This window comes from Silene latifolia, chromosome Y (assembly GCF_048544455.1).
Source record: "Silene latifolia isolate original U9 population chromosome Y, ASM4854445v1, whole genome shotgun sequence".
NCBI classification, from domain to species: Eukaryota; Viridiplantae; Streptophyta; class Magnoliopsida; order Caryophyllales; family Caryophyllaceae; genus Silene; species Silene latifolia.
Genome location: NC_133538.1, coordinates 214498954 through 214571042, shown reverse-complemented (window position 1 = coordinate 214571042; position 72089 = coordinate 214498954). Strand labels below are relative to the sequence as shown.

The 72089-nt window shown below is 39.4% G+C and overlaps 2 non-coding genes across 2 annotated transcripts; both read right to left on the bottom strand.

The window, feature by feature from the left end:
- Positions 1-50280: 50280 nt before the first annotated feature.
- On the bottom strand, positions 50281-50387 carry LOC141635338 (small nucleolar RNA R71). Its single transcript, XR_012540034.1, has one exon. It is a non-coding gene; the product is annotated as a small nucleolar RNA R71 (small nucleolar RNA).
- A 13484-nt stretch (positions 50388-63871) lies between these two features.
- On the bottom strand, positions 63872-63978 carry LOC141635339 (small nucleolar RNA R71). Its single transcript, XR_012540035.1, has one exon. It is a non-coding gene; the product is annotated as a small nucleolar RNA R71 (small nucleolar RNA).
- Between the last annotated feature and the right edge of the window lie 8111 nt (positions 63979-72089).

Below are 72089 nucleotides of genomic sequence, written 5' to 3'. Positions count from 1 at the left end.
GTAAAAGCATTATGGTACAATCACATATATACAATTAATTAATTATATGTAATAAGGATTCTAGCAAATGTTAAACACTAATTGATGGGTTTTATTTTTGTTTTTGTGGGGAAAATTGATAACTAATTATACGTATGTAATAAGGATTCTAGCAAATATGTAGTATCCATTTGTCTTAATTTTTTGTTGAGCTTTATTATTCTTTGTTAGAGGTATTCTAGTTAAAGTTAAAACGAATGATTGAGACCGACCGAACTCCACATTAGTAAAGATTCCAATGTTATTAATGACCTAAAACGTATAGAAAGTTGTTGAGCTTTATTATGCATGCATGAAACCAAGCAAAGGTACGGTTCATCTTCTACCAAAAACACCACAATATTGCTGATACAATTGAATCCGATCATTAGCTTCATCCTGGTTTTGACCATTGCACTCTTTAATTAGCGCCATTAATAGCTCGAGTCGCAGCTCCGAAACCTTGGTTCAACATTGATCATCCAGTATCACAAGGCGGCCTTGAATGAAGTAACAACATCATCTGCGACAATTTCAGGGTCACTTAAACCGTTGAAACCAATTGATTGGACGACAGGACCGTAGTTATAGTTCCAGGTAAGTTGAAGAAGTCCTCTTCCGTAGTATTTCTTGTTGGGGTTGCAAGGGTATTGTGTAACACCCCCATACTCCGAGTGCCTTACCAGGACCACTCAGGTATGAAGACATCACCATCTCGGTTGCCCGAGGTATGATAATCAAATAGACAAAACGGAAACAACATTTATTATAAGTAATTTAATGAATAAGTACAATCCTCGAAACCAAACTGAAAGTACAATACATTATTCCAAACTATCTGTTCTCAACTCAAATGTAAATAAATACTAAACTACAAATGGAAGACTCTATCGTCATGTCGTGGCCATCCCTATCCCAAAGATCATCTCTATACTGTTCAATATCTGCTCACCATCCCCGAATGGATCACCGCAGTTTTACAAAACAACACCGGTCAAGACTAATCACACAATCAATATAGATAACAATAATAAGACAAACAGACAATTTGAACTGTCACACACACACATACACCACCAACTCCCATCATCTCCATACTTGATCCGTCCACCGGACTACCACCGATGGGGGACCGCAGCCGTTCCCACCTAAGCCCCGCTCATCGTAGTGAGCGATAACCCTGTCCATTAATGTGCACATCCCCTTCCGTGGCGGGTTCCACGAAGGGCGAAACTAGGGCGTGAAGTCACTCCCGCAAGTGACCCCACTCAGCCGAGAACGCATCTCGAGAACCATCAACAAAGAATCACAACCACAAACACAATACAATCATCATATCAAACAACTAACTACAAAGACATCACCAATATCCCATTATGGGACTAATACGAGTAGGAAATCCTACCCGAAAGCACAACACGCAGACGGTATCTACAACTGTCTCAAAACGCCTCTTCTACGAATTCTCCTCCTAACATATAACACATAAAGACTACCAATTACTTACTATTCATAAAACCCCCAAATCCTAAATTAGGGTTTGACCAAACCTAGCAAAACATTATATAAATTATATTAAAAGCTTACCCTCGACGCAAGGAATCCAACGACACGAACTACGACACGAACCGACCGTCGAACTCCGGAATTGTTAAGGATGCGATTAGGAAGATGATCGATCGCTTTCTCTCTTAAACAGGTTTTAGGTTTTGGTAAAAGTGAATTAAAACAACGACGATTATGTTTAAATACCCTAATCGCATAATTAACAAAACCCGCGAAAAACCCCCGTAAACCTGACACTCGATCGAGTACCCAAGGTACTCGATCGAGTACCCTACTACTCGATCGAGTGCCCCTACTCGATCGAGTGCCCAACAGTCGAAACTATTTTGCTTCGCCACTTACCCTTACTCGACAGAGTAAGGCCTACTCGATAGAGTACCCCAAGACTATAAATACGGAGTATTACAGTCTTCCCTCCTTAAAAGGAACTTCGTCCCCGAAGTTCAAACCACCACTAAACAAAGGTACTCCCATAAGCTTCCCGACTCGAAGGTCAAACAAAATTCAACGTAAAACATGATACTAACCCCAACCTATCCCGACAATCATACCGACACAACATATAAAAGGTGTATATAGAACTCTTAAAAACTCTCGCGATCATCTCCTACCCCCCTAAAAGAAACAAGGTTACGTCCCCGTAACCATACATACCCGATCAAAAAGGAAAGGGTAACGCTCTTTCATGATACCCTCTCGCCTCCCATGTAGCTTCCTCGGTCATGGTTAGACCAAAGGATCTTAAGCGAAACGTCTCACCACTCCCGGTCTTTCTAACCTTTCGGTCTAGGATCTGCTTAGGCACCTCCGGATATGATAAAGACTCATCCAGCTCTAAGCTCTCTGCCTCCAACACATGTGACGGGTCACTCACATACTTCCGCAAACAGTGCGATACATGAAACACATTATGCACTCTCTCCAACGCAGCCGGTAAAGCCAAACGATAAGCCACTTCCCCAACTCGCTCTAAGATCTCATAAGGCCCTATAAACTTCTGACTTAGCTTGCCTTTCTTCCCAAACCTCATAACCCCACGCATAGGAGACACTTTCAGAAGAACCTTGTCCCCAACCTAAAACTCTATGTCCCGACGATGTAGATCTGCATAACTCTTCTGTCGATCCTGGGCTGCTCTCATCCGTTCTCTGATCATCTTAATCTGTTCCACCATCTCATGTACCATCTCTGGTCCTAAAACCACTGCCTCAGCACTATCGTCCCAACAGATCGGACTCCTACATCTCCTCCCATACAAAGCCTCAAACGGTGCCATACCAATACTGGTGTGATAGCTGTTGTTGTAAGAAAACTCTATCAAGTCCAACCTCTGCTCCCAGCTACCACCAAAATCCATCACACAAGCTCGCAACATATCCTCAAGAGTCTTGATTGTTCTCTCGATCATTTCCGTCTGTTGCAGGATGAAATGCTGTACTCATCTTCAAAGCTGTTCCCAACGATTCCTGCAACTCCTTCCAAAACCTTGATATAAACCTCGCATCTCTGTCAGACACTATGTCCTTAGGGACTCCATGTAACTTAAGCACGTTCTTTCGATAGGCCATAGCCAATTGTGCCTTAGTCCATGTATCTTTCATTGGAACAAAGTGAGCTGACTTGGTCAGACGATCCACTACCACCCAAATCATATTGTTACCTTGTTGACTCTTCGGCAAACCCACAATGAAATCCATGGAAATGGATTCCCACTTCCACTCCGGCACCTCCAAAGACTGAACCTTACCTTGTGGTCTTCTCTGTTCCCCTTTAACTCTCTGGCATGTCAAACAACGGGACACAAACTCAGCTGTCTCTTTCTTCATCCCAAGCCACCAAAACGTTTTCTTCAAATCTTTGTAAAGCTTGTCTCCACCCGGATGCACTGAATATGGTGTGCAATGCGCTTCTGTCATGATTGTCTTTTTCAACTCCTCGTCATTAGGAACACACCACCTACCATCAAACCTCAAGCTACCATCTGTATGAATGGAAAACCGGACACCGTCTCTTTCTCTACTCCACTCTCCACTCCACTATCTTAGGATCCAAAGCCTGCTTATCTCGAATATCATCATAAAACTCCATGTGTACTGTCATATCACCCATAGCATCTCCTTTCTGCATCATATGAATCCCAAAGCTCGCTACCTCATCCCTCAGCCTCATCAAAGATAGAGCTGTACACAAGGAATGTACACTCTTTCTACTCAAAGCATCAGCAACAACATTGGCCTTCCCTTCATGGTAGATGATTTCCATGTCGTAATCACCAATCAGCTCCATCCACCTCCTCTGTCTCATGTTCAACTCCTTCTGCGTGAAGATGTACTTGAGACTCTTGTGATCAGAAAATACCTTAAAGATTGCTCCATAAAGGTAATGTCTCCAAATCTTGAGAGCAAACACCACTGCACCCAACTCCAGATCATGAGTAGGGTAGTTCTCCTCATAAGGCTTCAACTGCCTAGAAGCATAGGCAATCACTTTACCATTCTGCATCAACACACACCCCAACCCATTCTTCGAGGCATCTGTATAGACCTCGAAATTCTCGCTCCCTTCAGGCAATGCCAAGACAGGAGCTGTGGTCAAACGCTCCTTTAAGGTTTGGAACGCCGTCTCACAACTCTCATCCCAACGAAACCTGTTCTCTTTCCTCATCAACGCTGTCATCGGTCTAGCTATCTTGGAGAAATCTTTCACGAACCGTCTCGTAGTATCCAAAAACCCAAGAAACTCCTCACCTCAAAGAACATTCTTTGGTGCCTCCCACTTTGTCACCGCCTCAATCTTCGCCGGATCCACAACTACCCCATCTTTAGAGATCACATGCCCCGGAAAAGCAACTTTCTCCAACCAGAACTCACACTTGGACAATTTAGCATACAACTCATGATCCCTCAAAGTCTGCAACACGATCCTCAGATGCTCCTCATGCTCCTCCTTAGTCTTAGAGTAGACCAAGATGTCATCGATAAACACTACTACAAACTGATCCAAGAACTGTCTGAAGATCCTATTCATCAAATCCATAAACACTGCCGGCACATTAGACAACCCAAACGGCATCACCACATACTCATAATGGCCATACCTCGACGTGAAAGCTGTCTTTGGTATGTCCACATCTCTAATCTTCACCTGATGGTACCCCGACCTCAAATAAATCTTAGAAAAGACTGTTGCACCACTCAACGATCAAACAGTCATCTATCCTTGGCAAAGGATACTTGTTCTTTATCGTCACACGGTTCACTCTCCGGTAATCTATGCACAGCCTCAAACTCCCATCTTTCTTCTTCACGAAAAGAACTGGTGCTCCCCAAGGCGATACACTTGGTCTAATGTACCCCTTCTCTATCAAATCATCCAACTGTCTCCTAAGTTCCTCCATCTCCTTAGGACCCATACGGTACGGTGCCTTAGATATTAGCCCCGTCCCTGGCTTCAACTCAACGGTGAAATCTATCTCCCTCTTCGGTGGCAACCTTAATCTCCTCTGGAAAAACATCTGCAAACTCTCCCACCACCGGTATCTCATCAACTGCCGGGCTCTCTATCCGGTCATCTCTCACATGGCACAAGATCAAAGGACATCCCTTCCTCGATACGACTTCAAAGTGACAACAAATCAACTTAACTTTGGGTTTGACTAGAAACCCACGATAAGACACACTTACGCCCTTAGGACCTCTAAGGGACACTCTCTTTGATGACAGTCTATCTTAGCTTTATACTTTCCTAACCAATCCATCCCAACTATCATCTCAAAACCAATAAAAGGAAACTCTAGCAAGTCTACAGGGAAATCGACTTGCCCAACTATCAAAGATACATCTCTAAACAACCTCCCACACGATACGTACTCACCCGAAGGTATGAAAACTTGCTCCCTAACGACTCATATGCTCTCAAACCCAACTGTTTTTTACATGACTCGAAGACACAAACGATCGAGAAGCCCCAATCAAACAAAACAAACGTAGGAATACCATTAACAAGGAATGTACCGGTGATAACGTGCGCATCCTCCTCACCGCCTTCTTGTCCATCATGAACAACTTGCCATCGGTCTTCCGCCCACCTCCCGGACAAGATTACTTGGCGATGCGGTCGGCTTAGCACCCGACCCTTGATTGTTGTTGTTGTTTATCGGTGTCTTCGATAAGAATTATCGCCGTTGCGGTTGCCTCCACTCTGTAGCTCGACCTCCCGGTTTGGCCATGATCCACTGGTCATTTGCTCGCAAAGCTCGCGCGGTCTCGAAAGGATCCCGGTGCACTTGTGCACTCATGTCTCTTGTGGCCTACGCCACCACAACCAAAGCGAGTCACTCCCCGGCTATTGCTCACACTCCCACGACCTCGCCCAAAGGAAGTTCCAAAGACTAAACCCGGACCCGAAGAAAATCCCTTAGATTGATTGTGGTTGCCTTTCTTGAAATTAGATTGGCCACCACCCTCGCTCTCAGACTTCCTCTTCTCTCCACCTGACCTCTCCCGAGCCATCTCCACTAGTCTGTCGCTCTCCCGGCCCTCTCATACGCTTCCTTCACATCGCAAGGGAGGACTCCCACGGGTAACTTATCCATAATTTTCGTGGTTAGCCCTCTCTCAAACCTCAAAGCCGATTCTCCTCACTCAAACCCATATCCTCGGATATCTGGGATTTCTCATTGAACTCGCTGTAGTACTCACCCACGTAGACATCTCAGCCGTCATCTTAAACTTGTCGAACTCCTCTCTCAACTTACTCCTCACATGTTCTGGTACGAACTCCTTCCTCACACCCTACGAAACTCCTCCCAAGGTATAGCAGGTAACCCCTGGTTGGTATATATCTCCTTGGCACTCACTTTCACCGAATCCCACCATTTGCCACCGCCCTCCCTCGGATAGAATGCGGCCCGATCCACTCTCATCTCATCGGACAAATGAACTAAATCTAGTATGTTCTCCATCTCCCTCGGCCAACTATCAAGATGGTTAGGCTCCTCAACTCCCTTGTACTCCTTCGGGTTAAACCTCGCAATATAGAGGCCGACTTTAGCATGGTCAACCTCTCTTCTCCTCCTACTCTTATCCTTGTCCTCATTCACTCTCTTCGGGTCTCGGTAAGAGCGTCCCGGTGTTCCAACATCTTAACGATGTCATCCGTAGTCATAAGCTCCGCTCTCGCGTACAAAGCATTTCTCTTGGGCGGCATCTTGAAGCTATATAAGAAAGGGATAAACATAAACACGCGTACTAACCTCAAAACACGAAACGCGCGCCGCACGAACCTACTCGATCGAGTATCCAAACCCACTCGATCGAGTAACGGGCTACTCGATCGAGTGCCCCCATGTACTCGATCGAGTACCCAAACTTCGAAACCAAACAGACCTTCTGATCTCTAACCCACTCGATCGAGTATCTAGGCTACTCGATCGAGTGACTTCCTACTCGATCGAGTACCCCTAGTTACTCGATCGAGTGCCCCAAAACTCGATTCCGGACTCAAAATCGTTAAAAACCTACCCGATCGAGTCAGCCTCACTCGATCAAGTACCACCAATACGTAAGAGCTACCCGCATATTACGTCGTATACTAACATGCTAACTTTATAAATCACATTATATCATAACAATCATGCTATTAATTGCCACGTTGTAAAACATTCCATCATGCTATCATTTCATCAACAATGTCTATATATATAACATTACTTTTCTTTCATCTCATCAACTTCCAATTCGAACATCCAACCATCAACACATTCCATCACATTGTTACGCAAGTTACTAAGCACACACATGACTCAACACACATTTCCCCCAGGTGACCGGTTCAAAGTTGTAGGGCGATCCCCGCGACTTTAGGACGTCTCCCAAGCCTTTGCACTAGCTCCTACAACTTTTACCCCGGGTTCATTTTAATTGACTCCCTATGTTCATTAAGTTCATTGGTTACAGGTTTTGGGATCGTCGCTCGATACCATTTGTAACACCCCCATACTCCGAGTGCCTTACCAGACCACTCGGTATGAAGACATCACCATCTCGGTTGCCCGAGGTATGATAATCAAATAGACAAAACGGAAACAACATTTATTATAAGTAATTTAATGAATAAGTACAATCCTCGAAACCAAACTGAAAGTACAATACATTATTCCAAACTATCTGTTCTCAACTGAAATGTAAATAAATACTAAACTACAGCGGAAGACTCTATCGTCATGTCGTGGCCATCCCAGCTATCCCAGTATCATCTCTATACCTGTTCAATATCTGCTCACCATCCCCGAATGGATCACCGCAGGTTTTACAAAACAACACCGGGGTCAGTACTAATCACACAATCAATATAGATAACAATAATAAGACAAACAGACAGCTGAACTGTCACACACACACATACACCACCAACTCCCATCATCTCCATACTGACTGTCCACTGGACCAGCCCTGCCAGTGGGGGACCGCAGCCGTTCCCACCTAAGCCCCGCTCATCGTAGTGAGCGATAACCCTGTCCATTAATGTGCACATCCCCTTCCGTGGCGGGTTCCACGAAGGGCGAAACTAGGGCGTGAAGTCACTCCCGCAAGTGACCCCACTCAGCCGAGAACGCATCTCGAGAACCATCAACAGCAATCACAACCACAAACACAATACAATCATCATATCAAACAACTAACTACAGCACATCACCAATATCCCATTATGGGACTAATACTCGGTAGGAAATCCTACCCGGAAAGCACAACACACGACGGTATCTACAAATTGTCTCAAAACGCCTCTTCTACGAATTCTCCTCCTAACATATAACACATAAAGACTACCAATTACTTACTATTCATAAAACCCCCAAATCCTAAATTAGGGTTTGACCAAACCTAGCAAAACATTATATAAATTATATTAAAAGCTTACCCTCGACGCAAGGAATCCAACGACACGAACTACGACACGAACTGACCGTCTGAACTCCGGGAATTGTTAAGGATGCGATTAGGAAGATGACTGACTGCTTTCTCTCTTAAACAGGTTTTAGGTTTTGGTAAAAGTGAATTAAAACAACGACGATTATGTTTAAATACCCTAATCGCATAATTAACAAAACCCGCGAAAAACTCCCCGTAAACCGGACACTCGATCGAGTACCCAAGGTACTCGATTGAGTACCCACCTACTCGATCGAGTGCCCCAGCTACTCGATCGAGTGCCCAACAGGTCAGAAACTATTTTGCTTCGCCACTTACCCTTACTCGACAGAGTAAGGCCTACTCGATAGAGTACCCCCAAGACTATAAATACGGAGTATTACATATTGTGTGTTGGTGGTGTTACAATATCCATCGTTTGTTGCTGCTCCATCGTTCTCTTCTATATGGATAAATCCTATATATTCATATAACAACAAAAAAATGCTTGTAGAATTCAATTAATGACGTATGACGGTTTCTCCAGCGTTAAATCACGATTATCCTTATTCCTTACACAAAGATATTAAAAAAACCGTTCGCATACACAATACATAGCATAATATTACCTTGTAGCATTGGTTATAATCTGTTATTAGTTCTTTCCTTTTAAACTCCTTGTAAACTCCACGATAGTGCATACTCAATATATCAACATAACTGAGCTGCAAAAGAAAAATAAAGAGATCAATATATATATAAATACTATTACAATAAATTTTACTAAGAACATGCAAAAAGTGAAAAAGCAACAAAAATAAGACGGTGAAAAAAATCAGAAATTTATGATGAAAAATATCTAGAATACAAAAGAATTAAGACGTGTTATGTTAAGAAAGCATTTATTGGTGGGATGATTGATAATTTGAGATCATCATTGACTATTTATAGTAGTTGTTAACAATGAGTTTAAGGTGCAGTTGTATGCAAATTGGCAAAAGTTTAGGATAGAGTTCAAATTGGTTTTTAGTTTTTTTTTTAGTTTAGGATTTCGTATTAATTAATTTATAGCTCAATATCTTATTTCAATAATTATTAATTAGATATTACTCCGTATCTCTAATTTAATTGGTTGAAAGTCGTTCAGGAAACTTGTGGAATAAAACTCTAAGAACTCGAAATTGGACAGAATTTGAGTGCTAAAACGATTGCCAAATGCTAAGGATTGAGTATGGGGATATGACCTAAACCAAGCACAAAGCCAAGGTTTAAGACTAAGAGTTGGTTCAAGCACAAAGCAATGAACTTACTCAGCCCCTAGCACTAAGCAAAGGAGGTTCTTCTAGCACTAAGCAAAGAATTATAAGAGAGAAAACTAGGTTTTCACTTGTATTAATGTTCATTCAAATCTGAAGTTCTCAAGTATTTAGCTTGGTTTATATAGACCAAGGCTTACAATCTTGACCCTTGATTACTAAGTACATCTAAAGGTCACAAAAATAGCAGCTAACAACCAAGAAAACGGCAGCCTAGGCTATGACAAATCTGAAATGAAAAGGACATAAAGCAAAGAAAGTAAACTAATAGTCCAAACTTCCTTGTTTGTAGCTCAACTTCTTATTTATGATTATATGGACTGAAATGGGGCTTGAGGAAACCGTGTAAGAGTCCTTGCTGCAGCCATAAAGTCCCTTGAGCTTTGTTGGTTCAAAAGAGGAAGGTTGATAGCGACATAATGCACAAAAAACTAAGCTTGTTCCAGCCATGGTCCTGATTGCGCACGGTTTTAAAAGCTTGGCAAACTCTATGATAGGAACGGCTTTGGGATATAAGTTCCTACACAAAAACGTCCCAAACTCACCAAAGATTAATCCCATGCTGGAAAAAGGCACGACTTCTTAGACGGAATTCATGTTAGACCTCAATCTAGTGCAAGGTCCAAAACCGGGTGAATTGTGGCTTTTCTCGGTTTGATTTGTTTCAATCTCCCCTTCTTGAAAAGGATTTGCCCTCAAATCCTCGAGCTTATCCTCCTCAATCTCTTCATAATAAGGACTTAAATCCCCAACATTGAAAGTTCCATGGATTCCATATTCTCCGGGAAGGTTTATCTTGTATGCATTGGACCCAAACTTCTCAAGTACTTCGAATGGACCATCAGCTCTAGGCATGAGCTTATTCTTCCTTTTTCTGAAATCTTTCTTTCCTCAAGTGTATCCAAACAAGATCTCCGGGTTCAAAGCTTTTGGTTCCCTTAACACCCTTGGATTTGGCCTTGTGAGCCTCATTAGCCTTCTCAATTTGCTTCTTGACTTGTTCATGGACATGGAGCATTTGTTCAACCCTTTTCTTAGCATCATAATCAATGGTATTTCTTTTGATGGGTGCCAAATCAGTAGGCATCATAGGATTCACGCCGTATACCACCTCAAATGGAGACTTGCCCGTGGTTGTGGAAGGGGCTCGGTTGAAGGCAAACTCGGCTTGAGCTAGTTTGAGGTCCCAATCCTTCAATGATCTTGCAACCGTGCACCTAAGGATCCTCCCCAAGGTCTTGTTGGTAACTTCCGTTTGCCCATCGCCTTGAGGGTGATGGGAGGTGCTAAACAAGAGCCTTGTTTTGAGTAGCTTCCATAAGGTTCTCCAAAAATGACTCATGAACTTGGAATCCCTATCCGAGACAATGGACTTAGGAATACCATGTAGCTTGACCACTTCTTTGAAATAGAGCTCGGCCACACTAGTTGCATCTTCGGTTTTCTTGCAAGCAATGAAATGAGCCATTTTGCTAAATCTATCCACAACCACCATGATTGAATCCTTCCCTCTTTGAGTTCTTGGTAAAGCAACAATGAAATCCATGCTTATGTCTTCCCATGGCTGATTTGGAACCGGCAAAGGAGTGTAGGGGCCTGTTTGGAAATAGGATTTTGATTGTTGACAAGGAGCACACCTCTTGATCACATCTTGGACATCCCCGAGCATCTTAGGCCAATAGAATTGCTCTTGGAGTATGTCATAGGTCTTTTGAATGCCAAAGTGCCCGGCAAGACCATTGGAGTGAACTTCCCTTATCAATAAGCTTCTATAAGGTCCCCTAGGCACACACAACTTGTTCCCAAAGAATAAGAACCCATTTTGAACCAAGTATTTGCTCTTGAGCTTGATTTGGCCAGATTGAAGGAGCTCCCATTCTCCTTTAAAATCCGGATCTTCCACATATAATTCTTTCATGTACTCAAACCCAAGGACCCTTTGCTCCATGAAACTCAACATAATGAATCTCCTAGACAATGCATCAGCCACTATGTTATCTTTCCCCTCTATGTACTTGCTTGAGAAGTTGAAGGATTGTAAGAACTCCACCCATTTAGCATGCCTATGATTGAGCTTGTGTTGACCATTAATGTATTTGAGAGCCTCATGATCGTAATGTAGGACGAATGGTCGTGGTTTCAAGTAGTGACTCCAATGGGTTAAGGCTCGAACAATAGCATAGAACTCCTTATCATAAGTTGAGTAATTGAGCTTGGCACCACTCAATTTCTCACTAAAGTAAGCAATTGGCTTGTGCTCTTGAACAAGGACAGCCCCAATGCCAATGCCACTAGCATCACACTCAACTTCAAACAACTTATTGAAATTTGGCAAAGTAAGAATAGGAGACTCACAAAGCTTCTCTTTGATGATATTGAAGGATGATTCAGCCTTATCTCCCCATTTGAACTCCCCTTTCTTCATACATTCGGTTATAGGAGCCATAAGTGTGCTAAAATCTTTGATGAACCTCCTATAGAATGATGCCAACCCATGAAAACTCCTTACATCCGTGATATTCTTAGGTATAGGCCATGATTTGATTGCCTTAACCTTCTCTTGATCAACCAATATGCCACGGTCAGAAATGATAAAGCCCAAGAATTGGACTTCATTTTGCATAAAAGAACACTTCTCTAACTTGCCATACAACTTGTGTTCCCTAAGAGTTTCAAACAACACTTGCAAATGCTTGAGGTGCTCTTCCTTGGAAGGACTATAAACCAAGATATCATCAAAGTAAACAACCACAAATCTGCCCAAGTAAGGTCTAAGTACCTCGGTCATGAGCCTCATGAAGGTACTTGGTGCATTAGAAAGACCAAATGGCATGACAAGCCATTCATACAACCCATGCTTTGTTTTGAATGCGGTTTTCCACTCATCTCCTTCTTTGATTCTTACTTGGTGATAGCCTTGCCTTAAATCAATCTTTGAAAACAATTGAGCTCCACTAAGCTCATCCAAGATGTCATCAAGCCTAGGTATGGGAAACCTATACTTGATGGTAATGTTGTTGATAGCTCTACTATCCGTACACATCCTCCAAGACCCATCTTTCTTTGGCACTAATAGGGCCGGACAAAGACACGGACTAAGGGACTCTCTCACAAAGCCTTTGCTTACAAGTTCTCCAATTTGTTGTTGTAATTCTTGAGTAGCTTTAGGATCACTTCTATAGGCAGCCTTGTTTGGTAATGTAGCCCCCGGAATGAAATCAATTTGATGCTCAATGCCCCTAAGAGGAGGCAAGCCACTTGGGAGCTCATTTGGGAACACATCTTCATAGGATTGGAGGAGCTCTTGGACCTCCTTAGGAAGTGAAACATTCTGCCCAAAAACCACATCTTTTGCAATAAGAGCATATACATCTTCATCACCCTTTAACTCTTGGAGCATCTCGGCCTCATTGATCAATAATACCTCTTTTGAAGGCTCAAGCATGGATGGTGGTGTAGTATGCTTAAGGACGGGTGGAAGTGGTGTTAGAATGACCTTTCTTGAGCCAAACTTGAAGGTGTAAGTGTTGTCTCTCCCATGGTGTACCGAATCCCTATCAAACTCCCAAGGTCTCCCAAGAAGAAGATGACAAGCATCCATAGGTAGAACATCACAAAGGGCCTCATCCGAATAGTTCTTGCCAATGGAGAAGGTTACAAGGCATTGCTTATCCACTCTAACTTCTGCCCCCTTGTTAAGCCACCTTAATTTATAAGGACTAGGATGGTCTTGTGTGGGTAAAGATAGCTTTTCAATGAGAGTACTAGAGGCTACATTGGTACAACTCCCTCCATCAATGATAAGATTGCAAACTCTTCCCTTAATGGTGCACCTAGACCTAAAGATTTGTTGTCTTTGGTCCATTTCCAAGGGTTGGGGTTGGGTATGCATCACTCTCCAAGTAACCAAGCTAAGACCCGCATCCGGCATGACCACATCATCCTCTTCATGGTCCGTTCCCTCCATTTCCTCATCACACACAAGAATCTCATCATCTCCCCAATGAACCACTTCAAAGCTACTAAGGGCTCTCTTGGTTGGGCATTCTTTGGCAAAGTGACCATAACCTTGGCATTGGTAACATTTTTTGAGAGGCATGGTCTTTTTTTGTGAGGTCTCACTGCTTTTCCCTTGTCAAGTATGGTGGTTTTGTTTTGAAAGGGTGGTTCATTAATTTTGAAACTGGTTGGGGGTCTAAAGGTGGCGGTTTTGGTGGTTGGTTTGGTGGTTGTAGCCTTCCCTTTACCCATTTTCTCAACCCTTAAAGCCAAATTAACGGCTTCATCAAAGGACCATACTTGTTGCATTCTAACCCTATGAGCAATCTTAGTATCTAACCCTTCAACAAATCTAGCAATTTTCTGTTCGGGCTTCTCATTGAGTTCACATTGCAAAGTAAGTTGTTCAAAGTCTCTAAGATATGACTCAAGTGGTTGTTGGTCTTGTTTAAGTTGTGTGAGCTTAATGAAAATGTCTTGAGTGTACTCTTTAGGTATAAACTTCTCATTAAGCTTCTTTTTCAGTTTTAACCAAGACTTAATAGGTTCCTTACCATCCCTTCTTCTCTGATTTTTTAAGTTCTCATACCAAAGGGAAGCATAGCCTTTGAGTTTCAAGATTGCAACTTTAAAAGCTTTGCCATCAGAATAACCTTTAAACTCAAAGACTCTTTCAATGGTCCTAAACCAATCTAACAAATCCTCGGGGTTTAAACTACCATGAAAATCAGGAATTTCTACCTTTAAGTCTTTGTTGGGCTCTCCATGAAAGGCCTCGGCCATGGACTCCTCCGAATCAGAAAGCTCCTCCTCCTCACGGCCACCATGAGCTCGTCCTCTACCCATGAAGCCACGGCCTCTACCCCTGCCTCTAGGTGGTTGTCCTCCTCTTGGTGGTGGTGTTGGAATATTAGTCATGATAACATTGAGAGATTCTAGCAACAAATCACATTTTTCAGAAAGTTGAGTAACTTGTGTTTCGATTCCAGCAATCCTTTCTTCACTCATGGTTGTTTTTTGTGTTTTTAATGTGGTTAGGGTATAATGAACTCACAAAGAAAAGGATTTTTGTTGTTAACCAAAGCTCTGATAACCAATTTGGAATAAAACTCTAAGAACTCGAAATTGGACAGAATTTGAGTGCTAAAACGATTGCCAAATGCTAAGGATTGAGTATGGGGATATGACCTAAACCAAGCACAAAGCCAAGGTTTAAGACTAAGAGTTGGTTCAAGCACAAAGCAATGAACTTACTCAACCCCTAGCACTAAGCAAAGGAGGTTCTTCTAGCACTAAGCAAAGAATTATAAGAGAGAAAACTAGGTTTTCACTTGTATTAATGTTCATTCAAATCTGAAGTTCTCAAGTGTTTAGCTTGGTTTATATAGACCAAGGCTTACAATCTTGACCCTTGATTACTAAGTACATCTAAAGGTCACAAAAATAGCAGCTAACAACCAAGAAAACGGCAGCCTAGGCTATGACAAATCTGAAATGAAAAGGACATAAATCAAAGAAAGTAAACTAATAGTCCAAACTTCCTTGTTTGTAGCTCAACTTCTTATTTATGATTATATGGACTGAAATGGGGCTTGAGGAAACCGTGTAAGAGTCCTTGCTGCAGCCATAAAGTCCCTTGAGCTTTGTTGGTTCAAAAGAGGAAGGTTGATAGCGACATAATGCACAAAAAACTAAGCTTGTTCCAGCCATGGTCCTGATTGCGCACGGTTTTAAAAGCTTGGCAAACTCTATGATAGGAACGGCTTTGGGATATAAGTTCCTACACAAAAACGTCCCAAACTCACCAAAATATTAATCCCATGCTGGAAAAAGGCACGACTTCTTAGACGGAATTCATGTTAGACCTCAATCTAGTGCAAGGTCCAAAACCGGGTGAATTGTGGCTTTTCTCGGTTTGATTTGTTTCAACTTGAACTCTCTATAAACGCTCTAAAAAAGATTCCTTTAATAATATATATATATATATATATATATATATATATATATATATATATATATATATATATGATTGATTGATTGATATTTAACTTTATAGTATGCTTGTATGAAATACGCACAATGGTCTAAAAAGTAAAGGGATATGCTATTTTCTACATGCACATTACTAAATCCTATATAATTTTTCCCTCCTTTTTTCGATTTTACCTCTCTTTTATTATACACAAACAACACTCTTAAAAAAAGAGAGAGAGAAGACTCATGAACCACCGACCAGCTCCCCAGCCACCTCCACTAACCGCCGACATCCCCCACCCATCGACCGGTGATAGCCTGGAGAAGACTTGTTGATTTTATCAGTTTATGGGTGATTTTTATATTGTTTTTGGAAATTGGAGGGAGATGGAAACAATTGGATTTTAATTAGATTGGTGTTAGAATGCAAAAAATGAATTATGGCGTATTTGAGAATATGTCTAATTTTGAGCTTTAGCAACTCTCTTATATGACCGTCTTATACCATAGAACTGGCCAATAGGAGAAAAGTCTAAGCAAAAACATTGATATACTCCCTCCATACCAATCCAAAGATAACACTGACTTTTTTCACACTTGCCGAGACACGTTTTGCAACGTGAATATCTTTAGTTACACATATTATTAAAAATTATAAAAAATTGATATTGTTATAGCATTCATGACGATAAATCAAACATGATTTCACATGACTATATTTTGTCTTATAGATTAAAATTAATATTGAAAATTCCCTACGACCATAAATAGTGCTATTTTGGTCAATGTTACCTTTGGATTGGTATGGAGGGAGAGTTAAGTTTTTCATTTTATTTTGGTAACCTTATCTATTAGGTTAAATATGCAAGTTACTAATTTAAAATATTAGGTTATTAAAATCAATATTATCTATCAATATCTATCAATCAATCAATATCATATCAATATCTATCTATTTATCTATCTATCTATATTAATAAAGGAAGCTTTTTTTGAGCATTTATAGAGAATCCAACCTTTACGAAACTCTTAAACTAATAATGATAATTAAGAAATAAATACGATGATAATACTAAAGATAAAACTATACTTGGATATGTGAGAATTATGATGCCAGATTAGTTTCATATTTTAGTTAGAATTGGAGACCAATTCTAAACGTGCAAAGACATTAATTACCATAAGCATTCATAGCAATGCTTATCAATAACAAATAAGAAGTATTATTTATGTTATAATACAGTTTTACAACAATTACTCAATTCTTAGTTAGTACTCCGTATTCTACACCAACTCAATAACCTTAACCTATATAAAGACATGTCTAATTGTCATAGCTAGATCACAATCATTTTCCTTTTTCAGTGATTCTTTCGTTTGTGTGTGATTTATTTTTCGAGTTAGCGATATTATTTTGTGTATTTGATCCATCTCTGAGTAGATTCATCCTGTTTTATTAATCAAGTTTTTTTTTTTTTTTGCTATTTGTTTTATTTTATAGTCCAAATTTTGTTGAGACTTAACTAAGTTTTCTTCCTTCATGTGCAGGGTATCAACAAATTAACTTAAGTGTTATCAATGGTATTTTTTATATTTTTTTTGGTCTTAATTTTGCTTACATACTAATGAGTTTATCATTTTGTGTAACGTTATTTAGTTTTATTCTTAAATTTTTCCTTGCATTTGAACATTATGTCATTGATTTTTGGTCGATCGAAATACATTAGATATTACTAATAAGAGTAATACCTATCCAATTATTGACGACCATGATCTAATGGAATGAGTTCAAGATGGGATATTAGAGTTATATATAGAACTATTTCAACGCAATAGAACTTTCAAGCATAAGAGACTTATTATCAGTTTCGCTTTAAAAAACAAAAGCTTAGTTATATTCGAGGTTAAGTAAGTTTTTTGCTCCAATCGTGAATTTTGACGCTTAAGATATGTACCGCACCTATTTTTACATTTTATTTTACGCAACTTTTTTTAAGTTGGAGGAAACAAGAAAGGGTTCGAACTAAAAAGGTACATATATCAAAAAGAATTCCACTTCAAGTTTGTTTTCCATGTCGTGTGTATATTAGCACTTCCTTAATATTGTATCATTGTATGGTGCAATAATTATGTTGGTTACATCACGTAATTCTTAGTTTACACTACTTAGCTTGAACTTATTTTGAGAAGCTTTAAAGTCGGAATTGAAAACTGCGAATCGGACACATTTGCGATTATTTTGGGCAATTTTTTCCTCAGGAGAATATGAATAGCAAACAAGTTGATCACTAAGTAAAATTATACTCAATATTTCACAAGTTTATCAAGCACTTATCACACTTCTTATGGTATGTGGTGGTACTATAACGTCATATCAACCCGCGGTAGCATTCTCCTACTACTATACAAGTTTAGAGAACATAAAAAATGTTTAAAAAGTCTAAAAAAATCCAACCATCTTTTAACTACACAAACACAATGGAACATAAAATCATCTTTTAACATTCATTTCTCAAGAGGTCTATGATATAATTTAAGGATATCAATGTAAAAAAAATAATGATGTTATATAACACATTCTTACGGTTTCATAGTCAGCAACCGCATGAATCAATAAGATGCAAGGTTATAAATTAATGGTCTGATCCAATGACCTATTATAATGTACGTATTATGGATGTTTGCCCCAAAAATTTGATACTCTTAACAATACAAAATACTCAGAGTTGTACTTAACTACAAACTATTTCATATGGCATTATGTGATAAGTTAATAAGATAGACGACTGCTAAGAGTTGGACGTGAGAGCCCTAAAAGCATAAGAAATCTTTAGTGTAAAAACTTGAGAATTATCTTATGTATGTTTTATAAGACTTGAAGATCGAAGCTCCGTCCCGATTTTCACAAATTCTTATAAGAAGCACGGGGTATAGTATTTTGAGTATATCACATAATTGTAGTCCAATTTGTTACTCCATAATTTAAATATTTTTTTAGTGGTTAAAGATTTATTGACCGAATATATGTATCAATAACTAATTCACTTACACAAATTCTAATCTAAGAAACGACAAATTTTATGGACTTTTTAGCAAGATTAGTTTCCAACTTTTTTCGAAATACGGAGTACTATGGAAGAGACTAAATATTTGTGAACTACTTTATTTCAAAGATTGGAATAGTGATTGCATATCGACGACAATCAATCAATACCTATCTATCTATCTATATTATTAAAGGAAGTTTTTTTCGAGCGATATCAGAGTCTCCAACATTAGTGAATTACCTACAACTATTTAAAATTAATGTATAATTAAGTACGTAATCCATGCAACTCCGTATTATGCTCAATAGTTATCTCCCATTACATTACGTATTCTACAATTACTATCTTAATCAAACACTCAGATTAAGGATTAGGGACTCCTTATTAATGATCAGTTTAAGTTATAATAGGATTCATACTATTATTAGTATATATATACTGATTTTTAGCAGGCAAAACTCCAAATTTGAGATTCTTTTTTCGGTTTTCCTTTCTTGGAGACTTTTTTTTCCCTTTGTTTATTTACTGTGAACACAATTTTATATTAGTGTAATTCTATGTGTTAATTATTCCGTATATTGTTTATGTATAATTAAGTTCTCATAATCTTATCATCTAACGTTATAATTTTGTTGTTAGGGTGTGGAGATTACTTGAGGAGATGAATGCGGGGCGGAGAATGAGAAGATGCGGTTACATCATTGTCACTTTGTAATTTATTCCAGCCCAGTAAGTTATAGTGTGGTGATATCTTTAATTTTGGCAATCGCTAAAGTTTGTAATGTATGACAAAATTTGTCATGTATTCTTTTTAAGGGATGTGTATATATACAATTTGAATTTTGTTACTATACTAAAATTCTCTTATCCCTTATCATCGAGCTTTGCAAGGTTATCATATATTGGCATGCACGGAGATTGATCGCGACGAACAAACATTAAAATTTCCATTGCTACAAGCCTATGAGTGCCTACGAGCAACGAACCAACCCTGTTAACTTTTACTCCCTCCTATTCATTCATTTTGTCCCCCTTCTATTTTGCACAAGAATTAAGAAAATGATTTTGGACCACACAAAACACTCTATTCCACTCTATCCCACATGTAATTAAATTTGGATCACACAAAAGTTACGAAAAAGGGAAAGAGGGACAAAAATCCGACTAGCTTTTATAAGGAAAGATGGACAAAATGAATGAATAGGAGGGAGCATATTATATACGTAGAGTAAGCCTATTTGATCGTATTAAGTTACGTTTATATTTATTGTTTTATAGTTTGATGTTTTTATAGGCATTATTTTTGTCTATGGTATTAGTAGGGTGCTTATATGAAGATTAACGTAGGTTTTAGTTTTCTTTTTTTTTTTTTTTTCATCCGTATTGCATGATAATCATGCCCACTATTCTAAACACAGTGTTATATTCTTTGGATTTTGACATTTATTTGCCTTAATATATTAAAGGCAACTTAAAATTCTGATTTGGTGGTGTACTTATGTTTATTAGTTGTTCTATACATACCAAGAGCTTTGCTAAAGTATATGGTAGGTGATTTTGTTTATTTAAATTTAAGAGATGTACTTATAATGTTGGTAGTCAAAACTAAACATACTCCCTCCAAGTTTTTTCAATCTTTCCTTTTCTCTTTTGAAACTATTTTTCTATCTTCCCCTTTTCTTTTTTGATACACTTTTATTAATTCTTTATTATTCATCCTCTCTCCTAAAAAAATCAACAACTTTCACTACTTTATTCATTCTTTATTATTTTTTCTCTCCACAACTCACATTATTTTATCCATTTTTTTTATTTTTTTTCTTATTTTTAATGCAAAAAACAAAGGGAAAGACTCATAACACGAATTGGAGAAAGTATATAGTTGTTAGTATGTACTATTATAATACATATAAAAACCTTCTATCTAGAGATTAATAATCTACATTATTTTTTTTTCTTTTCTAGAGATTCTTTTTTTTCTTTATATATAGAAAACGTAATGAGATGAGTAATTTTGTCAATTTAAATCTGAAATTCGCATTGAACCTCTTTCTAGATATAAGTAGACATTGTAATGGTTATTTTATAACTTGACTATTCAACTGTAGTTTAAGAGATGGAGTATTACAAATGGTCCGTGCATTGCAACGGGCATTAAATCTAGTATATATATACTTAAAAAAGGAACTTTTGAAGCGATTTCATTGGCTATTACTTTGGAGCGATTTCATTGGCTCGTGTTTTGTAAACTACCATCAAAATTTTAAAATAGTATAAATAAAAGATAGAGTTTATACCAATAGAATGGTAAACAATTGACTGACTTTTTGTGCGATATCATTGGCTACAACTTAAAGATAAATATAAGTTAATTGTAAAGAAATAAAAAAAATAATGTAAATTACAGTAACTTAATGAAGGTTGAAGGCTGAATGACAACTATAATCCTATTATATATAATACAAGCAACTATATATGAGGAAGGAAGGTGCCCTAGATTCATTTATTGCGGATCACCATCTTAATTTTGCAATTCTGCATGTTTGAGCATTGTATTATGTGGTTATTGGATTAGATATCTAATTTTGGTTACTTGTCATTATCAATGATGGTATATTCATCGATTTCACATATGTAGATACCCAGTATCTGCACCTTCCAAAAACCACCCGATGATGATCGGACTATAACGTGTTTTTGATATGCGTGCGTGGATTGGCTATACATGAGACGGTTTAATGCACTACTCGAATATGAAAAATGATTTCAAAAGTTTTCTAACTTCATTTACATTAAAATGACCCTAATTAGAGTCAAAACCGTCTTCGGACCCAAAACCGACGCAGAAACCCGCAACTCGAGTCAACCCAAATCTCGAATGTCAAAAATAATGCCATGAATGTCTTCATCATGTCATTTCCATTAAAATGACCCTATTTAGAGTCTAAACCGACACCGAGCCAAAAACCGACTCGAAATTCAAATCCCGACTCACACGGGTCAAACCCGAGTCAAATACACAAAATACCTACCTCAAATATCACCTAAGAGGAAGTTTACATGGCTAAGCAAAGCTCAAAGACCTCAAATCACAACCAACAAAACATTGGTTAGAACAAATGCAAAATCGAAATTTGCGAAAGGGACAGTACAGCCCATTGAGTCACAGGGTGGCTCGCGCCTCAATGGGGTGTCTGCTTAGCCTCTAAGCAAACACAACCGACATACCATCCCACATTTCTCTATAAATACTCACCATCACACACCATAAACTTAACGCGAGCGTCCGCCCCCTCACATCTCCCTTAAACTTCTATACTCGACTTCCTAAGTCACAAAATCGACACGTGTTGACGACCTACCGATCGTAAACACAAACCTTACACATATTGTTTGGTACCGTCGCCGTGCATTCGACCGACCCATTCGACCAACTCAACTAATCAATTAACATGTTTTAATTAACATGCTTTCTACTCATTTTCAAAACAAAATCCTTTTTTAAGGCACTCTTTTTAAACTTCTTTGATCGCGATTAGTCACAACGAGAAAACCGTCTCTAAAGTCGTCTACTTCGCAAACATCAATACACGTAAGTTTGAGGGTGTAAATATCTCATTTATTTCATGTCTTTACTGTTTTCATAACTTTATGAACATGAACAATGCATAACACGGTTCAAATATAGGTTAGACGAGTCAAAACTGAGTTTTGGCCTGAGACAGAAGCTCCTTGTTATGCAAGGGAGCTCGCGCCTCTTGTGGGTCTCGGGTCAGACTCATCCGTATTTGAGTTCGTCTTTCCTTCAAAACTTTCTTTTATTCTTACTTCTTTCCTTTTACGGTTTTTACCATTTCAAATGTTTTAATTCATTTTTATGATAAACATATTTTGACCATTACAAAAATCATCCTTGGTTCTTTATACCAGGACGGTTTATTCCGTGACTCGATGATATTATTGGTTAATTACATTTTAATGGGTATTTTAACACCCTTTTCTTTTATTTACCATTTTTCTCATTGTTTACAATTGTAAACATATTAGTCATAATTCATAATCATCCTTGGATCTTTATACCATGTCGGTTTAATCCGAGTAAGATGACAAACTTGACTAATTACAAATAATTGAACTTAACATAATTAGTTCAAATCAAACATTTTCCTTTACCATTTTATTATGCTTTTCAAACATGCAAATCCGACAACGAATATTACTAACATAATAGTAATTATTCCGAGTCATGGAAATCATATTTGCAAATCTTTCATCATAAATACGGTTTTAAACAACCTTTTCAAAAACCAAGAGACGCCCCCTTGGGTCGGCTCATGGCTCGTGCCCCAAGGGACCGCCTGTCTTCACATTTCAAAACCAGGGCAGAGCTCCTTCCATCGCCAATAGGCTCGCGCCCCAATGGGGCTGCCTGGCGGCGTTCTGCCTCATTTTTATCACTTGTCTAGGACGATCCCGATTACGGTTAATCCGAATACATGACGGATCAGATTGACAAACTTACGTTTTTACACTTTGTCATTTAACATCCTTTTTCAAATAAATGGATCGTGTTAAGCATCATAATCCGAACTTGGTAAATGGATGTTTAATTTCCGTTTTCACATACATATCAATCTAAATCCAACTTTGACATCTTATACTTGATATTTGGATAAACAAACCGACTTAGAAAGCTCACATGTTAGGTTAAGCACTTAGATGCGCATTCATGCATTTTAACCGTTCTATCAACTTTTGCACTTAAACAACCACGATTGATCAGTAGAGGCCGCTAACGCGGGAGGGATTGGGTGTCCGATTAAAGGGTTTCCCAATACGTACCCTCACCCCTTACTCATAACCTTTGGATAGTGGATGGCCTTATCCAGGGCGCACGAGAGTCATTTTAGGCATAGAATGCTAAAAGGGGGACGAGTCCTTATCTTTAGTACCTATGTCAAACACCGCTTTTTGCCTTGGTTGACCTAGGTATAAAGTGGAATTCGAGCGGGTTCCAGGCATCCCACAAATGCTTGGTGGCGACTCCGAACATCTCTACATCGTTTCGCGGCCCTTGCCGAGACGATACCGACCGATCCGAAGCGATCCGGTCGAAAGCATTTTACGCCGCCGAGCGTGGCTTTCAAGAGACCTCTGCATGTCCACAGATTGGCCTGGCGTGCAGGTGGCCCGTGACCGCGGACCGGCTTGCGGCCCAAATCCGCAGACCGAGACGTGGCCCATGTCCACATTTTGGCGACTCCGCTGGGGAAAACTAGGACACTTGTGTCTTTGTGATTCTTAGAGGTGAAACTCGAACGAGGTCGTGGTTAAAGTGCATTAATTGATATTACGGTCATAAGTCGGGTTCCTTGTCCGGACCCACAACCTAACCCTTTTCGATCAATTGGCTCGTCTCGTCGGCGTGAGTTTTCTCATCCCCGCGTTTCGAACCCCGATTGAGGCAAGCATGCCGTTGACGTTACACATTTCTGTTTCGTCAAAGATCTTTCATCACTTTCGAGCACGAGGCTAGGGCACTCTCCTTACACATTTTGTTTGGATTGGTATCCCTCTCGCAAATCGGGGTTTGATTGCTTGGTGTGTAACCCACCCTTTTAAGCCAAAACCCGTGTCAGCATTATGCATAATATAATGAAACTGTGAGTGCTTATGTGCTATATGATCATAAGTCCTTCCGTGTCATTTTCAAACTTTCAAAAACACCTTTTTATGCCGTTATAATGGCCGTTTCAAACCTCGGTCTTTCGCCGACCATTGCACGCCTTTCTAGGCCGTCGTAATGGCGATTTTCAAACCCGGTTTTGGATAACCATTTTAACACGCCTTTCTAGGCCGTCGTAATGACGATTTTCAAACCCGGTTTTGTATAACCATTTCAACACGCCTTTTTAGGCCGTCGTAATGACGATTTTTCAAACCCGGTTTTAATAACCATCTCAACACGCCTTTCTAAGCCGTCGTAATGACGATTTTCAAACCCGGTTTTTTTACAACCATTTCAAAGCACCTTTTTATGCCGTTATAATGGCTATTTCAAAACCCGGTATTTACACCCGTTTCAAATGCACCTTTTCATGCCGTCATAATGACGATTTCAAAACTTTGGTTTCACAAACCATTGCAAAATCCCCTTTTACGTCGTCATAATGGCCGTTTTAAACCTCGGTCCCTCGCCGACTGTTGCATTCTCAAATAGCCCTTTTATGCCGTCATAATGACGAATTCTACCCTCGAATTTTCAAAATTCGAAATCAATTTTCAAACAAAAACGTTTTTCAAACCGTCGTAATGACGATTTCAACCCGTGCAACTTTTCGAATTTCAAATCTCGTCTTTGAAATCAATTTTGGCTTTTCTAAGCCGTCGTAATAACGGTTTCAATTCTCACACTTTTCGATTTGCATGCCGCCTTTCAAAGGTTAAAACGGTTTTCTAATCCGTCGTAATGACGAATTCAATCCTCACAATTTCCAATTTCAAATCTTTGAAAACAAATTTAACCGTTTTCAAATTTCTAATCCTATTTCAAATGTTTGAAAACAAATCTAATCGTTTTCACATTTCAATTCAAAATCAAATCTTTGAAAACGAATTTAACCGTTTTCAGATTTCAAATCAAAACTCAAATCATTTGAGAACAAATTTAACCGTTTTCAAATTTCAAATCAAAACTCAATCTTTGAAAACAAATTTAACCGTTTTCAGTTTTCAACCAAATTTCAAATCTTTGAAAACAAATATAACCTTTTTCTAATTTCAAATTCAAAATCAAATCTTTGAAAACCAATTTAACCGTTTTCAAATTTCAATCCAATTTCAAGTTATTTGAAAACAAATCTGACCGTTTCCAAATTTCCAACCTAATTTTAAATCTTTTGAAAGCAAACTTAACCGTTTTCATGGCCATTGTGATGACGATTCCAAACTTTTTGATTCTCGATTTTCTAATCCGTGATTCGGAATTTCAAAAACCGTCTTTGGAAACACCACTTTGTTTTCAGAGCCGCCGCAATTTCAACTCAAACTGTCTTTTGAAAAGAAACCTAACACAACTCTTCAACTGATCGACTTTCGGAGATCCCTACTCTTCGGAAATCGTCCATAAAGTGACAAATGAATCTTTTTGAAAATCTCTATTTTCGAAAACTTCAGTCCACCTTTCCGATTCAGCCTCGAGTCGATTAGAGTCCAGTCGATTTCAAGTCAAGTCGTCTAGATAACATCGAGTCTCCGCCGACATTAGTACCTACCTTCTGGTCTAGGTCGTGTCGCCTAATTGTCGAGACATCTCCAATTATGGCGTTAGGAGAGTCAAAACCTCTCGGATACTAAACCCGTCTTTCCCCTACATTACGGGTCAAAGGTCAAGCATGTGTACATGTCTCGTCCAATGGCGTCACGCCATCAACGCACATCGAAACTAAGTCAGAAGTCGTCTGTCTAGGCATCACTATGCCAAAGTTGACACTGTCTAGGCATCACTATGCCAAAGTCGACACTCGAGTCTAAGTTCGATGTCATGCACCAAGAGTTCAAACACAAGAGGTCATTCACGATATTTAATGAACTCATAACTTAGTCACACCGTTGCGTCTTCACGACGTATTTGTCTTTTATACATACGTGTCGTACTTGCCTTTGTTTGTGCGATTCCTTGCCAAAACAAGTTATAACGCCTATCGTTATGTCAAATAGGAATCCCTTGGGTGCCATCGATCGCCATCCAGAAACTCAAGAAGCTGATCAATCTGCATCCGCCATGACTTCCGATGAAATCAACAACATGGTCCTTCGACTCCTAGCTACCATGGAAAACTTGAGCGCTCGTCTCTCCCAAGTTGAGGAAAAAATGATAACCGGGAATTCTCTCTCTTCTGGTATTGATCAAAGGGTTAAGCTCCTTGAAAGCCGGCTACTGGCCAACGACCAAACCAAAACCAGACGACCTCATCGGTCCTTCCCTGATTTGGGTATGTCTTATGCCACAGCCTTGGAAAGGCTAATCTCACAAGGAAAACTCAAACCAATTGGTCCAACTCCAGACCCTCTTCCAAGCAAGCGAGGACGTAGATGGGACGGAAAACTGTTTTGCCAATATCACCAAGGTCGCGGACATGACACTGAAATGTGTCTCCCTCTAAAAGGCGTTATCCTTGGTATGATTGAAAGGGGCGTGTTACCATTACCTCCCTCAGCAAATAACAAAAACAACCCTCCAGAAAACCCTATTGGACACAGTGGGGAATCTTCTCTGGACTACTCTCACCCCAGTCCTCCTGACGATGAGGAAATTCATGCAATTGATGAGGATGGCATACAAAGCGGTATAATGATGCTTTTCGTCTCCATCAACAACATATTCTCAAAGCTGCAAGTGGCTATCGATGATTTGAACACTCGGGTAGCTAATTTGGAGAAGAGGTTTGGTAGTACTGAAAATGAACCTGACCACCATGGAGAAAACCAACCCTCCGTTCACCAACCAACAGCTGTTGAAAATGAGGAGTCATCCGATGGTTCCCACATCCACGAACCTACCGACAAAGAAATCACCTCACCAAAATCCCTTTCAAAATGTCAAGCAACATCCCAAAAACTTCCCATTGACAACAACCCAATCCTGCTTCCGCCCAGGATTGACAAAAACAAAAACAAAACTCACAAAAACATGCCAAGAAACACCAATGTGGGAACCACGGGAAAACATCAAAGGGTATTCACAGATCTGGGAATAACATATGGCACCGCTCTGGAGATACTTGCTTCAGAAGGAATGCTCCAACCCATTGGCCCGACTCCGGACAAACCCGAACACAAAAGAGCTCGATTCTGGGATGGTAAGGCTTATTGCCAATACCATCAAGGCAAGGGCCATGACACCGAAACCTGTTTCAAACTCAAGCATGCCATTCAAGATATGATTGAAGCTGGCAAAATCATAATTGCACCTCTCAGTCAGGACAATCCTCCCGAGTATCTCAAGTCAAACAGCAAGGTTGAACGTTCTCAAAGGACATTCACCAACCTCAACACAACCTATGCCGAAGCTCTTCAAAAGCTCATAAATGAAGGGAAGCTACAACCAATCGGGCCCACTCCGGACCTGTCTGAATGCAAGAAATCTCTTTTTTGGGACGGCAATGCCTATTGCCAATATCATCGAGGAAATGGTCATGACACTGAAACATGCTTCAAACTGAAACATGTTATTCAAGATATGATCGACAACCATGAACTGACAACTTCATCCCTATGCCCAACCAAGTGATGAAGACAACCCTAATGAACATCTCTTTCTGCAAGGAGATGAAAGCCTCATGGACTATTGTCCTCATATCATTCCCAACAACGAGAGTGAAGTGCTCAAGTGGGTCAATGCTCAAGATCGAACATTCAAGCCGCTGGATGCTGCGGACGAGACCTTCGAGAAGGAACATGATGATTAGGAGTCCGTATCTACGATTGAGTCTGAGTCTGAGTCTTAGGCTTTCTCATATTTATCCTAGTGTCTGTCCTTTTATTCCTAAGTGACAAACTGGGGGCTGTCCCCATGAGTCACATGTATTCATCGAGTCTGTGCTAACCTCTTATTTATCTAAATAAAAGCACAATTTCCATCTATCATATATTATCCTCTTTACCATTTCCCGTTGACAACGAGAATTGATTTGAGAATTGATTTAAAACGAACAATATGTTCCAATTCAACGTGAGTACACTCGAGTGACGTTCCGTACCGAGTAAGCAAAGGACCCGAAACTCCGTGTCCGTTCTCTTTACCTATTCCATGTCTGGAAATAGAAACCTTTCATTAGCACCCAATTTAGAACGAGCTTCTATCAACGGGATCCTATGACGAACCCAGATAAGAAACCAGAACATCTCCCTGTTCATGATCAATGACGGAAGGCAAGCCCATTCCCCACAAAAACATCCCATCACCAAATTTCAACCTCTCACTCACGGGTACATCCCCATCCGCACCTTTACCTGCCTCGAACGAAGGACGGCAAAGAACCAATGCATCCAAGCCAAAGCTAAATCAAAAACCAAAACCAAAAGGTCGAAAGCCATTAGGCCAATCTCCAAACCAAAGCCAAAACGAAAGGCCAAAATCAAAGGCCCGAGCCAATAGCCATTCCCTCAAAGCCAAAGCGAAAGGCTAAAATCAAAGGCCCAAGCCAATAGCCATTCCCTCAAAGCCAAAGCGAAAGGCCAAAATCAAAGGCCCAAGCCAATAACCATTCACCCAAAGCCAAAGCCAAAGCTTAAGGCCAAAATCAAAGGCCCAAGACAATAGCCATTCACCCAAATTCAAAGTGAAAGGCCAAAGTCAAAGGCCCAAGCCAATATCCATTCGCCCAAAGCCAAAATTCAAGGCCAAAGCAAAAACCAAAGCCGAAATCAATTCGCTCAAAGCAAAAAACCAAAGCCAAAGGCTACTCACCCAACGTCAAGGCTAACACTCAAGCCAAAATCAAAACAAAACAAGATTGAAACCCTTTTCCTAAAAAGGCCAAAATCCAAAGAAAGCATCCAACCACACAAAACCCAAGACCAACAAGTCCAAAGCCCAGGACCAACAAGTCCAAAACACCAAGTCCAGGACCAACAAGTCCAAAGCCCAGGACCAACAAGTCCAAAACACCAAGTCCAGGACCAATAAGTCCAAAGCCCAGGATCAACAAGTCCAAAACACCAAGTCCAGGACCAAAACGTCCAAAGCCCAGGACCAACAAGTCCAAAACTCCAAATCCAGGACCGACAAGTCCAAAGCCCAGGACCAACAAGTCCAACCACACAAAGTCCAGGACAAACAAGTCCAAAGCCCAGGACCAACAAGTCCAAAACACCAAGTCCAGGACCAACAAGTCCAAAGTCCAGGACCAACAAGTCCAAAACACCAAGTCCAGGACCAACAAGTGCAAAGCCCAGGACCAACAAGTCCAAAACACCAAGTCCAGGACCAAAACGTCCAAAGCCCAGGACCAACAAGTCCAAAACACCAAATCCAGGACCAACAAGTCCAAAGCCCAGGACCAACAAATCCAACCACATAAAATCCAGGACCAACAAGTCCAAAACCCAGGACCAACAAGTCCAACGACACAAAGTCCAGGACCAACAAGTCCAAAGCCCAAGACCCATGAGTCAACCACACAAAGTCCAGGACCAACAAGTCCAAAGCCCAAGACCCATGAGTCCAACATACCAAGTCCAGGACCAACAAGTCCAAAGCCTGGACCAACGAGTCCAACACATCAAACCCCGGACCGATAAGTCAAAAACACCAAACGCTAAAACCTCAACCAAAACTGCTTCACCCCTAAGTCCTTCTAGAGATTGTTGCAGGGAGACCTATCTAGGCTTCTGAGGATTCCCCCTCAAGCTCGTAATATCACACCTTAACCTTTAAGGTCCAGACATGGAAATCTGTTCCCATGTTATTTACCAACCATTTCGTGCTCAGGCCACATAAAGCCGGAGACCCCATTCCGCACCACACTACAAGCCGTTACCCTTCGGCCTAAACACCACAAAATTCTTGCTCCAGATTTTTATCTGTTAAGCAAACCCATTATTACCAAGCTCCACATTCCCTAATGTTGAAGCCATTTTTCACCACAATCCCCACGGAGTCCTCGAATGCTATGCTATCGAGAACGGGACATACCTAATCTACCCTTAGAGTCCACTTTTTAGTGTGCTCAAATGATAAGGAACATTTTCACAAATTACACCTCTTCGATTCATGATCAAGAGGTATTTATCTCCAATCAACCTTCGAGTCACCAAACGAAATTTTCCGTCGTGACGCTCAACTACAGATTTTTATCTGTCAAATAAACCATTATTACCAAGCTCCACATTCCATAATGTCGAAGCCATTTTCACCCTGACCCAGATACGGAGTCCTCGAATGCTTTGCTACCGAGAACGGAACATACCCAATCTACCCTTAGGGTCCACTTTTTAGTGTGCTCACATGATAAGGAACATTTTCAAAAATTAAACCTCTTCGATTCATGATCAAGGAGGAATTATCTCAAATCAATTTTTCGAGTCACCAAACGGCGTTTACCGTCGTGACCCTCACACTGAAGGTCCTAACATCTCGCTTAGGCACACACAGCTCAGAACTACAATCTGGTTTGATTTCACTTCACGTGAATACGTAGGCAGTCCTTCAAGGACACAACCATACACCTCAACATCACTTCAAGGTCCTAACAACTCACTTAGGCACACATGCAGAACTACGATCTGGTTTGATTTCGCAAACACGCGAATACGTAGGCAGTCCTATTACAAGGGCACAACCACACCCCCACACACATTCAATTTTCAAACCTTCAATTTGCAACCCATTGCACACACACAAATTTCGAACTACGATCTGGTTTGATTTCGCACACACGCGAATACGTAGGCAGTCCCCCAACAAGGACACAACCGCACACCCATTTCAATCTCAACCATCACCATCAATCTTCAAAAGTAGCCCACCCAGCTGCAAATATTAATCTTATACCTATTTACTGGGGGCTTCTTCCTTAAGATGTCGCCCATTCCTTGTTTTTCAAGTTCCCACCTTCTCACTCTGGGGGCTTCTCTTTCGAGACGTCACCCATCCTTTACCTTCAAACATTTTTCGAGTCTCAACTACAGTCCAAAATAAAACCGCCCATAGCCTAGGGCTCGGTTCGGACGATGACAAGGTCTTGGTTCCGCTCTCCGAATCATCATACCTCGAGAAGGGATCTCAAACAAGCAAACGGAGGCAAAGGTGTCTGGCGAAGATAATCAATTCTTATTCCCCAGCCGAGCGGATCTTCTACTCCAGGGATTTGATGCGCGTTGACACCCTTTCTTGGCTAGGAGTTGCACTTACATGTGCAAAGTCTATCAGAGTCACCCCCGTGTCGTGTCAATACCGACTTTATATCACGTTCACGACCGTCCATTTGTCAGTCTGTCAGTATGCGTCTGTGTGAGTCCGTGTCCCAACGGCCACGTGTCTCCAATCTATCAAATCACGGATCTACGAGTGGCAAGACTCGTCTTCAAGCTTCACAACATTCAAAACTTCTATCTCCCTTCGCGTGAGATAATATATGCTAGTTGCTTATATGCTAATTGCTCACATGCTTAAGTGCTTATATGCTTGCGTGCCTACATGCGTGTCTATGCGACTGCAGATTTGTGTGGCCACTAACCATGCAGATAATCTTGAGAAGACAAACTCACACCAATTGAGTACTGGGTTCTTCCCAACAAACGGCGACCCATCAAGTCCAAGGGCTTTAACCCCGTCGATTACATGGCATACGCTAACTTCCAGCGAGCAGCAACTCATATCCCCGGCGAGTCCTGAGAAGTTTCTAACTCCTCAGCGAGTGCCGATCATCAAATGGATGTCACACATGCTATTTCCCACAGTCGATCTTTCGACCACCATGGCTGGCGAGCCTTTGTCCGCAAACAAGATACAACTCAAAGATGTATCCCGAAGATGCCTCGGGTACGACTCCTTTTCACAAGCTGGCGAGCCTTTGTTCGCAAACAAGATACAACTCAAGGACGTATCCTGAAGATGCCTCAGGTACGACTCCTTTTCACAAGCAGGCGAGCCTTTGTCCTCAAACAAGGAACAACTCAAGGACGTATCCCGAAGATGCCTCGGGTACGACTCCTTATCACAGCTGGCGATCCTTTGCACGCACAAGAGATACGACTCAAGGACATATCCCGAAGATGCCTCAGGTATGACTCCTTCCTATGGCTGGCGAGCCTCAAAACGCACCACCTTCAACACCGGCTGGCGAGCCTTTGCGCGCAAATGATTGAAGGACGTATCCCGAAGATGCCTCAGGTATGAATCCTTCTTATGGCTGGCAAGCCTTTATACGTAGTCTAATGGACTTTAAACGACCCCAATCGGAAGTCGACAGACTCTAAAATGTTCCCGACGGCAGGTCCTTGACTCGAATCCTCGAGTCACCTCGACGTCGCCCTTCCCGACGGCAGGTCCTTGGCTCAAACCTTTTTGAGTCGCCTCGATGTCGCAATGGTCTTCAGGTTGTAATCTTCGATTGACCTGGAGATCATACTTTGACTTTTGCCCTGTCCAAGCCTCAGTCAAAGTGGGGGCTCTGTAGATACCCAGTATCTGCTCTTTCCAAAAACCACCCGATGATGATCGGACTATAACGTGATTTTGATATGCGTGCATGGATTGGCTATACATGAGACGGTTTAATGCACTACTCAAATATGAAAAATGATTTAAAAAGTTTTCTAACTTCATTTGCATTAAAATGACCCTAATTAGAGTCAAAACCGTCTTCGGACCCAAAACCGACTCAGAAACCCGCAACTCGAGTCAGCCTGAGCCAACCCGAGTCAACCCAAATCTCGAATGTCAGAAATAATGCCATGAATGTCTTCATCATGTCATTTCCATTAAAATGACCCTATTTAGAGTCTAAACAGACACCTAGCCAAAAACCGACTCGAAATTCAAATCCCGACTCACACGGGTAAAACCCGAGTCAAAGACACAAAATACCTACCCCAAATATCACCTAAGAAGAAGTTTACATGGCTAAGCAAACCTCAAAGACCACAAATCACAACCAACAAAACATTGGTTAGAACAAATGCAAAATCCAAATTTGCGAAAGAGACAGTACAGCCCATTGAGTCACAGGGTGGCTCGCGCCTCAATGGGGTGTCTGCTTAGCCTCTAAGCAAACACAACCGACCTACCATCCCACATTTCTCTATAAATACCCACCATCACACACCATAAACTTCGCGCGAGCGTCCGCCCCCTCACATCTCCCTTAAACTTCTATACTCGACTTCCTAAGTCACAAAATCGACACGTGTTTACGACCTACTCTTTTTCAACTTCTTTGATCGCGATTAGTCACAACGAGAAAACCGTCTCTAAAGTCGTCTACTTCGCAAACATCAATACACGTAAGTTTGAGGGTGTAAATATCTCATTTATTTCATGTCTTTACTGTTTTCATAACTTTATGAACATGAACAATGCATAACACGGTTCAAATATAGGTTAGACGAGTCAAAACTGAGTTTTGGCCTGAGACAGAAGCTCCTTGCTATGCAAGGGAGCTCGCGCCTCTTGTGGGTCTCGGGTCAGACTCATTCGTGTTTGAGTTCGTCTTTCCTTCAAAACTTTCTTTTATTCTTACTTCTTTCCTTTTACGGTTTTTACCATTTCAAATGTTTTAATTCATTTTTATGATAAACATATTTTGACCATTACAAAAATCATCCTTGGTTCTTTATACCAGGACGGTTTATTCCGTGACTCGATGATATTATTGGTTAATTACATTTTAATGGGTATTTTAACACCCTTTTCTTTTATTTACCATTTTTCTCATTGTAAACATATTAGTAATAATTCATAATCATCCTTGGTTCTTTATACCATGTCGGTTTAATCCGAGTAAGATGACAAACTTGACTAATTACAAATAATTGAACTTAACATAATTAGTTCAAATCAAACATTTTCCTTTACCATTTTATTATGCTTTTCAAACATGCAAATCCGACAACGAATATTACTAACATAATAGTAATTATTCCGAGTCATGGAAATCATATTTGCAAATCTTTCATCATAAATACGGTTTTAAACAACCTTTTCAAAAACCAAGAGACGCCCCCTTGGGTCGGCTCATGGCTCACGCCCCAAGGGACCGCCTGTCTTCACATTTCAAAACCAGGGCAGAGCTCCTTCCATCGCCAATAGGCTCGCGCCCCAATGGGGCTGCCTGGCGGCGTTCTGCCTCATTTTTATCACTTGTCTAGGACGATCCCGATTACGGTTAATCCGAATACATGACGGATCAGATTGACAAACTTACGTTTTTACACTTTGTCATTTAACATCCTTTTTCAAATAAATGGATCGTGTTAAGCATCATAATCCAAACTTGGTAAATGGATGTTTAATTTCCGTTTTCACATACATATCAATCTAAATCCAACTTTGACATCTTATACTTGATATTTGGATAAACAAACCGACTTAGAAAGCTCACATGTTAGGTTAAGCTCTTAGATGCGCATTCATGCATTTTAACCGTTCTATCAACTTTTGCACTTAAACAACCACGATCGATCAGTAGAGGCCGCTAACGCGGGAGGGATTGGGTGTCCGATTAAAGGGTTTCCCAATACGTACCCTCACCCCTTACTCATAACCTTTGGATAGTGGATGGCCTTATCCAGGGCGCACGAGAGTCATTTTAGGCATAGAATGCTAAAAGGGGGACGAGTCCTTATCTTTAGTACCTATGTCAAACACCGCTTTTTGCCTTGGTTGACCTAGGTATAAAGTGGAATTCGAGCGGGTTCCAGGCATCCCACAAATGCTTGGTGGCGACTCTGAACATCTCTACATCGTTTCGCGGCCCTTGCCGAGACGATACCGACCGATCTGAAGCGATCCGGTCGAAAGCATTTTACGCCGCCGAGCGTGGCTTTCAAGAGACCTCTGCATGTCCATAGATTGGCCTGGCGTGCAGGTGGCCCGTGACCGCGGACCGGCTTGCGGCCCAAATCCGCAGACCGAGACGTGGCCCATGTCCACATCATAACTTATTAGTATCGAGTTTTTCAACTGTACATTATGTTTTTAGTTTAATTTGATGAGCTTATGTAATTGTTTCGAATTTACAGGTTGAATTCATCTCTTGGCTCGTGACAGACATATTATTAAGATCGTATGATGAAATAGCTTAAGTAAAATCTAGAATGGGATATTTGCATGGCTCAAGCATATTTCTATTAGTCATGACAAATTGACAATTGTCTGTCAACTGTTTCTAATAATTTCTGTTCAACATGGCGAAAGCCAAATGACAAAGCATTCTCTCGCTTTTCCGTATGATATAATAATTTGGATATTTGTAATGCTATTAATTAACCCATTGATAATTCAACTAATCTTACATGGTTGTTCGAGTAGTGTCGTTCTCCTAGACTCCTAATGACAGTAAAGTTTCTTATTCTATTTGAATTCTACTAGAGTAAATTAGGCCATATATATACACAGTAGAAACATCGTGTATTGAGCTATATGTCCCGCTCTTAGAGTGTTAGAGCTATTAAAACATAGGAGTATACATGTAGTGAAGATTTTTTTTTAAAGTTTCAATTAATTACTCCCACTTTTGATTAATATACAGAATACTTTACATATGAATGAAAAGTGTGTGGATTCATTTGAATGGAGGGAGTAATAAATAAAACTCCGTACAATTATACATGTTTTAGATTTGTTTAGGATATGCAAACCCATGTTGTCATAGAGCTAGCCAACAGTACGGGTCAGTCCGGTCCAGCCAAGGCCCGACCCCCAGCCAGCCACTTCACACAACCCGCTCAACCCGCCCCTTTACCATCCCGACCCGCCCTTCCCCTGCCTAGTCCGGTTCCATTTTTCTAGCCCAGCCCGCCCTGACCCGTCTATTTTAGGAAAAAAATAATTTAGGTTAAGCCCGCCAGCCTAGCCCGTCCCCAGCCCACCTCGGGCCCATACGCGAGTCAAGCTTGTCCCAGCCCGCCCCTTCCCGGGTCTCAGCAGAATAGTTCGGCCCGCCCCGGCCTGAGTACGGGTCTATTCTCCGTGAGAATTGTAATTATTGATTAGGAATTACTAAAGTAGTGTATATAGCCGGTTTCAATGAGAAATCATTTTTAGATTAATGGCTTACGTGATCCTTATGTAAGTGGATATACATGTAGAAATTCACAGTTCAAGTATAGAGGACTAGACTACAAAAATAAGAGGTAGAGCTTTATAGTTTGTCTTTTATTAGTGCAAGTTTTAGCGAAATTTGAAGAGTTCAATTATCATCACACAATAGACTCTTTTTCCAATTCTTTTCAGGAGTTCATAAGATTGAATGACCATTTTTCCTCTGGCACATCTCAAATTTGAAGACTGGATAAAATATCATAGATGAAAAAAAAGTTAAGACCAACCATTCGAGAATAAGTTAAATATTTCGAAATCATTGTTTTGATAAATGTACTTATATTGCTTTTATAAATTAAATAATAAATTAGTATGAAAACATATAATCTAAAATAAACGAGTATAATAGCCAGTCACCTATTCGAAAAAAAATTGAAATAAATATTTAGGTATACAACTAATGTAGGTCTCTTCTTCGCTTAAATCTCAGAGACATACAATTTAACATCTGTTACGCTTCTAAAATACAACGTTTGATATATACATGGATCATCCATCATATATCATCATCCATCATATATTTCAACTAAAATAAACTGAACTAAACCAAACTTAATTTAATAGAGCTGAACTATACTGGACCGAACTTAATGGATCTGACTCGAGTAAAAGTTAATTTGAGACAAGATCTGAGACAAGATCAAAACAGAACTAAATGAATCTGAACCGAATGAATCTAAACTGAACCAAACTGAAATGAGTCGAAATTAAGTCCAAAAGAACATAGGCTAATATCACCACTGGTTCGAAAAAACATATAGCCGCTAAAAAAGGCCATCTAAGACACTAACCACGTGATACTACTTCAGAGCCACTGTACGAAACTACCCGGGCAACGCCCGGGCATGAAATCTAGTATCTATATTGATAAAGGAAGTTTTTTTTCGAGCGATTACAGAGAGTCCAACTTTCTCAAATTACTTCCGAGCAAAAAAGATAAAAAAAAATTAGTTGGTGTTTCTATAGCAATGGAATTTCATGGCTGCAATATGTCTATCTATTAAATAACAATAATAAATAGTAAGAGGAGTTTTAAAAGACTTCAAACATGTATTTAATGTTACATACAAAAGAGATTATACCTACCTAAAAATCGTGAAACCCCCTTTACTCTCTTAGCTTTTTGATTGTTTCTTACATTGTTTATATATATCATATTGTAGCCGTAAATGGATTATACATCTGATGTACTACCACCAGTTTTATAGTTCCTGAGCATTATAATAAAATTTTTGAGTTTTGTTTTAAAAATTATGAGTTTTACTATAAAGTTTTTGAGTTTATTCATTAAAACATTAAGCTCAAAATTTACAATAAAACTCAAAAACATTACATACAAACTTAGTTAAATGTGAGTTTTGACGGAAAAAAAATTAAAATCTAACTTAAATTTTAATAAGCTCAGAAAAAATACACATATGCTCAAAAACAAATCAAGTTTGAGGTAATAAGCTCAAAAAAAAATACACATATGCTCAAAAATAAGTAAAATCTGAGGTAATACATCCGATGTATGTTCCTTTTTCTCCATATTGTAGATGTGTAAATTGTTATGCTAATCATTATATTATTAAAGTGTTTCTTAACCAATTATATGACCTTTCAAATATACTAATAGTACAATTTTGATGAAATTTCAGGTACAATCTTAAGATGAGTGTATGTATCCCATGGTTTTATAATTCACGAGTGGAACAAATCTTCACACAATTCGATTGGAAATGGTAAGTTTCAACATCCGTATTGCTTTTAAGATTTTTTTAACATATAGGATCTACTCGCTAATTGTATACTCAAGTCAAATTATTTTTTTCGACTATTGATCAGAGATTCTGATTTTTTTTGTAAAAAATTTGTCTCAGTGTTACAAATACTCTGAAAATATCTATGTTATTTGATAAAAAAAAATTATCCATATTTTCGGAGAATAGTTTTTTTCGGTTGATAAAGTAATCTGGCAACCCTACGAGTTCTAATTATATTACAAATTGTATAATACGGTCTTACACAAATGATAACTCCGTTATCAACTTCAATTTTTGTACCTAAAACCCTTCTCGTTATCCTAATTTTGATCTAATTATATGCAAAATTCTCTTTATTCTATCACGTTTGCATTTGCTAGGTATTTGAAGTATTTCACGTATTTCTAGGCTATATGGGATATCAAGTAAAGGGTGGAGCCGATTGAAAGTGAAGAGTTGAAGCCTTGAAACCTCTATGAAGCCACTTGGGTGTGTCCACTTCAGTCAAGGTACAACTCAAGGGCGTAGGATGCATCTTTTTCACTATCGTCGGTGTATTAGAATGAGCCTAGTTGTAAACACTTCAGTCAAGGTGTAACTCAAGGTCGTAGGGTGTAAAAATATGGCTTTCATGGGCATATCTCACATTCCGGGTATAAGTGCCCTCCATCCGGCGTAAAGAGGGGCGGCCGGCGTTCGCTACACCGGATGGACCCGTGAATTGGGCTTTTATCAGTCTTTTCACTCTTGCATTTGTTCTCTTTGAGCCCTTTGTATAAATAGAACAACCTTAGACCTACTTTGAACATCTTACATTCTCCAAGTTTGAATTTTGCTAATTAGTTTACTAATCTTTCCCTAATTAGAACAAGTTCTTCAATAATTATATCATTATTAGTGCTAGAAATTGAGTTGTAAGAAGATTGAAGATTTCTCCTTTCTTATTTCAATCCAAGTTCCTTTATTTGCTATTAAGTTGGTATAATTTCTCTTCCTAATTTCATTTGTTTACATTTGCTTTTCTCTTAAGTTTTGTTTAGTTGTTTATGTGGGAAATATCGGTATACTTCCTTTAAGAAATTACGGATTATAACGAAATTATGATTGTGAAACTAGTCATAAAAGAAATAGCATAAACAAAATAGAGGGATTAAGAAATAACCTTCGGTTCTAGCTAATATGGCCTATGAACAATATCCCAATGATATTCTCCTATCAGTTGCGCCCAAGATGATACGAGATATGCCTTTGTTCTTGCTAGAATCGATCCCCAAAATTGCAAAATTAATTTTTAGGGTTTTGTGAATGATGAGAGAATTAGGGTAAAATTAGGTTAAGAAAAATGGTCTCCCTTCACTCTCTTAAACCGTGAAAGAGGAGTGAATTAGGGTATAATTTTCTTTCCTCTTTTTCGTCCCATATAACCGAAATAATAAGGAGGATTATCTCCTTATTTTCGGTTTTTCCTCCTACCAAAATAAGATGATTAAATCTTCTCATTTTTGGTAGTTTACAAAATGTATATAAAGTGTATAAGTTATAAATTGTCATTTAATTCATTCCGTATTAATAAGTCTACACACAATAGCTTGCAGTCGATTTATTAATATCGGTCTGTAATAATTTATTATGACAATATCGTATAATATATACTTTAACTATAAATATCGCATATTTATAATTAGCTAATTAAATATAACCGGTTATATTTAATTACGAATTAACATCTTAATTCGTTTTAGCTAACATTATATACATTAATTAAATATAACTTATTATATTCAATTTACGAATTGACAGTTAATTCGTCTCAGCTAATATTATTTAATTAAATTAAATAATCGTCTCATTAACATATTGACTAACTGTTTAGTCAATTATATGAACTAACCTTTTAGTCATATAAGGCATCAATGTGATTACATTTCCATAATCACATCTCTCAAACACATCCTTTAGGTGTGACTTTTAGGGACCAGTTGATCACCGCCATCAGTATGATAATAACGTCAAACTTTCTAGCAAGCCAACCGTTATTAGGTAATCGTTAATCAACTGATAAAATATGATGTATACCCTTGTGAACCTATAAGAGATTTATAATGTTATCACACTAATTTGTGGAGGACACAAGCTCCAACAAACTCCCACTTGTCCTCACAAGTGTATGTGCGATAACCGATTCTCATATCCTAAAATTTCTCCCACTCAATGTAAAACAATTTGCGAAATCTGTATTCACAAAGGTCGTATTTTACAAGTGATCTATATCAAGAGTGGTTTCCCCGACTAGAGAGTAACTTAACTGATAAACGAATCATCATTCGAGCATGGCCATGCATTTCAGTTACAACTCCTCGAGTGGCCCTGAGAAATAACTATACCTTAGAAAGGTTGGATATTTTCTTCAACTAGAATCCTGCAGATATAAGCACAGTATGAAATGACCCAGAAAAAATCTACTTAGTCTCCTGTTACGGCAGACCATGAGAAAGAAACCAAAGTCACCCAAAAACTGCCTTAATCTCAAGAGACAGTCGATAGTCAAAAGAATCGACTCTATGAACACAATGGACGTCCAATCCACGACCTGGCACCGAATGTTTTTAAACATTTAGGACTCCATTACGTTGTCACAAAAATAATTGTCCTACAAGGTATCGTTATAAGCCGTATTTGTGATCGATCAGCCAACTGATTGACTTATGGCTCGTTGAACCCACCATCAATCGACTGCACAATATAATAGCCAGAGTTATCAGCTCATTAAGGCGATTACGAACCAAAACAAATATAATGTAATTGAGTTCACTTTGTGGCATTCAATGTTGTTAGTACAATCCACATGAAAAACAAAATATTATAATAAAACGATGAAGTTATAAATAGTATATGAAAAAGATAATGTATCGAATCCATAATCAACTACTGCAACTCAGGAACACGTTTAATTCCCATGGAAATAACGTGCCCTTCATAATTATCATAATTCAACGGTTTAGTGAGAGGATCCGCGATGTTATCATCCGAAGCTATCTTGTCAATCACTATCTCTTCTTGCTCAACGTAATCACGGATCAGGTGAGCTTTCTGATGTACATGTCTAGATTTGTTGCTAGACTTAGGCTCCTTAGCCTGGAAGATGGCACCTCTATTGTCACAATATATGGTGATCGGGTCATTCGAACTAGGAACTATCGTAAGTCCTTGTAAGAATTGACGCATCTATATAGCTTCCTTTGCTGCTTCCGAAGAGGCATAGTACTCGGATCCAGTGGTACAATCTGCTACAACATCCTGTTTGGAACTCTTCCAGCTGACCGCAGCACCACTAAGAGTAAAGACGAACCCGGATTGAGATTTTGAATCATCTCGATCCGTTTGGAAGCTAGCATCTGCGTAACCGATTGCGCATAGCTTAGTATCTCCTCTATAAGTCAATACCCTATCCTTAGTCCTCCGTAGGTACTTAAGGATGTTTTTAACAGCTATCCAGTGCGTTTCACCTGGATTCTTTTGGTACCGACTCGTCATACTCAATGCATATGCCACGTCTGGACGTGTGCATATCATGGCATACATAATTGATCCTATTGCAGATGCATAAGGAACACGACTCATGCGCTCAATTCCTTCAGGCGTCGTGGGTAACTGAGACTTGCTCAACTGCATCCCAGACGTCATTGAAAGCTTCCCCTTCTTGGAGTTGGTCATGCTGAACCTTTCAAGAATCTTATCCAAATAAGACTCCTGACTCAGTGATAACGTCCGTCGTGATCTATCTCGGGTAGATACGGATTCCCAATATACATTGTGCCTCACCCAGATCTTTCATCTGGAAATGGTTTTTCAACAATCCTTTAACCGAAGATAAGAGAGGAATGTCATTCCCAATCAAGAGTATGTCATCGACATACAATATCAAGAAAACAATCTTGCTCCCACTCGACTTGATATATAAGCAAGGTTCCTCGACCGATCGAGTGAAACCATACTATTTTATCACCTGGTCGAAGCGATGATTCCAACTCCGAGAAGCTTGCTTAAGTCCATAAATGGAACGCTTAAACTTGCACACTTTCTTAGGATTCTCAGGATCTAGGAAACCTTCGGGTTGCACCATGTACAACTCCTCCTCCAAATAACCGTTTAAGAAGGCGGTTTTCACATCCATTTGCCAAATTTCATAGTCATGAAAAGTGGCAATCGCTAAAATAATCCGAATGGAATGCAGCATAAGTACGGGTGCAAAAATTTCATCATAATGCAAACCATGCACTTGAGTGAAACCTTTTGCTACTAGTCGTGCTTTTAAGGTATCTGGTTGCCCGTCTACAGAACGCTTTATTTTATAAAGCCATTTTCACTATAGAGGTTTTACCTTATTAGGTAAATCAACTAGATCCCATACGTCATTCTCATACATGGAGTCCATCTCGGATTACATGGCTTCAAGCCATAGTTTTGAGTCAGAACAGGTCATGGAACCTTTATAGGTAGCGGGTTCATTACTCTCTAGGAGCAAAACGTCACTCTCCTCGACCATACCAATATATCTGTCCGGAGGATTAGAGACTCTAACCGACCTCCTAGGTTCTTGAGGAATGTTAACCGTATCATCAGTTGGAGGAACAACTTCATCCATCTGTTCCTCGGTTGTTAGTTCTTGAATATCCGACAGCTCGAAGGTTCTATTACTTGTCTTGTTCTCGAGAAATTCTTTCTCTAAGAACGTCGCACTAGCCGCAACAAAAACTCGATGTTCGGTAGGCGAATAGAAGTAATGACCAAACGTTCCTTTTGGATAACCAATAAAGTATATCTTGACCGATCGCGGGCCGAGCTTATCCTCGTGTCTCCACTTGGTATAAGCCTCGCAGCCCCAAACCCGAATAAAGGACAAGTTAGGGACCGTTCTCTTCCACATTTCATATGGAGTCTTGTCGACAGCTTTAGTCGGACTTCGGTTAAGTATAAGAGCAGTTGACAAAAGAGGAAAACCCCATATTGAATCAGGCACTACCGTGTGACTCATCATGGATCGAACCATATCAAGTAAGGTTCGATTTCTCCGTTCGGACACACCATTTAATTGAGGTGTTCCAGGTGGAGTTAACTGTAAAACGATTCCACAGTCTTTAAGGTGTTGATCAAACTCATTTGAAAGATATTCGCCACCCCGATCTGAACGGAGTGCTTTAGCCTTTCTACCCAGTTGGTTCTCAACCTTGTTCTGGTATTCCTTGAATTTCTCAAAGGACTCACTTTTATGCTTCATCAAGTAGACATATCCGTATCTACTCAAATCGTCCGTGAAAGTGATAAAATATCTATAGCCATCTCTAGCGGTAATTGACATAGGTCCACAAACATCAGTATGTATGAGTCCTAATAGGTCACTAGCGCGCATTCCAACACCTTTGAAGGAAATTCGTGTCATTTTGCCGATAAGACATGATTCACACGAGCCAAATGTAGAAGAATCGAATGCGGGAATAGTCTCATTATCGACGAGTTTCTTTACACGTTTTTCATTTATGTGTCCCATTCGACAATGCCATAGATAGGTTTGATCTTTGTCACCAACCTTTAATTTCTTATTATTCACGTGTAATATTTTCGTGGTTTGATCTAAGATGTAAATTCCATTCATGGAAACTGCTTTGCCATAAATCATTTCATTGAAAGAGAAAATACAGCTATTATCTTTTATTAAAAATGAAAAACCGTCCTTGTCAAGTACGGAAAAGGAAATAATGTTCTTAGACAAACTGGGTATATAGTAACAGTTATATAAAAATAATTCAAAATAACTAGGGAGTTGGATTACGTATGTTCCCTTCGAGACTGCAGCAACTCTAGCTCCATTCCCGACTCGCAGGTCCACATCACCCTTTCTGAGAGGTGTGATGTTTTTTAGGCCCTGCAAATGATTACACAGATGAGAACCACAACCAGTATCAAGTACCCAAGTTCCAAAACTTGTATGGTTAATCTCAATCATATGAATATAAGATGACATACCAACAGGAACGACGCGGCCTGCTTTGATGTCCTCACGGTACACGGGAGAGTTCCTCCTCCAATGTCCAGTCTTGTGACAATGGTGGCACTCAATGTCACCGCCCTTGCTCTTTGCCTTGCCCTGTGAGCCACTAGTCTCACCAGGCCCACTCTTACCGTTTCCCGGCTTCTTAAACTTTGGCTTACCTACAGTTAGGTCACCTGGAGCTTTGCCCTTACCTTTATTCTTGCTGGAAATCATGAGAACATCCTACTTCATGCTTCCACTCAATTTTATATCCTTCTCGGTCTGTACGAGAAGTGAGTGTAGCTCATGAGGACTTTTCTTCAAGTCATTCATGTAGTAATTTGCCCTGAAAAGGGCAAAACCATCATGAAGTGAATGAAGCATTTGGTCAATGACTATGCTCTCACTGATTTTGCAATCAAGTGCCTCCAATTTCTCGACATTCTCAATCATGTTAAGAATGTGTGGGCTAACCGGTTGGCCCTTTTGGAGTTTCGCATCAAAGAAGCGACAGGTATGCTCATAAGTAACGATTCTCGGTGCTTTTGAGAACTCATTAGTGAGCGTGGTGAAAATCTTGTTTGCACCTTGGGCAATGAAGCGTCTCTGCAAATTGGTTTCCATTGCAAAGATGAGTACGTTGTTTATCGCACCCGCTTCCATGACGAAATCACTATAAACAAGTGACTCGTTAACTCCTGCATTGGGGCCTGGGTTTACCGGTATTGGCTCAGTTAAGTACTTGAGCTTACCCTCAGCAATGGCAGCATTCCGTAGTGCTGCCTCCCAGTCCGCAAAGTTGGACCCATCATTCTTCAGTCGTGTGAACTGATTTATGTTGTCCATAAAAACTTTAAGCCAGGACTCGCGTCCAAGTGTGGCACTTGGCATTGGGATTTCGTTATTTCCACCATTTGTTGTAACAAAGATTATCAAAATAAACGTATTCTACACTGCGAAAAGAAGAATAAAAATAATAAGCATATGCATCGTTATGATTTAAGTCTTAATGCAAAACTGTTATAAGCGAAGACTCAAGCATTTATACAATTGACCTCCCTCAAGAATTATATAAATGATCCCAAGACTCAATTATCTGTAAATTGATAAGCCAACCTTTTAGCTAATTCTACTCATTAGAATTCTTGGTCGATAAATTTAGAAATTCTATCTTTAGTCCATCATAATCACGAGAAACTCTTTGGACTATAATGTTGAGATAAACTAAGTCAACACAAACTACTTACCCAATGTTGAAGGGGTCATATTATGCCTACCGACGAAGAAGGGATTCATAGTTGTTTGTCCTTATAAAGACTAGTCTCAATTTCCGTTTTAGAGGAAGATCCCATCATCTTTATTTTAATTCATTTTAAGTATCTAGCATGAGTGAATGAATAAACTAAGATGATGGCTTAAACTGTGTGACATCTGTATGTCTATGAAAACTAACATACAATCTATATGAGTCAATTTTCATGCATTTTAGTAGGTGGTTTGGTTTTAGGCGGAAAATGATGCACTAACTAGCATGTGAATGAAAAGCAATAAGAACGGTAAAACGTAAAAAACAAAATAAAGTCCTAGTGTGGCCTATCTACCAAAAAGAACATTAAATACAATTTTGGAATCCATCATTGGACCCGAGAAGCTTGTCTTGATGTTCCATCTTGGTCCATGTAGCGGGAGTGAGCTCCAATCTCCATCTTTAGTCTTCTCAAAAATTAAAATTTAAAATTGCATAATAAACCTATTTACATTCTAATTTCAAAACCGTAATAAATAAAGAAAACCAAACGGAGATACGAGATCTCAAATTACATTAAAAATTATGTTTCCATCATTACGAAAACATAATTTAACTAAGTCCACACTAGGTATTACAAATTATAACCGATTGCAAAAATACGTAAATAAATCCATTCAACGATTCATTCAACAAAAAAAATTGCATCAACTAATAAATTAAACATGCAAGACATAATTCCTTAATTATGTAGATTAATTTCCCAAACCACCTATTTAAATGATCAAATTAAGTGACAATTCTCCAATTAATCACATTAATTTCAATCTTAATTCATATTTACCTATAATATGAATTAATCCATCAATATTTTAAACTGCTTTAAAATAATTAGGTATCTAAAATTTGTGAACTTCTTCACAACAATTAATCATACATTTTCAATTTAATATATAATCAATATTGGCCAAGAACAACAAGAAAAAAAACAAAAAAAAAAAAATTTTTCTCTTAAAATGCTCACGACATTTGAGCAAAAACAACCAAAAAACCGTTTTTTTATTTTTATTTAAGCTCTCGGCTAAACAGCCCAAAACAATTTTTTTTTTTTTTTTTTTTTTTTTTTTTTTTTTTTTTATCGGCAAAAGTACAAAACCGAAAGGAAAAAAAAACAGAAACCTTTTTTTTTTCTTTGCATTCGGCATAATGCCCTAAAACAAAAAAAATTTAGATGAACAAATTGTTTATAGTTGTTATTAGAACAAGATTGGCATAATCACCTTTTAATTTAAACATGTAAATTAATGAAACATGATTCTAAAAAACGATTTAAAACCATTTATGCCAAAAACTATATAGCAAAAAGAAAACAATTTATCAACAATGAAACAATCTCCATTTACATTTTAATTTAATCCTCATTAAGTCAAACATCTACAAATTCATCATGTAATCATTTTAACTTATTCAAAGAATGAAATGAATGAATCAAAATGGAAATAAATCATCAAAAAACAAGAACAAAACTCGGCTGGAAAAAAAAAAAATTTCTTCTCGGCAAAATTTTTTTTTTCAGCCGAATTTTTTTTTCTTTCTTTCGAAATCCTTTTGTTTAAATTCAATTATGAAATTCATCAAAAAATAATTTCGTGGCCTTGTCTCTGATACCACTTGTGGGAAATATCGGTATACTTCCTTTAAGAAATTACGGATTATAACGAAATTATGATTGTGAAACTAGTCATAAAAGAAATAGCATAAACAAAATAGAGAGATTAAGAAATAACCTTCGGTCCTAGCTAATATGGCCTATGAACAATATCGCAATGATATTCTCCTATCAGTTGCACCCAAGATGATACGAGATATGCCTTTGTTCTTGCTAGAATCGATCCCCAAAATTGCAAAATTAATTTTTAGGGTTTTGTGAATGAGGAGAGAATTAGGGTAAAATTAGGTTAAGAAGAATGGTCTCCCTTCACTCTCTTAAAACGTGAAAGAGGAGTGAATTAGGGTAGAATTTTCTTTCCTCTTTTTCGGCCCATATAACCGAAATAATAAGGAGGATTATCTCCTTATTTTCGGTTTTTCCTCCTACCAAAATAAGATGATTAAATCTTCTTATTTTTGGTAGTTTACAAAATGTATATAAAGTGTATAAGTTATAAATTGTCATTTAATTCATTCCGTATTAATAAGTCTACACACAACAGCTTGCAGTCGATTTTCTAATATCGGTCTGTAATAATTTATTATGACAATATCGTATAATATATATTTAACTATAAATATCGCATATTTATAATTAGCTAATTAAATATAACCGATTACATTTAATTATGAATTAACATCTTAATTCGTTTTAGCTAACATTATATACATTAATTAAATATAACTTATTATATTCAATTTACGAATTGACAATTAATTCTTCTCAGCTAATATTATTTAATTAAATTAAATAATCGTCTCATCAACACATTGACTAACTGTTTAGTCAATTACATGAACTAACCTTTTAGTCATATAAGGCATCAATGTGATTACATTTCCATAATCACATCTCTCAAACACATCCTTTAGGTGTGACTTTTAGGGACCAGTCGATCACCGCCATCAGTATGATAATAACATCAAACAGTCTAACAAGCCAACCGTTATTAGGTAATCGTTAATCAACTGATAAAATACGAAGTATATCCTTGTGAACCTATAATAGATTTATAATGTTATCACACTAATTTGTGGAGGACACAAGCTCCAACAGTTTATGTTAGAATTTCGATCTTTGTTGTTTGATTGTCGTTTTCTCTCTCTTGTTCATTTTCTCTTTGTTCACCATTGTTGTTACACCCAAAGATTGAGTCTTTGATTTTCTTGTGTTAAAGATTGAATCTTTGAGTTTCATATGTTAAAGTTTGTGTCTTTTAGTTTAATCCTCATCCATTCTTAAATTAAATTGTCTTTCTTCATAATTTGTGTTGGATATTGCATGATTAGTAGTAGAATTTATTCTTCCACCATGTTTAGGCTTAAAGATTCCATCTTTATTGTTTCTCTTGTCTTTAGAAACATGATTAGTGAGTAGTCTTCTACTAGGATTTGGTTTGACCCGACATGAGTAATTTCACTAATTGATTCTCATAAAGGCTAATTGTTGGGGGAAATTGGTGAGGGTAGTATAGAGGAATGACATGGTTTATGGATTAATTTTGGGTAGTGTCGAATTGTAACCCTTGTCTACCAACGAAAGTTGGTTAGGTTGTGAATTGGATACCCGGAAATTGGTCTTATCACTAACCTAGGTTGAGACCGAAAGGGAGAACCAAGAGAGGGTACCTCTAGGCTAGTGTTTGAAATCGACCTCCGAGAGGAGGAGTGGGATGACCCGGAATATGATGAGTGCTTAGTGACCTTGACCAGTTACTTGACCACCTTAGAAAAATGCATGTTTTTGGGGTAGTTGGGTGTTGAGTTAGGGATTCTGACCTTCGAACCCGAGAGGGGGGGGGGGGGGGTTGGTGGGTAGTTCTAGTGTCTTATTATGAACCCGAGAGGGAGTTAGTAGGCGAATTAGAGCCATCCCCCCCTTGCCTTTCTACCCTTATGATTAGCCTAGGAAATTATTATGTGAAATTACGAATAGTCGTGGGAGAACCGAGTTCTAGCCTTTCCTATCATTTGATACACATTAAATCCTTTTTTTTTGCTTGCTTTTACTTCTCTTGTTTAAATTGCATTTCATTTTGTTAGTTTAGTTGTTAGATTATTACCATCTCCTTATAATTGTTTGACTTAGCTAAGCACAAGAATTAGAATGATTAGTAGTCTACCAACTCCTTGTGGGATCGACCCTCAATAGTGTACAATGACAATCGTGCACTTGCGAGGTATAATTTGATAACCATCAAGTTTTTTGGCGCCGTTGCCGGGGAGTTCGGCTAGATATTAATTGTTTTTGTTCTAGTTTAGACTAAGTCTTTTGTGTTACTAATCCTTATCTTGAGTGTGTAGGACTTTTTGCATGAGTAGGAGAAATCGTAAAGGTCAACCTATTCATCCGATTGATTACGAGATCGAGGCTACCGCAAGAAGATTCAATTCACTCCGAAGAAGGGGATTGTTATAAACTCCTACTTCCGAAGAACATTTAGTAGTGGAATATGTTCAAGAAGAACCGGGTACTTTTGAGTCTTTTGAGAATCCTTTTGGAATTCTCGAAGAAGCAACAATGGCCGCGGTTCCTATGCGGGATAATTTGGCTCCGAAGAAAGTGGTGAACCCAAGTATTGTCAAGCCACCTATTCAAGCCAACAACTTTGATGTGAAGGCTACTTTGTTACAACTAGTCCAAGGAAACCAATTCGGAGGGGGAGCTACCGAAAACCCCAACGAATATCTTAATGAATTCTTGGATAGTTGTGACATGTTTAAGGCAAATGGAGTGTCGGAGGATGCCATCCGCCTTAGGCTCTTTCCTTATTCCTTGAGGGGGAGTGCTAAGGAGTGGTTGAAGAGTTGTGAGCCCGATTCTCTTAGAACTTGGGATGACGACTTCAAGGCCTTCTTAAACAAGTACTTCCCACCACAAAGAACCGCAAGAATCAAGAGTGAGCTTCAAGGCTTCACTCAACAAGATGATGAGACCCTTTACGAGGCATGGGAAAGGTATAAGGGACTCCAAAGGTTGTGTCCTCATCACGGGATTGGAGATGATTAGTTGATCAACAAATTTTATGAGGGGTTGAGCAATGAAATAAAAATGAACCTAGATTCCGGCTCGGGAAAGGGGGCGATAGACAAAATTGTTTACAAGACGGCCAAGGAACTTATTAAGAAAATGGCTTCCCAAAATTTTCATTGGAATAATGATAGGCACAAGAGAAAGGGAAAGTCAACCGTTGAGTCGGCCAACAATGTTGAGGTCAAGGGGTTAATAGCAGAGCTCAAGCAACAAGTTGCCTTGATGAGTTCAAGAAACACTTCTTCTATTAGGAGCCAAGTGTATTCTTGTGAAATTTGTGGAGATCAAGGACATCCACCAAATGAGTGTCCTTTGATGGTTGGAGTGGGGAGTTGTATGGAGCAAGTGAATGGAGTGTGGGAATCAAGCCCGGCAAAGCAAGCATTTAACAACAACCAATACCACCCCGGAATGAGAGCCCACCCAAATTTTTTCTATGGCTCACAAAATGTTCAAAACCCCACTTTCCAACAAAAATCACAACAACCAAACTTTCAAGCTCAAAAGCCAAATACAACATTCAACCAAGGACCACGGGTTTCCAAGGAAGATCCTTCCAACCAAGACAACAATTCCAACCACTCAACCAACCAAACAACCCACCATTCCAACAAAATTCTAAACCATTCCAACAAAATTCTCAACCCTTCCAACAATCCACCCAACCAAAGTCAAACATGGAGCTCATGATGGAGCAATTGATGAATTCTCAAAACCAACTCGTCAACACTCAAACACAATTCATCACTCATTCCAATCAAAAACAAGAGGAGACAACTTCCTCCATCAACCAACTTTGAACCCAAATACAAGCCTCTCAAAGAATGACGGACAATCAAATCTCCCAATTGGCTTCTCAAGTGAGTCAATTACAAGCCTCAAGTGGGAAATTTCTGGGTAAAACCGAGGAGAATCCAAAAACCATAAATGCTATTCATTTGAGAAGTGGGAGAGAGTTGGAGGATCAGGTATTCATCAAGAGAAGAAAGAGTAGCAAACCGGATGTTGTGGTTGAACCACCCAAGGTGGTTGAAAAAAAAGAGGTTGAAGATGATCTTGTGGAAGTTGTTGTGGAGACTCCCATGCTTGTTGATGAGTCCACCAAGGTTGTTGATGAACCTACCTAAATTGTTGAAGAACTCAAGGAACGAGTTGTGAGAACATATGTGCCACCAATTCCTTTTCCCCAAAGGTTGGCAAGGGCAAAGCTTGAGCAAAAGTATGGAAAATTCATGCACATGATGAAAGGTGTGAACATCACCATGCTTTTCATTGATGCCACAAGGAGATACCCGCATATGGAAAATTCTTGAAGGAGTTGATTTCCAACAAAAATTCCTTGAGTCCAAGTACAACGGTGAATTTATCCAAGGAATGTAGTGCCATTCTAATGAATGAGTTACCCCAAAAGCTTGAAGACCCGGGGAGTATTCCATACCATGTACCTTTGGGACCGTTCAAATAGAGAGAGCTCTATGTGACTTGGGGGCAAGTATTAGCCTCATGCCTCTCAAAAATTTCAAGAAATTGAAATATTATGAGCTTTTATCAACTAGAGTTTCTTTACAACTTGCGGATAGATCGGTGAGGTCTCCAATTGGCCTTGTGGAAGATGTACCACTCAAAATGGGAAAGCTTATGATACCTTGCGGCTTCTATGTGATGGATATTCCCGAGGATTCCAAAACTCCAATCATCCTAGGGCGCCCTTGCCTTGCTACGGGGGGTGTCTTGATTGATGTGAAAAATGGCAAACTATCTCTTCAAGTTGGTGATAACAAGGTAGAATTCTCGTTGGAAAATTCCATGAAATCTCCTTATATGAGTGACTCTTGTTGTAGAGTGGATGTGTTAGAGGATTGCTTGAATGAGCATAATCTTGAGCCTTCATATTTGGACCCATTGGAAGTTTGCCTAACTAAGGAGGAAAATAGAGGTGATCTTGTGTTGAGAGTTGATGCTAAAGGAGATTTGGGTGAAGATGACTCAAGAGAAGATAAATTTGAAGATCAAATTAATGATGAGATTGAATCATTCTTGAACTCTTCGGATTCATTTAATCTAAGCTCTTTAGAAGATGCATCTTGGTTAGATAACTCTTCAAATGATTCTTGGGAAGCTCAAGTTGATGCCTTAGAGATGGCTCTTAATAGAAGTGAAATAGAGTATACTAAGAGTTGTGAGGAAGATGAATTTGACCCTCTGATATGGGACACCTATGAAGACTCCTTGCAAAATGATAAGTGTGGGGAGGGAAGTTATGAAGAGCTTGGTGCCCCTATTTGGGATGTTTATGATAATGAGGAAGACTCCCCACTACCACCTCCTTTCGAAATCTTTGAAGAAGAAGTGCTTGTCAATGACAAGTGTGAGGAAGAAGAAAAAAGTTGGGAAATAGAGGTTGATGAATTCGAAATTGTAATTCTTGGAGAGTTAAGAATCCATGACAAGAACTACGATCTTGGTAGTTTTGACAATAGTTTGGAATAAATTGAGGGTCTTCTCTACGGAAATGGTTCGATTCACATGGAGAGTCAAATTGAATGTGATATGAATGGTAGCAATTTGAACCTCAAAGATGAGAAGTTGACTCCTCCAATTCCTTTTCTCCACAATTTCCCTTGCCTCGAAGACCATGTGGACATTCCCTCTCTTTATGAAGTTTATGAGATTCCATCACTTTCTCCTTCTATCTACTACATTGAAATGGAGGATGCTATACACCAAGAGGATCCTAGGAACAAAACCGCGAGGAGCAAGTGGAAGAACGGGAAGAAGCGTTGGAAGAGAAGTCGGGTGAGGATTACTTTGGCATGGCACTACTTGTGTCTAGTTAAGGGTTTTTCTAGAAGCTTTGACCGTCTCTTTCGTGCCTTGAGTGACATGGATCACGCTACTTGGGAATTAAATTAACAATTTTGGATGAGGGGTTTAGTGGAGTCCCTTAAGAACCACCACATTGTTAGTATTCTCTTCCTTTGCTTTACTTATGTTTTACTTGCATTTGCATTTAGTTTACTTAACTGAATAGGAGTTAATCTAAATTAGTTCTCTTTGCATTTATGTATTGTAGTTTGCATTGTCCTTTAAATTTAGCATATAGAATAGTTCATGCATTACATTCATTAACAAAAAACCACTAAAAATTTGAAAAATAAAAAAATCTTCAAAAACATGTATTTTATTTCGAAATTTCCTTCACACAATTATTTCAATTGGAAATATACAAATAAATAAGTGTGGGGAGGAAATTCCATCATTTAAAAATACCAAAAACATGTTATTTATTTTCGAATATTCAAAAAATCAAAAACATGTTCTTACATTTTGGAAAATTCAAAAATCAACAAAAATATGTTATTTCCTTTCCTATTCTCTCCCCATGTTTTATTGCATTGCGGACAATGCAACATCTAAGTGTAAGGAGGGAAATATCTACTTTGTATATATTTGTATATAATGTGCATTTGTAAATATCCATATATAATATGAATCAGTATTCAATAAATCTCACTATCAATATTGATGAGAGAGATTGGATGAGAGAGGATCCTCTCTGAGCTTTTCACAAGCTTTTCCGATCATGGCTCGTATCAAAGTTAACGAACCCGCGCCACCTCTCAGGCGTGGTAGATCAAATACATCTATATCTACATCTACTCCTATAATCCCTCCAAAACCTACTCTTAATTCTGTAATTAATTCTGCTCTTCATTCACAACTTTCGCCTTCTAAGGCCCTTCCATCGTCCTCGAAAGAACCGATCCCGATCGTCTCTACAGAGGCTACTCTGTCCAATTCTACTGATGATGCTCCTCCGATTACCACAGCCGCACCAAATCCACCAACTGGTGACAAGATGAGCTGGAAAGATCGAATCATGGCTCGTTCTCACCTGGGGATGGAGTTATATTCGATGGCAAGTACGAATGAAAAAGAGAATGAAGTCACTATTGATATGGCGGATGTTCAAGGTGAAATTGATTTCTGGCAATTCACTTTAGTCGACAATTCCTTGAGCTAAACCATCATTTACTCAGGTTCGTGATTTTGTTCAGAAATTTTGGAACCACGTATCAAAGCCAGACGTCTTATACTTTAAGAAAGGTTGGTTCTTTTTCAGATTTGAAAAATATGAGGATATGCAAACAATTATGCGTGGGGGTTGTTGGAACTGGAATAATAGTATGTTAATACTGAAAAACTGGCATCCTACCTTTGGACGAGAGTTAGACTCTGTTTCTGTTGTCCCTGTATGGATCTTACTGATGGACCTAGATCCCCTTTTCTGGTCACCAAAAGCATTAAGCAAGATTGCTAGTAAAATAGGTAAACCGCTTTATGCTGACCCTGTCACTACTCATAAAGAGCGTCTGGGGTTTGCAAGGGTATTAGTGGAACTAGATGTCTCTAAACCCATTCCAGACGAATTGGTTTTGCATTCTCCATTTGGTGGTTCTATTTTGCAAAAGGTAGTTGTTGAATGGATGCCTTACTTTTGCCGTCACTGCAAAAAGCTTGGGCATCAGCAGGGAAATTGTCGACTTCTTAAATCGAATGATTTACCAAATAAAAGGAAGGTCACCAAGAAATCTTATGTCGCAGTGGAAAAAAATTCTGTGGTTCCTGATGAGCCAATTAAACAGGCACCTGAATCTGAGCAAGATGTAACTGTTGCCCCCTTGGATGCTCAGCTCCTAACCAAGGAGATAGCTACAGCTCCTCTGGAAATAACTCCTGAGGCCCCTGAGATAGCTACTACCTCTGAAACTCTGCAGGTTGGAGCTGTTGCTAAGGCAGCTCCCCCTCCTTTGGATGACAGTAGTATGGCCACCCCCTATGCCTCCCTGGATGATGTTGATATCGGGGTATCTGATGAGTCTGCCCCCCTGCCAGAATGCAATAAGGAAAAACCTAATGTATCTCAGGAGATGGTCGCTGTGACTACCACTGGAATAACTCAGGATCAGATTCAAGAAAGTAATGCTGGCAAGGCTGCTGATAGCCCTAAGCATTCAACCAGACCTCCTTTTTCTATTGTAGATACTGGGCAGAGCAGTGCTAGGAAGTCCTCAGATGAACAGAATATAGAAGGGACTGGAAACGAACCACCCTTCACATGAAAATTGGATCATGGAATATCAGAGGTATGAATGAATACCTCAAACAAAAGGAAGTAGTGGATCTGTTTTACAAAAATAAACTGGATATTATTGGAGTTTTAGAAACTAGAATCAAGATTAACAATATGAATAAAGCAATGAACTCTGCATTCAAGCATTTTGTCCTCTCTCATAATTACAATTCTCATTATAATGGAAGAATTTGGCTCCTATGGAAAAACTCTCTCCTCAAGGTTACTGTTTTTAGTGAAGCTTCCCAATGGATAACTGTACATTTACAGTATTTGACCTCCTTCTCTGGGTATATTACATTTGTGTATGGTTCTAATGATGGGGGCCCTAGATTGCAGCTTTGGGATCACCTCAGGAACTCCCAAATCTCCTCTCCTTGGCTTATCTTAGGTGATTTTAACTGTGTGCGTAGTGTTGATGAAAGGATTAGTGATTGCCCCCCAGTGCTCTCTGAATTAGATGATTTCAATACTTGCTTGGATGATGCAAATTTGAATGAACTCTCCACTATGGGGTGCTACTTCACCTGGACTAATAACCAGAGTCATACTAGTAGGAAGTGGGTTAAGCTTGATAGAGTCTTCTGCAATGCTGAATGGATCCTCTCCTTCCCATCTTCTTTTGCTGAAGCCTACCCCTCTGGTTTATCTGATCACTCACCCTTGATTGTTACAGTTGACCCTGCTATTCGGTCTAGACCTAAACCCTTCCAATTTCTTAATTGTTGGGGTGATGACCCTTCTTTTTTGGGAACTGTTGCTCAGATTTGGTCCACTAAGGTTAGGGGTACTGCTATGTATCAATTGGTTAGCCATCTTAAATTGTCAAGCCTCGCGTTAAGAAGCTCAATGCCAAAGAACTACTCTCACCTAATCGCTAGGGTCAAAGAAACCCAAGAAAAGCTTCAATCTTGCCAAATTCTTCTGCAAGCCTCTCCCACAGATAGAGACCTGCTAGAAGAGGATGCTGCTCTCACCAGGGATTTCTACCAGCTTAAAAAAGCTGAGCTGTGCATGCTACACCAGAGAGCTAAAGAACATGCTATCAAAGCCATGGACTCCAACTCTGCTTTCTTCTTCTCCAAAGTTGCAGCAAGGAAAAATTCAAACTCCATTTCTAAAGTTCAAGACATGAATGGGAACATATGTGAGGACATTGACTCTATTGGAACTGCTTTTGAGGAGTTCTACAAGTCACTGTTAGGGGAGGCAGACCCCAATGTTAAACCTGAACTGGGATTTGTCCATGATGGTCCTTGCCTTTCAGCTGATATGCAGCAATTACTCACCCAGAATGTTTCTCCTGATGAAATAAAAATTGCCCTTTTCTCTATTAATCAGAACAAGAGCCCAGGCCCTGACGGATTCTCATCTGGTTTTTTTAAGCAAGCATGGCCCATCATCCAGGGAGATTTTACTAGAGCAATTTCAGATTTCTTCAGGTCTGGTAAGATGTTAAAAGAGATCAATGCCACTGTTATAGCACTTCTTCCCAAATCTGAAAATGCTAATTCTGTCCAGGATTACCGGCCTATCTCTTGCTGCAACACTCTGTACAAGACTATTAGTAAAATATTAGCTAATAGACTTAAAAGAGTTTTGCCTCACTTGGTTGGTCATGAGCAAGCTGCTTTTGTGCATGGACGATCTATCTTTGATAACACTCTCCTTACTCAAGAACTCGGTTAGAGGTTATGCAAAATCTAATATCTCCCCCAGTATGTATGATCAAGATTGACATCAAAAAGCTTTTGACTCGGGATTGGGGATTCCTTAAGCAAATGCTTAATGCTATGGGTTTTCCGAAATATTTACTCAATGGCTTATGACTTGTGTCACTTCTGCCAGTTACTCCTTAAAGATCAATGGCAGTTTGGTTGGTTACTTCCCTGGAAAGAAAGGTTTGCGTCAAGGGGACCCTCTCTCCCCTCTCCTTTTTGTGCTTAGTATGGAGGTCCTCTCTCGACATCTAAGGAGCCTGAATTTCAACTATCACCCGAAGTGTGCCAGGATTGGTCTTTCCCACCTGCTTTTTGCGGATGACCTCTTGCTTTTCACTCGGGGTGACACTGCTTCTGTGAATGCTGCTCTCCTTGGGCTCAACCAGTTTTCTTCTTGGTCTGGACTCCAAGCAAATGCTCAAAAGTCCAGCATTTATTTTGGGGGTGTAAATCAGCATATTAAGGACTCCATCCTTCAAGCTTCCCAATTCTCTCAGGGTTCCTTCCCTTTTAGATATCTTGGCACTCCACTCCACTCTTCTAGGTTAACCGGAGCCATGTACCACTCCCTTATTCAGAAAATTCAATGCAAAATTAATCACTGGGCTAGTATTAATTTGAGTTATGCAGGGAGGGTGCAACTTCTCAATTCTGCAATTTTTGGCCTGGAGAGCTTTTGGTGTTCCCCGTCTATTCTTACCGGTTGCTATTATAAGACACATTGAAAAACTTTGCAGCAATTTATTTGGGGTTATTCTCGGGTGAACGTAAGCTTATCTTCTTCACCGGGATAAGGTTTGTCGCAGCTCAAGAGCAGGGGGCTTTGATATAAGGGAAATTCTGAGTTGGAATAAAGCATTAATGCTTAAACAATTCTGGAAACTTTTTCACTCCCCTTCTTCTGTATGGACTAAATGGATGCATGCCTATATCATTAAGGATGCTGATATTTGGACCATAGAACCTCTAGTGTCGTCCTCCCCTTCTTGGAAACGTTTTCTTATGCTTCGTGACCAGCTCATGCTAAGTATGGGACTTCCTCGAGGCTAAGCTCCTACCGCCATCGCCCTTCCCCATCTCGGATTAAGGATGAACTACCCGGCTTTCCGAGGAGCCACCCCCAACCTGTACTGGACTAAAGCTCTTAAGGATTCAGTTGTTATGCCTAGGCATAAGGTGCTCGTCCTTCTTGCAATGCAGAACAGTCTCAGTACCACGGACAATCTCTGCAAACGAGGTTTTCACTTGGTAAGTCGCTGTGTCTTATGCTTTAAGGCCGCTGAAACCACCCCGCACCTTTTCTTTGAGTGTGAGTACTCTAAGGGAGTACTTCAAGCTCTTCTATCTTGGCAGGGGATTACAAGACGCCCATTAAGTCTCAATCATGAACTTAGAAGACTGGCCAAGGTCACCGGGAAGAATATTCGGAAGAAATGGGCTCGTTGCACCCTAAGTGCTGCGGTGTATAACTTATGGGCTGAGCGTAATGCACGAATTTTTCAAGATACAATTCGGTCTTCAAAGCAACTAATTCATATAACAAAAAATGTAATCCGAATTCGTGTCTTAGCTTGTATGAATGGCCTCACTAATGAGGCAGTTAGTCTTAGTCTAGCCTCGTAGAATCGTCTAAATAAAATAACACAATAAACGAACGGAGGGGTCCTGTCCTCTAGTTGGTGCTACTTTGTAAGTCCTTTTCTTTCTATTAATGAAAGAGCTCACTTCTTACAAAAAAAAAAAAAAAAAAAAAAAAAAAAAAAAAAAAAAATCCATATATATGCTTGTAAATTTAAGAAAATTCAAGAAAATGCCTAAAAATTGAAAAATTTCAAAAATTACAAAAATATTTGCATTGTATATATATGTTTTGTCTAACCTTTGGTATAGCGCATTCACCATTTGAGGTAAAAAGGAGCTAGAAGACCACTTGGTATAATCCTCCCTATCTCTTACTCCTTTCACTATTCTTTCTTTTTGGTATCTTGGATATTTTGAAAGAGAATGGGAATTTTGTTGCCTTGGGAGACCTGTGGATTTTTTGGTGTTGATGTGTGCTGCTAGGATTAGACATTGGTTTCACGTTTATTTTCATGTTCTTTCGATTTCTGCATACATTTTGTCACATGTGCATATGTGTTGCTGTTAGACTTAGTTGCACTTAGTTTGTTAATGTTTTGCATAAGCATGGTCGAGGAAGGGAACCAAGTACCCCCATGATGAGCTATATATCCAATTGTGCCTTTTCCCTCCCCGTGGCTTGCACCCGTGACCTCTTAGTTAGCCAAGGGAGGTGGGCTTGGCCAATGAGTTTAGACCGATCTTGTGAGACCTAGGGCCGTAGACTAGACCTACAGCTCGACTTAGCCACTCAAAGGTAAGGGTAGAGCCTCTTAGGGTGGGTACATTCATACCCCACCCTCATCTAGGATTGAGAGTAGGCCTCCTCGTGAGGTGTGTCACATCAAGACGCATAAGGGTGTCATTTCGTCCTTAGACCGTGAATTGCATTTCATTTTTGTGCACATGTTATGAAACAAAATCCGTTTGTATGAACCTCACATAGCAAAATTAGCTTAGTTTCGTCCCTTGCATTGATTTCCTCTTTTGATTCACCCCTCTGAGCCTTAACCTATTCCTTTTGGTATACCCACTAAAAGAGCCACATCATAAAAACACCCGTCCTTGATCAAGAATGGGTCATGATTTGTAGAAGTGTCTTGGTGGTGAAGTCAGAATTTAGTGATGGACGAAGTACAAGTCCTTTGGGTCAAAATTTAGTCTACATTTGGTGTTGTATATAAATAAGAGGTTGAAATATTGTAATGAAAAATGAAAGAGAAAAGTGAAAAAGTTTTGAAAAATCCAAAAAAATGAGTTACTTATGTTGTGTATATATATTGTCAAGAAAAGAAAAAGGCAAGCAACACCCCTACTCATCATTTAAAAGGGGTAGAAAAAGTCGTTGCTAGAATAAAGGGGCAGTTTGATGTTTTTCCAAAGTAAGTCGGGTTTGCACAATTTTTGCATAAGTTGGGAAACCGAGTTTTTGTAGGGTGTAGACGTTGCTCATTTGTTGAAATAAGAGGAGTATTTTCAAGTTTTTCCAATTTGAGTTGGGTTTATGCAATTTTGCATAGTTTTGATGATCAATTCTATGTTGCGGCATAGACGTGTCTCATGTGTTACAATAAGAAGTGGGAGGAGTGATGTGTTGACTATTCTTGATTTGAACCTAACATATCAAAATGGTGCTTACACCAACCCTGTTTCGTCCTTCTCCCTAGCCCCGTTACAACCCTTGTTTCATATTGTGTGCATTGTACCATTGTTTGGATTTCATTGGACATAGGACGGTCTTACATATTAGATTGCGGGCACGTTTTCGCTAGTCGAGTTAGGAGAGTGACTTTGGTTACTATTTGTCACAAAAATCACCTTGTTCTTTCATTGAGTGACGAGTGAAAACCGTGAGGATGTCGTTGCCTAGGTCCCCTTAGTCATGGGTCTTTTGGTTGAATCTCGTGTCGGTTTTGTAATTCTCGGTGGACTTGCCTACTTCCCCTTACCCCGCTCTTGAATGTGTTTCTTGAGTATTGGTCACACTAGGGTTGCTTGAGCCATGCTTAGGGGGTTGGCACCTCCGTTGGGACTTCTGAGACGGTAATCCCGACTAAGACCATGTTTTGTTGCTTGAAAATCCGGCCACTTAGATGAGGAAAGTGGACCATTTCTTTTAGATGTATTCTATTGCTTGATTATGTGCCTTCATGATGGATGCATCGCAGTTTTGTAGCAAGACCCAACTTGCCTTGCAATAGGGCACTTTCCCCTAATGAGTGTCAAATTGTGAGTTGAAGGGGCGTTTAGTGCGTTAATACTCGTTCGGATATTATTAGTTAGAATAAGATAAGTGGTGCTTATAGTGTGCATTCACTTTGATACTTCTCTTACTTACTCGAGGACGAGTAAGGGTTTAGTGTGGGGAGACTTGATAACTCCGTCATCTACCTCAAATTTTGTACCTAAAACCCTTCTCGTTATCCTAATTTTGATCTAATTATATGCAAAATTCTCTTTATTCTATCATGTTTGCATTTGCTAGGTATTTGAAGTATTTCACGCATTTCTAGGCTACACGGGATATCAAGTAAAGGGTGGAGCCGATTGCAAGTGAAGAGTTGAAGCCTTGAAGCCTCTATGAAGCCACTTGGGTGTATCCACTTCAGTCAAGGTGCAACTTAAGGGCGTAGGATACATCTTTTTCACTATGGTGGGTGTATTAGAATAAGCCTAGGTGTAAACACTTCAGTCAAGGTGTAACTCAAGGTCGTAGGGTGTAAAAATATGGCTTTCATGGGCATATCTCTCATTCCGGGTGTAAGTGCCTTTCATCCGGCGTAAAGAGGGGCGGCCGGCGTTCGCTACACCGGATGGACCCATGAATTGGGCTTTTATCAGCCTTTTCACTCTTGCATTTGTTTTCTTTGAGCCCTTTGTATAAATAGAACAACCTTAGACCTACTTTGAACATCTTGCATTCTCCAAGTTTGAATTTTGCTAATTAGTTTACTAATCTTTCCCTAATTAGAACAAGTTCATCAATAATTATATCATTATTAGTGCTAGAAATTGGGTTGTAAGAAGATTGAAGATTTCTCATTTCTTATTTCAATCCAAGTTCCTTTATTTGCTATTAAGTTGGTATCATTTCTCTTCCTGATTTAATTGGTTTACAATTGCTTTTCTCTTAAGTTTTGTTTAGTTGTTTATGTTAGAATTTCGATCTTTGTTGTTTGATTGTTGTTTTCTCTCTCTTGTTCATTTTCTCTTTGTTCACCATTGTTGTTACACCCAAAGATTGAGTCTTTGATTTTCTTGTATTAAAGATTGAATCTTTGAGTTTCATATGTTAAAGTTTGTGTCTTTTAGTTTAATCCTCATCCATTCTTAAATTAAATTGTCTTTCTTCATAATTTGTGTTGGATTATTGCATGATTAGTAGTAGAATTTATTCTTCCACCATGTTTAGGCTTAAAGATTCCATCTTTATTGTTTCTCTTGTCTTTAGAAACATGATTAGTTAGTAGTCTTCTACTAGGACTTGGTTTGACCCGACATGAGTAATTTCACTAATTGATTCTCATAAAGGCTAATTGTTGGGGGAAATTGGTGAGGGTAGTTTAGAGGAATGACATGGTTTATGGATTAATTTTGGGTATTGTCGAATTGTAACCCTTGTCCACCAACGAAAGTTGGTTAGGTTTTGAATTGGATACCCGAAAATTGGTCTTATCACTAACCTAGGTTGAGACCGAAAGGGAGAACCAAGGGAGGGTACCTCTAGGCTAGTGTTTGAAATCGACCTTCGAGAGGAGGAGTGGGATGACCCGGAATATGATGAGTGCTTAGTGACCTTGACCAATTACTTGACCACCTTAGAAAAATGCATGTTTTTGGGGTAGTTGGGTGTTGAGTTAGGGATTCTGACCTTCGAACCCGAGAGGGGGGTTGGTGGGTAGTTCTAGTGTCCTATTATGAGCCCGAGAGAGAGTTAGTAGGCGAATTAGAGCCATCTCCCCCTTGCCTTTCTACCCTTATGATTAGCCTAGGGAATTATTATGTGAAATTACGAATAGTCGTGGGAGAACCGAGTTCTAGCCTTTCCTATCATTTGATACACATTAAATACTTTTTTTTCCTCGCTTTTACTTCTCTTGTTTAAATTGCATTTCATTTTGTTAGTTTAGTTGTTAGATTATTACCATCTCCTTATAATTGTTTGACTTAGCTAAGCACAAGAATTAGAACGATTATTAGTCTAACATCTCCTTGTGGGATCGACCCTCAATAGTGTACAACGACAATCGTGCACTTGCGAGGTATAATTTGAAAACCATCAAGTTTTTTGGCGCCGTTGCCGGGGAGTTCGGCTAGATATTAATTGGTTTTGTTCTAGTTTAGACTAAGTCTTTTGTGTTACTAATCCTTATGTTGAGTGTGTAGGTCTTTTTGCATGAGTAGGAGAAATCGTAGAGGTCAACCTATTTATCCGATTGATCACGGGATCGAGGCTACCGCAAGAAGATTCAATTCACAACGAAGAAGGGGATTGTTAGAAACTGCTACTTCCGAAGAACATTTAGTAGTGGAAGACGTTCAAGAAGAACCAGGTACTTTTGAGTCTTTTGAGAATCCTTTTGGAATTCCCGAAGAAGCAACAATGGCCGCGGTTCCTATGCGGGATAATTTGGCTCCGAAGAAAGTGGTGAACCCAAGTATTGTCAAGCCACCTATTCAAGTCAACAACTTTGATGTGAAGGCTACTTTGTTACAACTAGTCCAAGGAAACCAATTCGGAGGGGGAGCTACCGAAAACCCCAACGAACATCTTAATGAATTCTTAGATAGTTGTGACATGTTTAAGGCAAATGGATTGTCGGAGGATGCCATCCGCCTTAGGCTCTTTCTTTATTTCTTGAGGGGGAGTGCTAAGGAGTGGTTGAAGAGTTTTGAGCCCGATTCTCTTAGAACTTGGGATGATGTCTCCAAGGCCTTCTCAAACAAGTACTTCCCACCACAAAGAACCGCAAGAATCAAGAGTGAGCTTCAAGGCTTCACTCAACAAGATGATGAGACCCTTTACGAGGCATGGGAAAGGTATAAGGGACTCCAGAGGTTGTGTCCTCATCACGGGATTGGAGATGATGAGTTGATCAACAACTTTTATGAGGGGTTGAGCAATGAAATGAAAATGAACCTAGATTCCGGCTCGGGAAAGGGGGCGTTAGACAAAATTGATCAAAAGACGGCCAATGAACTTATTGAGGAAATGGCTTCCCGAACTTTTCATTGGAATAATGATAGGCACAAGAGAAAGGGAAAGTCAACCGTTGAGTCGGCCAACAATGTTGAGGTCAAGGGGTTAATAGAAGAGTTCAGGCAACAAGTTGCCTTGATGAGTTCAAGCAAACTTCTTCTATTAGGAGCCAAGTGTATTCTTGTGAATTTTGTGGAGATTAAGGACATCCACCAAATGAGTGTCCTTTGATGGTTGGAGAGGGGAATTGTATGGAGTAAGTGAATAGAGTGTGGGAATCAAGCCCGGCAAAAGCAAGCATTCAACAACAACCAATACCACCCCGGAATGAGAGCCCACCCAAGTTTTTTCTATGGCTCACAAATGTCCAAAACCTCGCTTTCCAACAAAAATCACAACAACCAAACTTTCAAGCTCAAAAGCCAAATACAACATTCAACCAAGGACAACGGGTTTCCAAGGAAGATCCTTCCAACCAAGACAACAATTCCAATCACTCAATCAACCAAACAACCCACCATTCCAACAAAATTCTCAACCATTCCAACAAAATTATAAACCCTTCCAACAATCCACCCAACCAAAGTCAAACATGGAGCTCATGATGGAGCAATTGATGAATTCTCAAAACCAACTCGTCAACACTCAAACACAATTCATCACTCATTCCAATCAAAAACAAGGGGAGACAACCTCCTCCATCAACTAACTTAGAACCCAAATGCAAGCCTCTCAAAGAATGACGGACAATCAAATCTCCCAATTGGCTTCTCAAGTGAGTCAATTACAAGCCTCAAGTGGGAAATTTCTGGGCAAAACCGAGGAGAATCCAAAAACCATAAATGCTATTCATTTGAGGAGTGGGAGAGAGTTGGAGGACCGGGTATTCATCAAGAGAAGAAAGAGTATCAAACCGGATGTTGTGGTTGAACCACCCAAGGTGGTTGAAGAAAAAGAGGTTGAAGATGATCTTGTGGAAGTTGTTGTGGAGACTCCCATGCTTGTTGATGAGTCCACCAAGGTTGTTGATGAACCTACCTAAATTGTTGAAGAACCCAAGGAACGAGTTGTGAGAACATATGTGCCACCAATTCCTTTTCCCCAAAGGTTGGCAAGGGCAAAGCTTGAGCAAAAGTATGGAAAATTCATGCACATGATGAAAGGTGTGAACATCATCATGCTTTTCATTGATGCCATCAAGAAGATACCCGCATATGGAAAATTCTTGAAGGAGTTGATTTCCAACAAAAATTCCTTGAGTCCAAGTACAAAGGTGAATTTATCAAAGGAATGTAGTGCCATTCTAATGAATGAGTTACCCCAAAAGCTTGAAGATCCGGGGAGTTTTTCCATACCATGTACCATCAGGACCGTTAAAATAGAGAGAGTTCTATGTGACTTGGGGGCAAGTATTAGCCTCATGCCTCTCAAAATTTTCAAGAAATTAAAAGATTATGAGCTTTTATCAACTAGAGTTTTTTTTACAACTTGCGGATAGATCGGTGAGGTATCCAATTGGCCTTGTGGAAGATGTACCACTCAAAGTGGGAAAGCTTATGATACCTTGCGGCTTCTATGTGATGGATATTCTCGAGGATTCCAAAACTCCAATCATCCTAGGGCGCCCTTGCCTTGCTACGGGGGGTGTCTTGATTGATGTGAAAAATGGCAAACTATCTCTTCAAGTTGGTGATAACAAGGTGAATTCTCGTTGGAAAATTCCATGAAATCTCCTTCGATGAGTGACACTTGTTGTAGAGTGGATGTGTTAGAGGATTGCTTGAATGAGCATAATCTTGAGCCTTCATATTTGGACCCATTGGAAGTTTGCCTAACTAAGGAGGAAAATAGAGGTGATCTTGTGTTGAGAGTTGATGCTAAAGGAGATTTGGGTGAAGATGACTCAAAAGAAGATAAATTTGAAGATCAAATTAATGATGAGATTGAATCATTCTTGAACTCTCCGGATTCATTTAATCTAAGCTCTTTAGAAGATGCATCTTGGTTAGATGACTCTTCAAACGATTCTTGGGAAGCTCAAGTTGGTGCCTTAGAGATGGCTCTTAATGGAAGTGGAATGGAGTATACCAAGAGTTGTGAGGAAGATGAACTTGACCCTCTCATATGGGACACTTATGAAGACTCCTTGCAAAATGATAAGTGTAGGGAGGGAAGTTACGAAGAGCTTGGTGCCCCTATTTGGGATGTTTATGATAATGAGGAAGACTCCCCACTACCACCTCCTTTCGAAATCTTTGAAGAAGAAGTGCTTGTCAGTGACAAGTGTGAGGAAGAAGAAAAAAGTTGGGAAGTGGAGGTTGATGAATTCGAAATTGCCATTCTTGGAGAGTTGAGAATCCATGACAAGAACTACGATCTCGGTAGTTTTGACAATAGTTTGGAAGAAATTGAGGGTCTTCTCTTCGAAAATGGTTCGATTCACATGGAGAGTTAAATTGAATGTGATATGAATGGTAGTAATTTGAACCTCAAAGATGAGAAGTTGACTCCTCCACTTCCTTTTCTCCACCATTTCTCTTGTCTCGAAGACCATGTGGACATTCCCTCTCTTTATGAAGTTTATGAGATTTCGTCACTTTCTCCTTCCATCTACTACATTGAAATGGAGGATGCTATACACCAAGAGGATCCTAGGAACAAAACCGAGAGGAGCAAGTGGAAGAACGGGAAGAAGCGTTGGAAGAGAAGTCGGGTGAGGATTAATATGGCATGGCACTACTTGTGTCGAGTTAAGGGTTTTTCTAGAAGGTTTGACCATCTCCTTCGTGCCTTGAGTGACATGGGTCACACTACTTGGGAATTCAATTAACAATTTTGGATGATAGGTTTAGTGGAGTCCCTTAAGAACCACCACATTGTTAGTATTCTCTTCCTTTGGTTTACTTATGTTTTACTTGCATTTGCATTTAGTTTACTTAACCGAATAGGAGTTAATCTAAATTAGTTCTCTTTGCATTTATGTAGTGTAGTTTGCATTGTCCTTTAAATTTAGCATATAGAATAGTTCATGCATTACATTCATTAACCAAAAACCATAAAAATTTGAAAAATAAAAAAATCTTCAAAAACATGTATTTTATTTCGAAATTTCCTTCATAGATTTATTTCCATTGGAAATATGCAAATAAATAAGTGTGGGGAGGAAATTCCATCATTTAAAAATACCAAAAACATGTTATTTATTTTCGAATATTCAAAAAATCAAAAACATGTTCTTACATTTTGAAAAATTCAAAAATCAACAAAAATATGTTATTTCCTTTCCTATTCTCTCCCTATGTTTTATTGCATTGCGGACAATGCAACATCTAAGTGTAAGGAGGGAAATATCTACTTTGTATATATTTGTATATAATGTGCATTTGTAAATATCCATATATATGCTTGTAAATTTAAGAAAATTCAAAAACATGCCTAAAAATTGAAAATTTTCAAAAATTACAAAAATATTTGCATTGTATATATATGTTTTGTCTAACCTTTGGCATAGCGCATTGACCATTTGAGGTAAAAAGGAGGTAGAAGACCGCTTGGTATAATCCTCCCTATCTCTTACTCCTTTCACTATTCTTTCTTTTTGGTATCTTGGATATTTTGAAAGAGAATGGGAATTTTGTTGCCTTGGGAGACCTGTGGATTTTTTGGTGTTGATGTGTGCTTCTAGGATTAGACATTGACATTGGTTTCACGTTTATTTTCATGTTCTTTCGATTTATGCATGCATTTTGTCACATGTGCATATGTGTTGTTGTTAGACTTAGTTTCACTTAGTTTGTAAATGTTTTGCATAAGCATGGTCGAGGAAGGGAACCAAGTACCCCCATGATGAGCTATATTTCCAATTGTGCCTTTCCCCTCCCCGTGGCTTGCACCCGTGACCTCTTAGTTAGCCAAGGGAGGTGGGCTTGGCCAATGAGTTTAGACCGATCTTGTGAGACCTAGGGCCGTAGACTAGACCTAAGGCTCGACTTAGCCACTCAAAGGTAAGGGTAAAGCCTCCTAGGGTGGGTACATTCATACCCCACCCTCATCTAGGTTTGAGAGTAGGCCTCCTCGTGAGGCGTGTCACATCAAGACGCATAAGTGTGTCATTTCGTCCTTAGACCGTGAATTGCATTTCATTTTTGTGCACATGTTATGAAACAAAATCCGTTTGTATGAACCTCACATAGCCAAATTAGCTTAGTTTCGTCCCTTGCATTGATTTCCTCTTTTGATTCACCCCTCTGAGCCTTAACCTATTCCTTTTGGTATACCCACTAAAAGAGCCACATCCTAAAAACACCCCACCTTGATCAAGAATGGGTCATGATTTGTAGAAGTGTCTAGGTGGTGAAGTCGGAATTTAGTGATGGACGAAGTACAAGTCCATTGGGTCAAAATTTAGTCTACATTTGGTGTTGTATATAAATAAGAGGTTGAAATATTGTAATGAAAAACGAAAGAGAAAAGTGAAAAAGTTTTGAAAAATCCAAAAAAATGAGTTACTTATGTTGTGTATATATATTGTCAAGAAAAGAAAAAGGCAAGCAACACCCCTACTCATCATTTAAAAGGGGTAGAAAAAGTCGTTGCTAGAATAAAGGGGCAGTTTGATGTTTTTCCAAAGTGAGTCGGGTTTTCACAATTTTTGCATAATTTGGGAAACCGAGTTTTTGTTAGGGTGTAGACGTTGCTCATTTGTTGAAATAAGAGGAGTATTTTCAAGTTTTTCCAATTTGAGTTGGGTTTATGCAATTTTTGCATAGTTTTGATGATCAATTCTATGTTACGGCATAGACGTGTCTCATGTATTGCAATAAGAAGTGGGAGGAGTGATGTGTTGACTATTCTTGATTTGAACCTCACATATCAAAATGGTGCTTACACCAACCCCGTTTCGTCCTTCTCCCTAGCCCCGTTACAATCCTTGTTTCATATTGTGTGCATTGTACCATTGTTTGGATTTTATTGGACATAGGACGGTCTTACACATTAGATTGCGGGCACGTTTTCGCTAGTCGAGTTAGGAGAGTGACTTTGGTTACTATTTTTCACAAAAATCACCTTGTTCTTTCATTGAGTGACGAGTGAAAACCGTGAGGATGTCGTTGCCTAGGTCCCCTTAGTCATGGGTCTTTTGGTTGAATCTCGTGTTGGTTTTGTAATTCTCGGTGGACTTGCCTACTTCCCCTTACCCCGCTCTTGAATGTGTTTCTTGAGTATTGGTCACACTAGGGTTGCTTGAGCCATGTTTAGGGGGTTGGCACCTCCGTTGGGACTTCTGAGACGGTACTCCCGACCAAGACCATGTTTTGTTGCTTGAAAAGCCGGCCACTTAGATGAGGAAAGTGGGCCATTTCTTTTAGATGCATTCTATTGCTTGATTATGTGCCTTCATGATGGATGCATCACAGTTTTGTAGCAAGACCCAACTTGCCTTGCAATAGGGCACTTTCCCCTCATGAGTGTCAAATTGTGAGTTGAAGGGGCGTTGAGTGCGCTAATACTTGTTCGCATATTATTAGTTAAAATAAGATAAGTGGTGCTTATAGTGTGCATTTACTTTGATACTTCTCTTACTTACTCGAGGACGAGTAGGGGTTTAGTGTGGGGAGACTTGATAACTCCGTTATCTACCTCAATTTTTGTACCTAAAACCCTTCTCGTTATCCTAATTTTGATCTAATTATATGCAAAATTCTCTTTATTCTATCATGTTTGCATTTGCTAGGTATTTGAAGTATTTCACGCATTTCTAGGCTACACGGGATATCAAGTAAAGGGTGGAGCCGATTGCAAGTGAAGAGTTGAAGCCTTGAAGCCTCTATGAAGCCACTTGGGTGTATCCACTTCAGTCAAGGTGCAACTCAAGGGCGTAGGATGCATGTTTTTCACTATGGTGGGTGTATTAGAATGAGCCTAGGTGTAAACACTTCAGTCAAGGTGTAACTCAAGGTCGTTGGGTGTAAAAATATGGCTTTCATGGGCATATCTCACATTCCGGGTGTAAGTGCCCTCCATCCGGCGTAAAGAGGGGGGGCCCAAGGGAGGGTACCTGATACCCGTCGTTGTAGGTACCAAAAATAAGATTTATAATTTCCTATTAAAACTAACCTAGGCTAGTGGTAATAGGGTCGAACCACAAGGAGGCGAATGTAATTTCTAATTGTCTAATTTAGTCTAAGGTAATGAAAGTGGGGGTTGAATTGATTTGGTCTATACTAGTAGCAATAAAATACTGTAAACTAAATAAACGGATAAAACAGATAAAAGAAGGGGTACTAGGATGGTCGGTTTACTATAGTTTCGGCGGCAGCAAACTAAGTCTGTCTAAATCAAACACATGAGGCGGGAAACAAGAGGTCCTCTCGGTCCACTCTTAACAGATAGCATCTTTCGATCTCGCTATAAGTCCCTAATATCACTACTACCGACTCTCGTCCTGAAAAGCGACTAATAATCTAAACTTTACCTATCTTTCGATCTCAACATAGTTTAGTCATTTTAATTGGTGATCTAACAACTGTCATTATCTCTCGATCTAATGGGTCAGTCAAATCCTAAACATTCAACTAGTCGTGTGCACTCGATTTGTCGAATAAAGATTTAAAACAATTAAAACGAAAGTAAAACCCCACGAGGTCAGTCGATCGACCAAGTATGTCAGTCGATCGACTGACACGCGATTCAGGCCGCATTATTCTACGCCGCCTACACTATAATTCCCCTACATCCTAGCACGAATAATTTAGCTACTCATACTAAGAATGATAACAACAATAAGATTGATGAAATAAACAGAAGAATTCATAATTAAAACTACGGAACAAAAGGCTAGCATAAAACGATAATTATGGTTTCGGGAACTAACTAACAATTCTATATCTATGAATGCAAATAAAGTAATAAACTGGAAATTAGAACAGAAGAAATACCGAAATTTGCAGAAGGATTATAACGGAATGATTGAAAGCACAACGAAAATCCAATGCGAAATAATATCCCGAACCCTAATTATTCGATAAACTAAACTGAATGTAAAACTAGGTAAATTTCTGAATAAAACTGGATGATTGTATCTCTCGACTAGGTTACGTTAGATAGCAAACCAACGTAACACTTATTATTAAAACCTAAGACACAATGGGCTTCAAGTTCCTCGATCTTTTAATTCTCGTATGAAGCAGCGATGTGGTCGATCGACCATGATACCTAGTCAATCCACTGCTCTGAGCTGAACAGTAGCTTCTGGATCCCGTGGGTTGGTCGATCGACTAAGTGGGCCAGTCGATCGACTGCTTAAGCTGGTGATCCGCTTTAAACTACTCGTGGATTTGTCTTTCGGGCCTTGAAATGCGCACCAAGCTCGTTCCTTAAGTGAATCCTTCACGTCAAATGCAATGCAAGGTACTCGGGGACGGATTTAGCTCGATTTCCGCTGAATTCTTCACATTTCTGCAATAATGTACAAAAAACACGAAAGTAGACGGAAATAGGGGAAATGGTAGCTTAAACTACACAAATGAGCTCTGAAATGCGTGTAAAATGAGGTATAAAACATCATATAAAAGACACGCATCAGTACCTCTAGGCTAGTGTTTGAAATCGACCTCCGAGAGAAGGAGTGGGATGACCCGGAATACGATGAGTGCTTAGTGACCTTGACCAATTACTTGACCACCTTAGAAAAATGCATGTTTTTGGGATAGTTGGGCGTTAAGTTAGGGATTCCGACCTTCGAACCCGAGTGGGGGGTTGGTGGGTACTTCTAGTGTCCTATTATGAGCCCGAGAGGGAGTTAGTAGGCGAATTATAGCCATCTCCCCCTTGCCTTTCTACCCTTATGATTAGCCTAGGGAATTATTATGTGAAATTACGAATAGTCGTGAGAGAACCGAGTTCTAGCCTTTCCTATCATTTGATACACATTAAATCATTTTTTTTGCTTGCTTTTACTTCTCTTGTTTAAATTGCATTTCATTTTGTT